This window comes from Populus trichocarpa, chromosome 5 (genome assembly GCF_000002775.5).
Source record: "Populus trichocarpa isolate Nisqually-1 chromosome 5, P.trichocarpa_v4.1, whole genome shotgun sequence".
Taxonomy (NCBI): Eukaryota; Viridiplantae; Streptophyta; class Magnoliopsida; order Malpighiales; family Salicaceae; genus Populus; species Populus trichocarpa.
The window spans coordinates 16212531-16284619 of NC_037289.2; the positions used below are offsets into that span (position 1 = coordinate 16212531).

At 32.6% G+C, this 72089-nt stretch overlaps 2 protein-coding genes and 1 long non-coding RNA gene across 6 annotated transcripts; 2 read left to right on the forward strand and 1 right to left on the reverse strand.

The window, feature by feature from the left end:
• The first annotated feature begins 10195 nt into the window (after nucleotides 1-10195).
• On the forward strand, nucleotides 10196-15786 carry LOC7486593 (probable pectin methyltransferase QUA2). Of its 2 annotated transcripts, none has more exons than XM_024601741.2 (9): nucleotides 10196-10479; nucleotides 11084-11804; nucleotides 11889-12021; nucleotides 12479-12719; nucleotides 13345-13558; nucleotides 13751-13926; nucleotides 14060-14363; nucleotides 14847-14985; nucleotides 15179-15786. In XM_024601741.2, exons 2-9 carry the CDS (start codon nucleotides 11092-11094, stop codon nucleotides 15341-15343), a joined length of 2085 nt encoding a protein of 694 aa, XP_024457509.2. In that variant the 5' UTR covers nucleotides 10196-10479; nucleotides 11084-11091; the 3' UTR covers nucleotides 15344-15786. The 2 variants fall into 2 exon arrangements, with proteins under 2 accessions (XP_024457509.2, XP_052309108.1); XM_052453148.1 differs by lacking the exon at nucleotides 10196-10479 and adding an exon at nucleotides 10635-10698.
• Nucleotides 15787-33643: 17857 nt separating this feature from the next.
• LOC7468892 (uncharacterized) lies at nucleotides 33644-37292 on the reverse strand. 2 transcript variants are annotated; one of them, XM_024601462.2, is made up of 5 exons: nucleotides 36970-37292; nucleotides 36140-36636; nucleotides 34725-36039; nucleotides 34491-34637; nucleotides 33644-34365 (listed from the first exon to the last, which is right to left on the reverse strand). In XM_024601462.2, exons 2-5 carry the CDS (start codon nucleotides 36191-36193, stop codon nucleotides 33851-33853), a joined length of 2031 nt encoding a protein of 676 aa, XP_024457230.2. In that variant the 5' UTR covers nucleotides 36194-36636; nucleotides 36970-37292; the 3' UTR covers nucleotides 33644-33850. The 2 variants fall into 2 exon arrangements, with proteins under 2 accessions (XP_024457230.2, XP_024457231.2); XM_024601463.2 differs by having other exon boundaries at nucleotides 36113-36636; nucleotides 36970-37291.
• Nucleotides 37293-55111: 17819 nt separating this feature from the next.
• Nucleotides 55112-57502, forward strand: LOC112327575 (uncharacterized). 2 transcript variants are annotated; one of them, XR_002981892.2, is made up of 3 exons: nucleotides 55112-55574; nucleotides 56030-56849; nucleotides 56958-57502. It is a non-coding gene; the product is annotated as an uncharacterized LOC112327575 (long non-coding RNA). The 2 variants fall into 2 exon arrangements; XR_002981891.2 differs by lacking the exon at nucleotides 55112-55574 and having other exon boundaries at nucleotides 55594-56369; nucleotides 56720-56849; nucleotides 56958-57494.
• The last annotated feature ends 14587 nt before the right edge of the window (nucleotides 57503-72089 follow it).

Below are 72089 nucleotides of genomic sequence, written 5' to 3' on the forward strand. Positions count from 1 at the left end.
AAATTACTTTCTTTTTTTTCCAACTTTTCCCCTTTTTATTTATTTTTATTTTTTAAAAATTATCTTTGTCGATTTTACTTTTTTAATATTGAGCTGGTTAAAAATTTTGTTTTGTAATTTTTTTCCTGTAAAATACTGTGGATTGCTACGGTGTTTTCCCACGTGGTATTTCTATTTTATTTTTTTATTTTCAAAAAATTATATTTGTTGATTTTTTTTTAATATTGAGTTGATTGAGAATTTAGTTTTGTAATTTTTTTCTTTAAAACATTGTTGATTGCTACAATGTTTCTCCGCATGGTTTTTTTTTGTTTTTGTTTTTTGATGATTTTCTCCGAAATTATCTTTTTCGATTTTATTTTTTAATATTGAGCTGGTTAAAAATTACAGTTATAATATGTGAGAAAATCAATGTAACTTTCCTCGCAAATTACTGTGAATTGCCACAGTGTTTTTTCTCACATGGTTTTTTTCAGTTTCTTTTATGTTTTTTTTTAATATTTTTTTCTAAAATTATCTTTGTCGATTTAATTTTTTTAATATTGAGCTGATTAGAATTTAACTTTATAATAAAACTTAATCATGTGGGGAAAACATTGTAGCTTTCCTCACAAAACACTTTGGATTGCTATAGTGTTTCCAACATGGTTTTTTTTTCTTGTTTTTTTTTCAAAAATTGTCTCTGTCGATTTTATTTTTTTAATATTGAGCATATTGAAAATTTAACTTTGTAATTTTTTTTTCTTTAAAACACCGTGAATTGTTGCAGTGTTTTCCTATTTGATTTTTTTATGATTTTTTCCAAAATTATCTTTGTTGATTTTTTTTTTTAATATTGAGTTGGTTAAGAATTATAATTACAATAAAGCTAAATCATATGGGAAAAGCGTTGTAGCTTTTCTCACAAAACACTGTGAATTGCTACAATATTTCTCTAAATAGTTTTTTTTATGATTTTTTTAAAAATTATCTTTGTCGATTTTATTGGAGAAAGCAATGTAGTTTTCCTCACAAAACATTGTCAATTGCTACAAAGTTTTTCCTCATGGGTTTTTTTCCTTCCAAAATTATCTTTGTTGGTTTTTTTTTTTTTAATATTAAGTTGGTAGAGAATTTAGCCTTGTAATGTTTTTTGCTTTTTATTAACAGAAAAGCTAAATCATGTGGCGAAAGAACTGTATCTTTCCTCACAAAACATTGTGGATTGCTACAAATTATTTTGTTCAATCTATAAGTTTTTTATCACCAACAAAACTTTTTTTTTCCGTCATGAAATATTGGCTCTATCATACCTTTAGTTTTTTATTACTTATCTAGCGTTGGTTCACAATTATAACACTATTAAGTATATTTATTTTATAAGTGCGCGAGCATGCCATCTCGTATTTGCTCAATAAGATCCGATAGCATGGCATGTTACCCAATTGATCTATGCTAGTGCTAAGTTCAATTGTGTGCATCATGTGAAAAAAAAAAAAAAGCTTTATTTTGGACAATTTTTATTGTGAAGTTCGAATGAGTTTTCAGTAAGTTCATTACGTTTGGCCTTGCGGGGGCAAATTTTTTCTTTTGTTGCATAAAGATGATGTTCAATGCAAACGTGTTTTTAAAAATAAAGAAAAAATCATGATTTAAGTTATAAATATGATTAGATTAAATAAGTTGATTTTATTTAAATTATATGATATATAAAAAATAATAATGACAGTAGATGAACAAATTTCTTTTTTAAAAAATGATCATGATAACCTAAAAAAATCAAAATGTGACAAACAATGTAACTCAATTATCAGCCCATTAAATACGAAACGATGAAGCCTAGTCAACTCAAGTTAGTATAACAAACTTGTAACTCTGGTAATCAGGGTCGAGACAACCCGGGTTATCTCACCAAACCTGCAACTAATGTCATGAGATTGATAATCTGATAGAAAAAAAAATGAAGAAAATCACAAAGTCTATTTTTTTTCTAAAAAAAAAAACAATGTCAACCCGTGTTAACTTTTCAAACCCGTAACCTGGGTCATTAGACCTAAATCATCCTATAAAAAAAAAACCATAAAGCCCAATTTCCAATCAATCAAATATTAAATGATGAAATTGAAAATATAATTTCAATTTTACAAAGGATTCAAAATAAAAATTGCAACTAAAAGATTGATTATCAAAATTAAAATACAAAGTATATTTTTTTTTTATTGAATGGTGAAATTTAAAAGAAATGTCAATTTAACAAAATGACCACACAAGAAAAGCAATCAAAATAATGATGATCAAAATTGACATAAAAAGTAAGAAAACAAATTGATTGAAAGGTGAAAGAAAGATCAATTTAACAAAAGGACCTTAAAAAAATAACAATCAAAAGAATGATGATCAAATTAAAAACAATAACTTATCACAAATTGGGATTGAAGGATGAAATTGAAAACAAATTAAAATTTTATGAAAGGGCCAAGGACAAAAATTGAAAATCAAAATAAGAAGAATTGAAGTGGGAATCCCGATAAATATAAGGAAAACTCTGAAATTTTACATGGTCAGCGAGAATTCGAGGGGAGAAGAGAGAAAAGAAGGGGGGGAAACGTTGTCAGCGACAAATCGTGCCACCATTGACCACATGCACAGTCCCAATAGGAAGATAACATCATAATGCTTTCAAAGACATGACGAAAGGAGAATTTTGGATGTTGAGAGGCATTACACACACTGTTTGGAGAGCGTGGGCGCCTCTCATACGATAACACGTGCATTACACGCGCTGACCACTTTTTATTTATTTTTTATTTTTTATAATTAGTCAAATACCAAAATTTTTCTTAGCTAACCTGATAATAACAACAAAACCATTGTGAAAACCAATTTTAGGATTTTTACTTTCAAGAGTATTTTGATCGTTTCATCGTGCATTTTGTTTTTTTAATTTTTATAATAATAAAAAAACATTGTTATAATCCAAAAAAGTCATTGGATGATAATTTAAATTTCTTTTCTTTCAATGACATTTTGGTCATTGCACTGTGCTTTTGAAATGTGAAAAAAATTATTTGCCCCCAGTTAATTTTGTGATAATTAATGCAGCTTGTGAAAAGACCTCAATATCCTCAATAACCAGCTCAATATTTTTTGTTGTGAAGGGTAAAGACGCCATTACATTGTTCTAGTGAACAATGCAAATGGGTCTAAGCCTATAATGTTTTTTCATGCCTAATTAGTTTTTGTTAATGAATAGACTATTTTCTATTTAAAACATCATTACTCATTATTATTATACAAAAAATTATAATTATCATGTTAGTTTCTTTTTTATAAGAAAAAAGTCTTTGGATGAGAGTTTAAATTTCTTTTTTATCATTACTAATTATTATTATTAGTTTTTGTTAATGGATCTTCTAGTTTTGATATATAAATAACTTGTTTTTTTTAATCCTAAAGAAGTAAACTTAATTTTAATAAATTAACAATAGGTTGGATGATAATTCAACCGGTTAAAAGAACATTGAAAAATTTAATGCAAGTTGAATATAAAAACATGTACTATAATACTCATGTATAAACATTCATAAGAGAGAAATTAAATTGATCAATTATAGGTGGGAACAAGTACAAGGCCCGCAGTTCACCACATGTCCATCTTTTTATGTGAAAAGCGATGTCTAGCAACGACATGTAGCCTATGTAATCAAATCATAATAACACATGACCCGAGTGATATGGGGCTTAGGTCGGGCCAAATTTCAATAAGAATAGGAGGGGATTAACCCGATATGATCTTGTCAAAAAATGAGGTTGACTCGTAACCCAATTAGCCTTGGAAAAACCCTGTCAAAACCTGATAATCTTTTTATTTTTTTAAAATGAATTATTTTTACATTTTTATAAAATAAGAAAAATGGGTTGACCCAAGTGAACCCGGTCAACCCACCTGACTCGTGACTCAAAAATTCCCTACGTTGACCCCCGAGTTAAGTCTAAAAACCATACAACATATAACTTTTAAAACTCATGACACGTGTCATTAGATCAGAAGCACCATGCATGAAAAAAAAAGAAGTTCAATCAAATTAAATGTTAAAGAATGGAATCGGGGTGGAGGGGGGGGATCAATTATACAAAAGGATCTCAAATAATAAAAATAACAATTAAAAGAATGAGAGTAAAATTCAAAATTAAAAAAGGGCAAGAAATTTTTTTTGATCGGCGGGTTAAATTGAAAATAAATAAATAAACCAAAAGAACAAAAATAAAATCAAAAGAATAAGGACCAAATTAGAAAAAAAAAACACCACAAACTTGGATTGAATGATGAAATTGAAAACCATCAAAATCTTGACAAAACAGCCAAGGAAAAAAAATAGAAATTAAAAGAAGAATGATCAAATTGAAAAACATTGCATATGAAAAATTAGAATTGAAGATTAAATTGAAAATAAATAAAACTTTAAGAAAAGAGCTAAGGACAAAAACTAAAATAAAAAGAACAAGGACTGAAGTTGAAATACCAGGAATAAAAAGAACCAAGTTGTATTTTTTGAGTACGAGAGAGACAAGAAGAAGGAATAAAAGGCTGACCAAGGCTAACTGGTGATACATCGCACAACATTCGTCTACACATGTTGCACCAGGAGAAAAAAGACGCGACGACGCATCCAACGACACTGCCGAAAGGTATTTTTTGCCATCAAGAGGCGCTACACGCGCCACCCAAAGTGTGTGGGCGCCTTCAACGCGCCGGAGTGCGCAAAGCACATGTCATCAACTTTTTGAAATTAAATAATATTAAATTAATATGAAAAAATGTATATGCCATTGATTACCCTGATAATTACCAAAAAACCAATGTAAAAAGACCTAAAGGCCCCCAACCCTATGGTTTGATTTTTTACCTTAAAGGCATACTTGTTAATTCACTGCACATCAACAAACAAAATACTTATTTAGCCCTCCATGCAAGGTTTATAAATTTTTTATTCTATAGGTAATTATATCATTTTACTATGCAAAAAAAGATGGGAAACACAACCATACCTCGAACAGATTTTTAATGACTAATCTAGCTTGTAAAAATATGAAAGTAACCCAAAACCAAGACTTATGAATTTTTTTAAGAAGAGTAAAATCATCATTTCACCACAACAATAAAAAGAAAAATGTTTCTATTATTGCAAGATACCTTTTGTTTTAGTTGTTTTTTTTATTTGTTACACATTGTTCATGTCCCATGAATGAATGATATGGTTATTTGTACTCACATTATATGTGCAAATCACAAAAAATGATATGACTAGCAAAATCAGTATAAATTAGGCAATTAACATGTACAATGTAAATAAATGGTGAAATGACATAGAAACAAAATGTTTTGGCAAAATAACATACTTTTGAATGTCGTTGTTGGGAATCACGATATCAATTAAATGTCGTAGTTGAGAACCATGACAAAATCTCAATTGATGTCATGGTTCACAATCACGATATCTATTTAAATTTAGGACTAACAGATTGACTGGTTCATTAAACCGATCTACTGTTTCGTAAGGAAAATCACAAAACTTTCAAAACCAGGGTCCTAGGATGAGATTTTTGAAATCTAAAAATCTGACAGTTATAGTAGCAATTCCATGGTTATTTTATGGAAAACAGCCTCCAGAAATGCCTATAAAAATTTAAGTGTGATCCAATAGTCGGATCAAAAGTTATGGTTCTTTTGAGCCATCATTCTAGTCTGACACGACCGGACCTCTTTCTAGGCCTAGACCTGCTCCGTTGGTTTGTAAATGCATCTGCTAGGTCATCCATGTAATCTGTTTGTGACAAATCATTATCTAGTTATATTAGACCCACACGTAACTGCTCAAAATCATCATTGAAAACTACTCTGTAAACAATAACTTTTTAATATTTTAATTGGAGTCTATTTCTGAGTTTACAAGTTTAACAAAGATATATATTTTTACCCATAAAATTTGTTTGAAAGAAAAAATTCATATAATCATGGTTTTTGTGTAAAATGATCGACTGGTTATATAACTGTATCGAACCGGCTAACTCATTGACAATTGTCGCGTTTAAAAACACGACATGTTTAAATGTTGTTATTTTGAAGCGCGACAACTATCTTATTGCGCTTAGGAATAACAACTTTTAGTAAATGTCATGTTTTAAAAATATGATAAGATAAAAATATATTATTTCACTAAATCTTTTTCAAATATGGATATTCTATTCAAAATTTTAATTTATTATGTTAATTTGTTTTTTAAAAAAAACCAAAATTAATAGCCATGTCTGTACAAGTTATACAAACCAGTTCTCGTGACCATAGTTTTGTCCACCTCAGATCAACGGCCATCAAATTGAAAAAAGTAAAAAAATCGATTCAATCCCGTGAAAAAAACAAACTCTTCAATTCCCCGTTGAGCATATCCACCACCACCGCAGACGAACAAAATTTTGCAAAACAGAACAATAACAACTCACGAAACACACGCAGGAATAATAATAAAAAAAAAAACATAAAACCAAGGATGTTATCCTCTGTAACCGACCGGTCTATCTACATCCGGCACGTCATACATCCGGCTCACCGACAGAGAAACGCGCCTGTGTTGGGGCCCACGATTACCTCGCAGAACGAATATTTAAACAATTGTAGCAAAAATGGACTCTCGTACAGTCGTACTCGTCTTGATACAGTTTAGCTGTGTCCTTTTTTAGGAGTATTTTTGAAGTTGAAGAATATTAAATTAATATTTTTTAATAATTTTAATGTGTTATTATTAAAAATAAAAATAAAAATAAAAAACTTAATTTAATATATATTAAAATAGAAGATTATTTAAGAATGAAATGCATCACAGCTTCATGTGATGTGTCCTTCTCTTTTTCTTTATCCCATATTAAGAATATAATATTTGGTCCATAAACAATGCATATAATTTTACTTGCTCCTCTACGATACTAATGCTTTTTAACGAACATGATCTTTATTATGTGAGAAGTCAGTGGACAGAAAATCCATTACCACTGATGTGAGGTCAGTCAATCACATCGTTGCATTTTGCTTGCTAATAAAATAAAATAACTTATGCCAAGCCTTGAACTAACCGAATTAAATTAAAATCGTAGTGTCTTAATTCAGCATCAAATCTAAGCTACCTTAAGGTACGTAGAGAAACGTGTGTAAATTGTATTTTTTAAAAATTTTAATTTTTTTAAATGAATTTTTTATGTTTTTAAATTATTTTGATGTGCTGATGTCAAAAATAATTTTTAAAAAATAAAAAAAATTATTTTAATATATTTCTAAGTGAAAAGTATTTTAAATTGCCATCACTATTACAATCTTAAACACATCTTTAAACTTTGTGCTGACCTTTAAGGATATGTTTGTTAATGAGAAATATATATTATTAATATAAATATATTTAAATTGAAAAAAAATATAAAATATATTCTGAAAAAACATTATCAAAGAGTCAATATATATACTCTCTCAAGCCCTATCAGTCAAACCCTGGGCTAAATCTCGATATCCTATTTATTTTGTTTTTATCCTTTTAGCACCTATCCTCTTTTTTTAAAATTTACTTCGAAGTATAAAAAACACACAGTAAATGGCGAATTTTGTGTCTTTGTGGCATTTGGTACAGTAGAAGAGCCACATCTAGGAATGATTGCCATCAGTAATAACGGGTTGAAAATCGGTCTTAGATTGTGATCTTTGGGGCCTAAAAAGTCCATCCTTTCGTCAACATTATCATTATTATTCTTATCGCATAGACAACATTTTTTAGCATTTCAATTCAACATTTTATGTTTCCACAACATTACTTAGTGGAGGCACTAGATTGGTGTAGTGGGTGATGTTGCGGGTAAGATTAATTTTTTTAATTTAAATAATAATAATAATAATATATTTTAAAGAAATGAGAGAAATTCAATAATCAAGTTAATTTTTGATTATTTTAATAATAAAATAAAAATGAAGGCAACACCGAAAAACAATAAATGAAAACAATATTGCTCTAGGTAAAAATGGGTTTACACGCGGAATCCATAACTTAGAAATGAAAAATGTTAAGATAACGTGTCTATCATGTGTCCTAGATCATGAGGTCAGAATGATTCGATAGAAAAAGAAATTGATGATAAATAAAAATAAAATTGTAAAAATTAAAAGATAAATATAAATCAAGATATTTAATAGTGCAATATGGGTCATTTACCCAAATTTTTTTTTATGAATTTGTTTATTAAAATAAATTTGTAATAGAAATTGACAGACACATAAAATTTATTAAATAGAATAAAAAGAAAAAAACACTATGTAAGGTTGCACATATTAAAAATATCATAAAAAATTAAAAAATTTTAATTTATAAAAATAAATTTAATTTATCATACTAACCTCATGAAAAAATAAAGACACTCAATATAATTAAAAAATATATTATTTAAAAAATACTAAATAATATAAAAAAATGATATAGGAGTTGTATTAATTAAAAAAACATAAAAAAAACATAAAAAAGATATTATACAAAAAAAAAATACCAAAAAAGGAAAAGTTCAGGCGTGTGGGATTTGAAGCCTAAACCAACGCACCTGAGCCTACTATTTTTTTTCTTTTTTTAAAAGGGGAAGACAACAGGTTGTCCGTCTCTATTTTGTTTTTTAAAAAGAATAGGTAGACAACATGTCGCTTATTATGGCAGACAACATGTCTTCTGTTAGTCTAGAGTTCGGGCACCATTATGGTGGCTAGAAAATCCGACTTACGAGTTTATTTACCAAAAAAACTCGTTTTTCAACCTATTTCAACCACAAAACACCCTTAGAACATGAAGAAACCAATCTATCAACCCATTAAACAAAAAATGTCCATACCACTAATTCAAGCTGGGAAAAAATACTACATCCTTAATCTAGATTTGATTTTTTTTATGCTACATTGAAGCTTAAAACAACCATATTAAAACTCCCATCATCTAGTGGAACCTGTTAACATCAATTTTAATATGTTTGGTGATCAAAATCGTCACCACTAAGAGCTTTTTTTTTCTTTGTCAGAATCTGACGACTCCTATCTCTTCTCCCTTGAAAAAAAAAATTGAAAAATAAGGAGAATGACATTTGATATGAAAATGTATTTTCAAGGATTAAAGAGATTGGATACCTTATAACAAAAAAAAGGAGCTACAATGTACTTCATAAACAAATTTAAAAGCGCCACCTATGTTACATGTGTTTTTCACTTTAGTCTTTTGTCTTTCAACTCAACCCTCCTTCAAAAAAAAAAATAAAAATTTAGTGCTAATTTTGGCTCAAAAGAGCTTAATTATACATATAAAAAGTTCAGGGATAAAATTAAAATTTTTTTTAAAAATCAACGCTCCAAACCACAAAGATTCGTGAGTGATTTTACACACAACAAGAACACAATCTTGCTTTAGTTTTTGTTAATTAATTAGTAAGATTATCAATATACAAATAATAATAATTACACAAAGCATGGATGCAAGTTTCAAATTGTTATTTGTCTATGAATTATACATATAAATAAGATTTACAATCCTTAGTAGTGTCCGGCATTTCAGGCCGAAGTCAAACGTGATCTCATAAATAACACAGGTATAGAAACGTTATTTCAAATAAAATGTTTCCTGGTCTGCCGTCTTCCTCTCCCTGCCTCTCACCTGCACATATCCATGGTAAATTCCATTTGCCTTTTATTTTCATAGCAATAACTAAAGAAAATGACACCAAAAACACCAGCTCCCTACGCAGCACAATATCCATATCCCTTGTTTATACACACGCACGAAGAGCTGATCCTAAAATGATGTCATTCATATCTCATAAAACAGAGAGAGTGACTTTTTTTCTAAAATGATTTTTTTTTTTTTTTTTTAATGATTTTGAGGCATTCCGCTCGAGATACATTTAGTAATGTCTTAGTAATAATCAGCTCAAAGATCTGAAGTAAAAAGATCGAGGGAATAAGCAAATATTCCTATTTTTATTTAGTGTGGAATGGCCATGGAGAAGGACAGCTGGGATTGGAGTCTAGTCCAGGAGATAAGCTAGTTTTATAATTGTTTACGTCTCACTTATTTATTGATCACTAATTAATAAATCAAAATCAACAGTAGTAAACTACTACCACTACTATTATTTAGCTACTTTCATCACAAAAAAAAAAAAAACTTTCCTCTATAAAAAGGAAGAGTTTTTAGTTTTCACGAGAGTTCTGTTGTGTTGGGATCCATAGTAATCATCTCTCTCGCGTCCGTCGTGAGAGAGATCCAGACATATCTTTAACAGCAAAAGCTGCTTCTGGGTTCAATCACTCCATCCATTCATTCATGGGTTTATGTTTCATCACTCCATTCGTGAATTCTTGCTGATTTCAGGGATTTTTTTTTCCTCGTGGCTCTGAAAAAGCGAACTTGTATTTTCGCTTGTGCCCCATATAAGGTGGTGTTTTTCTTCTCTTTGAAGTTCTGCTAGATTTGATTGGATTGTGAAATTATGATACCTCTTTGTTTTTTTATCAGTTTACTGGATTGATCTGTGCGGGCTATTTGGTGTTTTAGTTAGGTACTGAAATGAAGTGAGTTCTTTTACTAGAAATGAACTTTCACTCTCACTTGCATATATACAAATCAAAGGTTAAGAGGCTCAATGGAATCAAAAGTGATTATCTTACTTTTGAAATGTATTTGCTTTGTTTGTCTTTGAATCTCAATTGCCTTTCTTTTTTTTCCTCTCATGTGTTTAGTCTTGGAATTACCAATGAAGTCTATTCCTTTAGTAGTTGCAGTTTCTTTTCATAGGCTCTATTTTTTTTTTTCTGATGTTTGTTTTAGCGTTGCCTTTTTAAAAAATAAAAAATAAAATAAAATTTTGGAGTGGGGTTGATTCCTTGCAATAAGGAAGGTTTCTTGCCTTCTTGGGCTCTTTGTTCTTTGCTTTTTTAGCTCATTTGAGAAAAATTTCTCTCGTTTTCTATTGGGATTCAGGTAAAAACCTTAGTGAGCTTAACTTTATTTCAAAAATTTAATTATTGCTGGTTTTTCAGGTTATAGAATGTCTAGGCCTCTGCATCGAGGTGCAACAGGGATACGGATCTCTGGGAACAGCAATGATTTATGGGACTCCCAAATGAAAGATAAAACAGAAAAGGAAGATATGGATAGGAATCGTTCTTCTGATCAAAGTTATTTAGCTCTGAAGTTTCCTTTCCGTGTACTTTTTCCTGATAATAATTCTCCTTCCAAATATGTCAACGGTGAAAGTGGCTTTGCATCTGATCCATTCAGTGTCGGAAGTCCAAGAAGCCGACACAAATTAACATTGCTACTTTTGAAGTTGAGCTTAGCTGTGATTGTAGTTCTTGCTCTTACCGGATCTTTTTGGTGGACGATCTCAATATCGACATTGTCAAGGGGTCAAATATTACACACTTATAGGCGACTCCAGGAGCAACTTGTTTCTGACATGTGGGATATTGGGGAGCTATCTCTTGGTTCCTCGAGGTTGCAAGAATTGGAGTTCTGTTCTCAAGAGTCTGAAATTTATGTTCCTTGCTTCAATGTTTCCGAGAATCTTGCTTTGGGATATTCTGATGGTAGCGAGAATGATCGTCATTGTGGGCAGAGTTCGAGGCAAAGTTGCATGGTGCTTCCTCCTGTAAATTATAGGATCCCTCTTCATTGGCCTACGGGAAGAGACATCATCTGGGTTGCAAATGTAAAACTTACTGCACAAGAGGTTCTTTCATCTGGTAGTTTGACAAAGAGGTAAGTGAATGGACTTTACTGTATTACTTGCACTTGTATTTCCTTGTTATCCTCTGTTGATTTCTCTGTTACCGTGGTTGGCAGGATGATGATGTTGGATGAAGAGCAGATTTCTTTTCGTTCAGCCTCTCCCATGTTTGATGGTGTTGAAGATTACTCACATCAAATTGCTGAAATGATTGGACTGAGAAATGAATCCAACTTTGTACAAGCTGGGGTAAGCCCCTATATTTTTTTCCCTTTTGGGAACCTTAAAATAAGTTTAATTATGTCTCATGTACTTTCTTAGTTTGTAGCATTACTGTAGTCTGGTATTGGATACAGAGTGGTTTCGTTAACTAACAAGAGTCTTTTTTTAGTAAACTGTTGGAGTAACTAGTTTTCAAATTTAAACCTTTTAATTTGAGCAATGTGCAACCCAGAAAACAAGGTTTGAGCAACGTGCAGTCTAAATTCTATAAAATATAATAGTGCTCTTTGATTAGTTATCAAAAGGAAAAGATAAAAAAAGGAGAATAAGAAACCATTTTAGTGCTCTATGACAGTATGATGTCCAATGCTGTCAAGAATGGAAATTATGCAGCTCACTTGTACTCTGCAGCTACCTGATACTAGTTATGCTCTCTGTGCAATACATGTAATAACTACCCATGTTTATTTCCTGATTCTTGCAGGTGAGAACCATTTTGGATATAGGATGTGGTTATGGTAGCTTTGGAGCACATCTCTTTTCGAAGCAGCTCTTAACTATGTGCATTGCAAACTATGAGCCTTCAGGCAGTCAAGTTCAACTTACTCTTGAAAGAGGTCTTCCTGCGATGATTGGTTCTTTTACTTCGAATCAATTGCCATACCCTTCTCTTTCCTTTGATATGTTGCATTGTGCACGATGTGGTGTTGATTGGGACCACAAAGGTATTGGTTCTGATGTCTTATTTAGTGATCATTGTGACAATGTGGGACATATATGAATACTGATATGAATGCATATCACATCTTATGAAGAAATTAAAATGTCAACTAAATTCTATTTTGTGCTGAAAATTCACTTCACTGCATATTCGACAGGGAAAATTATGCAAATTTAGTGTTCACATTAACTGTAATAGATTATCAGAAGTCTGTATGGATAAGAGATAAGAGTTGGAATAAAGTGTACAAATTACTAGTAAACAATGATAAGCATGATCTACCATATATTTGTCCAATTTACATAGCCCTCCTCTTTTCAAAATCTAATATTGCAGATCTATCTCAAAGTTATTCCATCAAGTATTACTTTGCCGGCTTCATATTCGTTTTTAATTTTAATTCCGGAGGTCTAGAGGTTGAATAAGTGTGCACAACTCATAGGCTACTAATTACTCTCCTCCATTGGGTTACCTGGTTTTAAATCTGATTGCTGGAAAATGATTGTTGAAAAGACCAGACAGTCTTCAAACAGTGTGCCTGCAACTGTTAACTTTATATTCTTGTTTGCTATTTGCTGTGTGAAGCCGGTCATGTAAACACTGCTAAATATTCACGTCACATGCTGCAGATGGTATTTTTTTAATCGAAGCTGACAGAGTTTTGAAGCCCGGTGGGTATTTTGTCTGGACTTCACCACTTACCAATGCTCGTAACAAAGAGAACCAGAAAAGGTGGAACTTTGTACGAGATTTTGCTGAAAATCTCTGCTGGGAGATGCTGTCACAACAAGATGAAACTGTTTTATGGAAAAAGACCAGTAAAAAAAGCTGCTATAGTTCACGGTAATGCCACTGGCAAGATATCAACTTGCATATTGAAAATTGGATTGATTTTGGTTGAATTTGCATCAGTATAATGCTTAAAGAGCATGCATATGCATCTATGCAGAAATCGGTTAAAAAAAAGTCTCTACATAATTATGATGACTAAGGGGTGGGTTCTGATTGGTAGCTTAATATGCTTTGTTATGATAGGAAGCCCGGTGCAGGCCCTTCCACCTGCAGTAAAGCTCATGATGTTGAATCTCCTTATTATAGACCACTCCAAGGGTGCATAGCTGGAACACAGAGTCGCCGATGGATTCCTATCCAAGAGAAGACATCCTGGCCTTCTAGGTCTCACTTGAACAAGAGTGAGCTTACAGTATACGGTAATTGATACTCTTTTTACATGATTTTGGAACAGCATCTTGGTGGACAAACTACATAATATTGAACTGAGTATGGATATCCATACCTTGTATGCCTTTTGCCTTATCCATGTTCTTTATATTTTTTTTTCAGGCCTGCATCCAGCAGACTTTAGGGAAGATGCAGAGAACTGGAAAACAACACTCCCTAATTATTGGTCTGTTTTGTCACCAATAATATTCTCTGATCATCCTAAGAGACCTGGTGAAGAGGATCCTTCTCCACCTTATAACATGGTCCGGAATGTACTAGACATGAACGCTCATTTTGGCGGTTTCAATTCAGCACTACTGGAAGCCGGGAAGTCTGTATGGGTAATGAATGTGGTCCCAACAGGAGGACCAAACTACCTTCCCTTGATAGTGGACAGAGGCTTGATCGGTGTACTGCATGATTGGTAATTCTACCATCTACTTCCCCTTTTTTTTCAGTTTATCCATTGGTAAATGCTATTCCTGTTCTCATATTCTTGCATATGTGGAATGGGCTTCTTAACCATCAGATGCAATGTCAGTTATTTTTTTTGGATGATGATCCTGCAGGGTGTTAGTACATTTCATGCTAGATTGGAAATACGCCATTCTGATTTTTCCTCTGTTTGGTTATCTACTCTGTACCTGACCTTCCTCTCCCCATTCCTCTTTTGGATGCTCACCCCTTCTCCTTCACTCCCCATTTGATTGCCCGCTTATCCCTTTCTTGTTGTTGGGTTATCCTAAATGGATAAGATAAATAACATTCCTTTGGACTAGTTAAGCCTTAACCTTCCAGTCCCAAGTTTATTTTATGTCCTAACTCCAGATTCTGTGCACTCTTCTACCCATTATGCTTTTTATGTTGCTTGTTTCCCCATTGACGTGGTGAATTATTTCCATGTAAGGTGCGAGCCATTCCCGACTTACCCTAGAAGTTATGATTTAGTGCATGCGGAAGGGCTCTTATCCCTTCAAACCCGTCAGCAGCGCTGGTGCACCATGCTGGATCTATTCACCGAGATAGATCGGTTACTTCGTCCAGAGGTACCCAATTCAAACAGATCTCTTTTTTTAATTTTGTATCCTGTGTAATTCTTGTGGGTAAGGTGGAGAACTGCTTTTAATCCGAGAGACTATTCTCTAGATAGAATCCTCAATGATTGGAAACTGTTAGATTTTATGATCTAGTTTCTGGGTCAGAAGAATTTAGATGCAGTGATGTTGGTGATTGGTGCAGGGTTGGGTGATAATGCGTGACACAGCTCCACTTGTTGAATCAGCAAGAAGGCTGACTACACGGCTGAAGTGGGATGCACGAGTTATAGAAATCGAAAGTAACAGTGACGATAGACTCCTTATCTGCCAGAAACCTTTCTTTAAGAGACAAGGAGTCTCGTCTTGAGCTTTGCAAATGGAACTCGAGAAAGTTATATCATACTATTCATATTCATTTTGTCATGTTAATTAATGATCATGAAGCTTCGCCATATAAAGGAAGATAAAAAGTTTTGAACAGAAAGAAGAAACAAGAAAGCAAAGGAGAGGAGAGGAGAGGAAACATGGATCATGGTGGAACCAACCACAACTCTCAGAAGCCGCAAGGCTTATGCAGGACCATGTAATTACTCAAGTTGAGGTGCTGAGCAAATGAGAAGTATAGAATAGGGTTTGATTTAAATTTATTTTTCATTTTTGATGTGATGTCAAATTATAACACTATACAACCACATGATCAAGACTGTGAAGATGATTACAGGATGAGCAAAGTCCTATTTACTTGATGTGGTATATAAAAATGCTTGGCTGTTCATTCATCAATTGGAAGAAATATATTTATTTTCATCATTTTTTCTCTCGTTTAACATCTTAGTGTTTGCAGCACTTTGGAAACTACATTTCTACTATGCTTCAACCTCTATTTGCAGTTTGTTTTTTCCCTTCTCATTCTCAAAGACATAAGATGGTGAGTGCGGGAAAAGGGGGCAAAATTGCATAAAAGACCATATGGGATCCGCATCCACATGGGATGCTTCTTGCGAAAGCAAGAATCATATCATAGTTTGGACGTTGTAAAACACTTAACATACTGATATGATGACGATTCAAATTCGTGGGCAGTAATCAGTGATACCAAACTTGTGATTTTGTCGCATTCCATCTTTCTAAGACATGGTGCTTTTTGTTTTGGATTACATGCATATAATTACATGTATAATTATGTTTAAAATTTTGGTTTTATAAAAGCTAAAATAATCTACTTCTTATTAATGAAAACCTGTTTTTTCATTATTGATTTTGCATGTAAAAATCTATGGCACAATAGTTTTAACCAAATACATATTAAGACATGCTAAAAGCACTCTTCATGGGCAAGAATAACAAGGAGCCCAAGATACACTATAGCTCCAATGATAACATTTCTAGTTTCATCAGAAAAATCCTGACGAGATGAATCCATAGACATCATGAAAAACCAACTTTGGAACAGGTGATGAAATGCCAACAAGTAAGCATGCCACATCTTTTAGGTGGTACATGTGGCTCATTACCAGTTCTAAAGTTGACTTTTCATAGTGTCTATAAATTTTTCTTGTCGAGATCTTTTTAATGGTTAAAGAAATGTCATTATCAGAGCTTTGATGTGTCTCTTACATCACATTTTTTATTTCCTTTTCTTTTCTCTCTCTTCTCTTGTCTTTTTATATCATCTCATCTTTTTTTTTTCTAGCCATTGAAATATTTTTTTTTCTTTCATGGTCATTGGATATTCATAAAACATGTGTATTGACTTGCTATATTTAAATACAAGATGGGGAATTAATTTGAATGTGAATACATGGATATGCAAGAAGAAAAATGAAATGTACTAGTTACGTAGATACTACATGCGCAACACACGTACCTAGTTGCATAGATAGTACTTGCGTGTATTGACTCGTGTAGATGTGACCTATGTAAGGGCTTTAAATGTGTTAATTTATGATTTTTTTTAAGCCATGCTAGTTTGGGAAATTTTTTTTGCACTGTGCGTGCTAGTCCGGGAAAAAACTCCTTTGTTTTTCCCTTGAAAGATCATTCACAATTGTTATCCTAATTATATTCCATTCTAATCGCCATAACTCTATAATATTATTGCATTTTTGTTATTCAATAACATTAATAAAGAGAAAATCTAGGCTAAAAGATACAAAAAGACAAACTTGATGATGGGACATACTTGGTAAGTATGCAATGACGTATGGGCCAAATTAAGAAAAACATGATTTGGTTATGAGCTAAACCAATATTACACAAAGGAATGACAAAGTTTGGATAAGATTAAAGGAGAATTAGGATACAGAGTAAATATGATCCAGATTTGTAAAAGAAAAACTAACAAGGCACATGGAGTAATGAAGAAGAGCAGTTAAAGTCATGCATCCTTAAAACTGAAAGAATGAAGAAGATGGGTGGTTACCAAACTAAGTTTATTTCCAAATTCATTAATTGGAGATGCTTTTACTTGGTATATAAACTTTTCATCAAATTCAATTCAGAGTTGGAATGATATGCAAACTATATTTCAAGCTTCTCTATGACAGACTTAGAATTTGTATTGGCTGATTTAGTGAAATTAAATCAATATCGTGGAGAAACTGTTTAAAAATATTTGGATAGATTCATGGAAGCGAGAGCAAAATGTTGGGCTAGAATTCCAGAAAAGAAATTTATTATGAGTGCTCAACAAAGATTAGAATTAGAGTTAAGAAAGACATTCGAACAAATGAAGTTCAAAGATATATATGAATTGGAAGTAAAGGCTTCTAGATATGAGAAGTTAATGAAAGAAGTAGAAAGGAAAATCCTAATTTATGGAACTTACTATCAGGAAACAATGGATGTGGATATGGATATAGCAGAGTTTGTATTTGGTGAACCTATAGCTTGTGATGTAATAACTAAAAAGAATGTTAAAACTTTAAAAAAGTCTTCATTATAACTTAATTCTAGACGTTCTATGATTTTTCATTTTTATGAAAGAAATGTTTTTCCTTTCAAAAAAATCTAAAAATCAAAAACAAAAAATCAAAATTTTAAAAAATATTTTGGGTCACGAACAAACAAGGTTTTGAGTCACAGTTGGCGAGAACACCAGGTGAGAAGACAATTAGGGTTTTTCTTGATGAAAAATAACTAAAATTGGATCTTGTTGCACAAATTAGGAATTAAAAGACCATAATGAACAAAATAAAGAAGTTTAAGATTTCAATTGTATCAATAGAGAGCCTAAATGAAGGAAATACATTAAAGATTAGGACTTAGTCTCAGAAAAAATATTGAAGATTGGGATGAATCTACAAAATTTTAAAGTCTAAGGAATTAATTAAACTTTTTATGCACTTAATTGACTTAATCAGAGGTTTAATTGAAATAAATTTAAGATTGGAATTCAATTTGACCAAAATAAAAAGAATCAACAAGTTCTGGATTGACTTAATTAATGCAATCAAGGAATTAATAAAAAAAATCAAAGTTTAGAAGGCACTTCAGGTCAAATTTACAAGAGCTAAAAGCTTATTGACCAAGATGAAGAGGAGCCAAAATTATGATACCTAATTAATTTAATTAGGGGTAGAATTGAAAGAATTAAAAGTTTGAATGGCCAATTAAAGATAAAATGAAAGAATTTTAAAATCAAAGACCAAAGTGTAAAAGGTGTCAATAGTCAATGGTCCAATTAAAATAATAGGAGTAAAATTGAGAGGATTTCCAAAGATTAAGATCAATTGAGAGCTTGATTGTGATGTTTAAAGATGTTAGGGACTGGAATTGAAATGGGAAAATTAAACCTTGATTTTACCCTCTAATAGATGACTCGTTCATTGATTTTTTTAAACCTAAATCGAGTGACTTGTCATCTAGCTATAATTTATCTACTTTCTCAAATAAAAGCTAAAAAAACATGGCTAGGTTGCCACATTTCAATATCTATTTCACCCTTACCTCCCCCCCCCCCATTAAACTACACCAAAATTCTCCCAATCAACGGCCATGATCACCACCTTCCAACCACTCAAATCTTCTTTCTTTGCCCCTAAGTTGCTCTCATAACACAACAAAAACCCCTCCTTAATAGTCCAAAATATGAGATTGTCGGCGTGCTCCCCTCACCAGCTGCAGAGCAGGACAAATTTTCTTCCTTAGATGTAATAAATAGTTACAATTTCATCTTGAACATCAAAGGTCAAGAAATCCCCAGGTCACAACCTCTAGAACTTTCCCATCATCCTATATAAAAAATCCACACCAAAACCTTAACTAGAAAGGGGTAGGGGGCGCTAGACTAAGACCCTCATACAAAAACTCTAAAATCCTTAGAATTTTTTCAATGTCTAAAAACCTTAGATTCAACCACTCAAGATCCTTTTGAAAAGACTGATACTACACACCCAGTAAGACCCTTAACCCAGGAGATTGAGTAACAACCTTTGAAACCTTTGCGAGCATCCGCTATTTTTTTTATAAAAAAACTTAAACCTTAATCATGAATATTAAATATGAGAGAGTAAAATATAAGAACAAAAAAATTGCAAATAGGTTATTTGAAGGCATAAAAATGAATTAATTAAAAAAAAATGAGGATTGTGATTGGTAAACACTTAAAAAACAGAAATACAAAGTTTGAAATTTTAATAGTAACATGTTTGCCAAATAAGCATTAAAGACCCAAACAAATACATTTTTCTTTGATAAATTTTAACTTTGCCAAACACAACTTTAGGCTTTAATAGGCTCAGCCTAGTCATGTGGACCGGGCTTCTTAACCTTGGCCAAATCCCATACTAAAAATCAAATCCACCTAGAGCAAACCTAAGACCATGACGAACGCAAGCTTTGTTCAAACAAAAAAAAGGCGCTGGGCAAAAAAAAAAAAAAAAAAAGAGACAAGCATACAATAGCAGTGAATTATAATGGAAAGAAAACTATGCCTGTCATGGCAGTAACAGTTTAGTAGTCTTGGCTTCTAAAAGAACAGACTTTATCTTCTGAAATTGATTACTTGGGAAAGCTTTGAGCAAATCATGATAACGAAATCAACAACTACTAGTACAGTTGCGGTGAAAAAAAGGTTGTTTCCCATGGCATTGTTGCTGCTGTCAGGTGCTGTTTCTCACGGTTGAAGATGTAACTACTGTGGCTTTCGGCTGGAACAAGGGAGATAGGGCTGCTTGGTTTATGTGAGGATGAACTGAAACTGCTGGTCTCGGCTTATCAACGCATTGAAGCTGTGTGCGGGTGCAAAGGAGAGCTTCTGAACGTTGCTTCAATGGATGTTGAGAGAGTGCACAGCTGCGCTGCAGCTTTTGGAGGAGTGCACGCTGGACTGCTCACTGTTGGTGCTGGTGCAGAGCTTGGAGCAGGATGAAGCTGATGGAGAGGACTCCTACTTACGGTGGAACCGGAGAGATATGACGTGACTGATGAAGAAGACTCCAACAGCTGGTCCTAATTGAAACCAGTTCTGTAGATGAGGTTCTCGGCTGGAAAACAAAACTGCATATGCCTGGAGAGAAACCCTTGTTGCTTGCTCACGGTGGGATTAGAGGTTGCTGGTCTGAGAGGTTGTGAGAGATGTTGCTCACGGTGGTAGCTTGCTGAGGAAGACTTCTGAGAGGAAATGTTATTTTCCTCCAAACCAGTCACAGCTCCCTTCTTTTCAGTAACACTAGTCACAACTTTTTGAGTTTGTCTGTCTTTGAAAAACTCGGGGAAGAGGAGTTGAAGTCTTGGTCCAAAACCCAAAGAAATGCCATAAAGAGGGAAGGTCCTCTCCTCAAAAAATGGAAGAGCTATCGGTATTTTTTATGTGTTCTGCTGGCGTGGCTCACGGGTTTAAAGATGGAAATGGTTTTGTTGCTTGTACAATTAAGGATCAAAGAAAATGGCGTGGGGGCTGGTTTTCTAGGTTGCTGAAGATGATGGAGGAGGAGGCACGGTGGCTGGTTTTGGTGATGGAGCTAGTAGGGTTTTTTTTTTGGTGGGGAGGGGGGAGGGGGGGGGGGGGGGGTGTTGTATGATTTGAGGGGTGTTTCTAGGTTTGTTTAAGGCTGGAAAGATTAAGGAATAAGGTTGTTGTAATCGTGGCTGGGTGAGATTTTTATATGAGAAGCATGGAAGTTTTAGGGCTCATAGGTTAATGGAATAAATCTCAACCATTCATTAAGGCAAAGGACAAAATCTTGCTGCTTTGTAACTGATGAAGGAAGGATAAAACGTTATTTTTGTAGGCAGAATAGTGCTGGATAGTGTTTTTGAGAGACAATCTGCAAGTGTTTTAATGCAATAGGATCTGGAGTTTTTGCTTAGAGTGAAAGTTCAAATACAGGATGTAAATTGTCATGAGATTTGTGTGGTTTGGTGAAGAGGTGAGGGAGAAATTAGAGCTGAAAAGTGGTTACTTCGACATTTTTTTTTTTTTTGCTGCTAGGGAGAAGACAATGAATAATAGTTTTTTTTTTAATTTTATCCCTAAACCTTTAGAACTTTGCAATAGAACCCCAAATCAACCCTAATCTTTTGAATTTATTGCAATTTCACCCTTAATCTTCTTCAATTAGACCCTCAAATTTCAACCTTTTTTACCAAGTGGTTCTTAGTTTCAGATTTCTTCAATTTGATTCTCGATTGAACTTTATACTTCAAATGTTTTTTAATTAATTCATTGATTGCACCGAATTAACCTTTTAAAGTTTCAATTGTGTCCTTAATATTTCAATCTTTGCGAACTAATCCGAATTAGGCCTCCAAACTTGATTTTTCTTCAATTGAGTCCTCAATCGAATTCACAAAACCCATTAATAGTTTAATTATTCTTTAAACTTAATTAAGAGTTTAATTTTTCTTCAATTGACTTTCAAACTTACTTTTTACTTCAATTAAGTCCATAATTAAGTCAAATAAGTATGTTAGAAGTTTAATTAAGTCTATGAACTTAATTAATTCTTTCAATTTTAGTCAATTTTGGATTTCAACTTTAACTTTCTTTTTGTTAAGTCTTTCTTGAACTTGTCTTGTCAAAATATCACAATCTGACTATTCTTTTGGTTTTTTGACCTATTGCAACTCAAAGGCTTATCTCCTCGTGTCCCGAAAATATTTTTGAATTTTGAATTTTTGATTTTTTAAATAAAACTGTATTTTTATAAAATAATTTTGGAGGATCCAAAATTGATTTTTGATAACACATGCACTACCAGAAATTCGCTAAATAGCAATGGATTTACCGACGAAATATTTTTGTCGGTAATTTGAAGTCGAAATTACGGACGGAAAAGTTTTCGAATTAAAAAAAAGGCGGGTCACTGACGTGGAGGTTTTGGCGGGGTTATTGTTACCGACAGAATCATTGACGGATTCAAAATGATAGCCCGTACAGTGACGTGACCGGTTCGCCGTTTAAAATGCCGACGGAATCACCGAGGGATTTGAAATGCCAGATCTGTACGGTGACGTGTCGGTTTTTCCGTCAGAATCACCGACGGAAAAGCCGTCGGAAAAAGTTAATATATGTCCTCTCTACCGACCCTCTCCTCCCCTATTTTTCCTTCTTCTTCCTAATCTCAACTCTCTCCATCTGCAAACAACCAGCCCCCCTCCCCCCAAACAAAAATCTCCCTCATCTCAGCACAACAAATTATATTTCTTGAAGTTTTGTGGTCACAGCATCCGTGTTCTGATTTACCGACGGATTTTATCAATTTTTGTAAGTAATTCTATCTTTTTAAATTTTAACATTTAATTAAATGTCAATTTTTTTTTTAGTATATGTATTTTGTTAGTAGATGTACATGTATGTTTTATTGTTATTTCTCAAACAAACTTGTAGTATATGATATGAATGTATAATTCTATACCTGTTATGGTTAATTTGTTTTAGATTTTGTAAGATTGTATTTGTTTGTAAATTGTTAAAACTTTATGGAACTACCGAATTACATGTGCTGTTTTGAAATAATTAATAGCTTGCTTAATGGGTCCGTTTAAAGTTTTATCAATGGTATTGCGGAGTGGTAATTTCCGTAAATTTATATATGTTAATTTGTATGGACGTTGATAAATGATAATGAATATTTAATATTTATTAGAAGTTGTGATTGGTTTGTTGGAGTGGTAAAGTAATATTTTTGCAAGTTTATTTACCTAACTTAGTTAATTAATACATGATGTCATCATAATTTTATAGAGGTTCGATATAAGTCATGGATGATCGTTCATGGATGTATCGAGATTCACTCCAAGGATTGCGGAGGATTGATTATTGTAACGGAGTTCAGGGTTTTATTAATTTCGCAACATCTATTTCCAGAAATTTTACTGGAGATGGTATTAGGTGTCCATGTAGGAAGTGTCAAAATAAAAAATATCTGCATCCAGATGTTGTAATGATGCATCTTCTACACAAAGAGTTTATGGAGAATTACCAGTGTTGGTATGCATATGGAGAAGTATTTGTTAGTAAGAGGAGAATGGGAGAAACGGTGGTTGGGTCTACTTCTAGTGCTAGCAACGTGCATGAAGCGGCAAATGACAACACTAATCCTTACAGAAATATGGTTATGGATGCAATGAGAATGAATCAAGGTAATGTCAGTCAATGTCTAATCGTAGAAGAAAAACCTAATGCAGATGTAGCTAGGTTTTTTGATTTGTTGAAAGATTCTGACGAACCATTATGAGATGACTGCATGAACTACGGTAAATTATCGGCCGTAGCATAGGTGTTCACCATCAAGTCAGATCACGGGTTGAGTGAGGTCGGGTATGACAAGATTATTGAATGGGCGAGAAGGATTTTACCTGAAGGGGACAGGCTGAAAAAGAACTTCTATGCTGCGAAGTCCATGATGAAACCTCTCGGTTTAGGATACCAGAAAATTGACATGTGCCCTAACTTCTGCATGTTATACTACCTTGAAAATGCTGAGATGACCGAGTGCATGACATGCGGGCATTCCCGTTACAAACCTAGAACTAGCAGGGGAAAGACTCTAGTGGCATATAAAAAACTTAGATACTTCCCGATCACACCTAGACTGCAAAGGTTATTCATGTCACCAAGGACTACTGAGCACATGACATGGCACCAAACACATGATGCGGTTGATGGAGTGATGGTGCATCCTTCTGACGGCGAAGCGTGGAAACTCTTTAACAATGTGCATCCTCACTTTTCAGCTGAATCCAGGAATGTGTGTCTTGGGTTGTGTACAGACGGATTCAACCCATTTGGGCCATTTGCTGCTCTTTATTCTTGTTGGCCTATATTGTTGAGGAGATCTCAACATTTATTTCGAACCTCATTTGAGAACGAGAATCAATCGCGTTCCACGACATGATGATGGCGGTGAAGTGTCTTCCAGTGGGAACTTGTCAATATTCTCCAATACTGGACGACCCACACCTAAAAATGCCGTAAGAGGAAGATATTTGTCGGAAATAGAGTTCAAACAAGCACACAACTATGTTCTATTTAACTGTGATGAGTTGAGACCTTTTATTCAGTAAGTTTATATATATGTAATACTAAATAAACTTTGTGAGTAATATATTGTTAATTATATATTGTAATATCATACACTCATTATCACTTGCAGGCAACATCGACAATATTTGCTCTCCAATAACTCACAGCTGACCGAATCCCAGATCTTTCAATTACAAGATGAACAATTTGCCACGTGGTTCAGAACACATGTAAGCACTATCACAAACTCATTCTAACTTGCAAAATTATTGTACGTATGCATGTCATTACAAGATTCTCATTCATTTACTATTTATTGATGTACATTACATACAAGGTTTATCAAATGGGAAGGAGTGTGCCTAAGTCATTGTCTTCACTAAGCCTGGGGCCTGAAAGAAAATGTAAGTGCTACAATGGGTATTTTGTCAATGGATATGTTTTCCATACTGAAGAATATGGGCAAGGAAGAAAGACATACAACAGCGGTGTTTGTGTTAAGGGATCCACTAGTAGTGAGTTAGAAGTTAACTACTATGGTAGATTAGAAGAGGTCGTCGAACTGCAATATCATAAAGAGCAGAATAGAGTGTTTTTATTCAAATGCTATTGGTATGACATGACTGACAGAGGAATCAGAGTTGATCCGCACTATGGTCTGGTCAAAATCAACTCAAAAGCTAGACTCCGCAACATAAATGATGTCTTTGTTTTCGCAAAGCAAAGTCAACAAGTTTATTACACACACACCCCTTCATTTAGAAAGGATCGATCAAGAGTGGATTGGTTGTCCGTTTTAAAAACGAAACCCCGGGATCGTGTCGAGGTTGTTCAGGATGAGAACGAAGACACAAGTGTGTGAGATGAAGTCTTTCAAGTTAGTGAGTTGGTTGAACCATATCGAGTTGCTCCTTCAATTGAATTGGAAGAAAATTCAAATTTTCATGTTTTCGATGATAGTCTTGTTGATGTTGACGCAGAGGAGTTGAATGTTGTTTTGAGCTCTAGCAGACAAGCAAATGTCGATGAAGAAGATGATATCCATATTGAAGATTGCGATGAAGGTGATGACAATTCAATTGATGACGAAGAAGAAGAAAATTTTGACTAACAATCAAAATAAAGCCCTGTGTAAAACCCTTTTTTTCATGTAATTTAGATTATGGAGATGATATATTTTGTAACACGAAATATTTATTACTTGAAATAATTACTTGAAATGCCACAATCACCGACGTCACTACCGACGGACTGCGTGAATTCCAAATGGTTGTGCATTAAATGCATCTCTGACCGCGTCATCTTGCCGACAGAATTACCGACGGACCACGAAAAATATGGAGGGTCATTAAAAATTTTGGTGCGAAATTCAAAAATTACCAACGGATTTTTGACACTTCACCGATGGAATAAATTAAAATAATAATTAATTTTATATCCGTCGGTGAATCCGTCGGTAAAACTGCCATATAAGTTCCAGCAATCGCCCCTTCAGTTCATTTTTTCTTCTCCTCAGTTTTTCACCTTAAATTTCGATTCTTTTCCTCTCCATTCTTCAAAGCTTTCACCTGCAATCTCTAGCAAGTTTTCTTGTGAATCTTCATCAGTTTAAAATGTATGTGTTTCTTCTATTTTATTTTACTTTAAGGGTTTTTTTTTTGCTATTTTTTTTTGTTATGTTTTTTGTTTTGGTGTATTTTTTTGTAATGTAGATAAAGTATTGAATTCAACATATTATTAAAGTAAGCATATTTCATTCCTAAAGTCTATAGTTTTTTTTTAATTTTTTGAATATGTTTTATTGTTGTATTGGCATAATTATTATTAGTTAATTTGTTGAATATTTATTGTTAATGTTGAATTTACCTTAGAATTAGTAATTGAATATGTTGGAATAATTATTAATTTTACTTTATTATTGCATGATTTGTGTTTAATTTTTTCCATTTATTTTGATTGTTAGTCTAGAGTTTTTTTTGAATTTATTGTTTTGTTGTATTGGCATAATTATTGAATAATTTTTTGAATTGTAATTGTTAATGTTGAATTTACCTTAGTATTAGTAATTGAATATTTTGAAATAATTGTTAATTTTACTCTATTATTGCATGATTTATGTTTAATTTTTTCCATTAATTTTAATTGTTAGTCTAGAGTTTGTTTTATTTATTGAATATATTTTATTGTTGTATTGGCATAATTATTGAATAATTTGTTGAATTGTAATTCTTAATGTTGAATTTACCTTAGGATTAGTAATTCAATATGTTGGAATACTTAGTATAGATTGGGTCAATTGGTTGTGGCTATTGTTAATATGTGCAGGTTTGTGGATTTGGGTAGTATCCAGGTTAGGGGAGGTGCTGTCCAAGGTTGTCAATTCCGTTTCGGTAGGTGTTTCATTTTTTCAATTGGAATGGAATGTTTCAGTTTCGGAGTGTTTCGGCGTGCCGTTTCAGGGCTGTACTGTTCATATATATATATATATATATATATATATATATATATATATATATATATATATATATTCAACAAACATAATTCAAATTCAAGATAAATTAATTATAAATTATGCAATACAAACACAATGCCAAACAAATATAATTTCAAAATTTAAAATATTTCTAAATAGTCAAGATTAAATAGATCTTTAACTTAAAGTAATTCAACTTAAACAAAATATCAAAATATTATGAAAGTAAAATGTTTTAACACAAATATTTTAAATATAAAGTTAGGTCAATGTTATCAAGGCTAATGGAATCTAAAGCATCCCTTGTTTTGCTCAAATTTCTACAAAGTATAAACATGAAAAAACAACATGAATACAAACCATATATATTAGTGATAAATCTAATTTTAAAAAATTAATATCATTGTTAATGAAAATAGTAATAATAATTTTCAATATTATTATTAATATCATTGTTATTGAAAATAGTAATGAAAAATAGCTTTTTATAATTGGGTGGTTTAATTAATTAAATTGAACAAGGTTCAATTTAATTCAATGGCTTTTCAAGAGCGGAACGGAACATGTGGAATGAAACCGAAACGTTACGGGTGGAATTTAGCCGAAAAATCCGGAATGGATCGAGATTTAAAATGAGATGAAATTTGTTTCGTTGTGCTCTGTTTTTTGAATTGGTATGGAATGTTTCGGCCATTCCGGACGAAACGGAACGGAATTGACAACCTTGGTGCTGTCGAATTTTTTTAAAACATTTGAATTTAATTATATAATTATTTGTATAAAATTATGTAAATGCGTAGAATAAAAACCAGAATTGGTCGCTCACGTATGGTCGCAGCTAGTTCGTCTAGCAGCGAGGATGATATTTCCTTAGGTGCCTCTCAAGAAGAGGCACCTACATCACCTGCGCCGTCAACCGATGCTGCCTCTTCCAGCGCTACTTCACAACGCAGAGGCGGCGTGTATTCGCAACGGAATCAATTTACCCGCAAGTACGAAGCACAGTGGAAGGATGACCTTTCAATGTAAGTTTGTTAAGGTTTTAGTTTTTTTTAAAAAAAAAAATTACAACATAATTTATGAAGTAATCACTATTGAATTTGTTTCATTTATTTTCAGGTTCACAAACATTGAAGCCGCTCGAGTAATATCATCCGCGTTTAAATCATCGATGGAGATTCCATTGTTTCAATGGAGTCAGATATCCAAGCATCCTGAATGGATGCCTCAAATCAATGCATGGTTTGACAGGTTTGAGGTTGGTGTTAATTTATAATTTTCAGCTTATTAATATAATTGTAAATAAATTATTATTTTTATTTAAAATTAATTATTTATACACAGAACAAATTCAACTGGGACAGTGAGCACAACACTGTTGCGAGGAGGGTGTGGGAAAATCACGCGGCAACTAGGTAACATCGAAAACAATACAAGATTTTTTTAAGACAAAAATTTATGTTTCGAAATGTAATTTTTGGTTGCGTCAAGTAGGTTGCGTGATTTTTGGTATGAAGCACAAAAAGGGGCAAAACAAACCGCGAGAGATAGGGGTTTCCAAGGCCGGAACAATGTTGCGGTTTGGAGGGATTTCAAACCAATATACATCCCGGAAGATATATGGCCGCACTATCTTGAGCACGTGACGTCTGAGCGGTTCACACAACGCTCACAGTCCGGTGCTGGCAACTGGAATCAGCCAATTCATGGCTCGGTGACAACGCACACTGGTGGCTCCGTTTTGTTTGTTGCCCATGCAAAACGGATGGTAAGATTATTTTAAGTGAAATATATCATTAAATTAAGTTGTTGTTAATAAATCTTTTTTCATTATAGGCTACGTCTCTTGGACGTGAGCCGAGCCCGATGGAGCTGTTTATGGAGACGCACGTGCGGAGTCAAGACCGCCAAAAGGGGACGCAACAGTTCGTTGATAACCGTGCTCAACATTTCGTGGTATGTTTGTTCAACCATTTTATTTTGTAAGTTATTATGTTTATTGAATTGAATATGATGATTACTTTTTTTTTATTTTCAAGAGACCTATAATAATCGGTTGAAGGAGAGATACGGGGATGATATTTTGACCCATCCGGAATTTGATCCGGATTTGTGGATGGAGGTTGGATCGTCAGGTGGACCCGATAAAAATCAGGTTTACGGGCTCTCCAACACTACAGCCGACAACTTGCGGACAGCCTGTAGTGTTTCAACTGTTGGGAGCTCCCAATCAATATCGAGCTCCCAATCTAAGGAGTTCGTGGCCTTGCAACAACGTACGGCTCAGCTCACCGAAAGATACGACCACCTATCAGCGAAGTACGCACAACTCAAAGCGTCTCATGCACAACAAAGAGCGGAGTCTGCACAACAAAAAACGGCTTATGAACAGCTTCGCGAAGTGGTGATGAATATGGCAACACAGAGTGGAACATGTGCGCCTAATCCTTTTTTGCCGTATAACCACCAGCCTCCTCCTCCAGGATCTCCTCCTCCTCCTCCAGCTCCACCATTATATTAATTTTTAATAAACATTATTTACCTTTAAAATTTCATTTAATATATTTTTTTTGAAACACATTCAGTTTGTAATGAATATTATTTAACTTTGATTTTTTGTTTTTGATGTTTAATATAAATTTTATTTGCATAATTGGTTTTTATTACCATTAATTTATTTAATTTTATATTATGTATTCTCAATAATTTTTTAAAAAAAATTAGAAAAAACTAATATTACCGACGGAATGAATCCGTCAGTATTTGACAATAGCATTCACCGACACATTTACAGACTGATATATTCGGTCGGTATTTCAAACACTCACCGACAGATTTACCGACAGACTGAATCCATCGGCATTTGACACAATTACCGATGAATTTACAGACAAATATATTCGGTCGGTATTTCAAACACTCACCGACAACTTTACCGACGGTATGTATCCGTCGGTAAATCACGATATCACCGACGGATGAAAATCCGTCAGTATATTTCAAGCGGGAAACTTTTTTTTGGCGCGCAAATTCCGTCTGTAAAACCATCGGCAAATGGTTTTTTTGTGTTTCCGACCGATATAGCGACGAAATGGGGAATCACCAACGAAGGGAAAGCCGACGGACATAATCCATTGGTGAAGACTTCGGTAAATAAATCACTGACGAACTGCTAATCATACACCGATGGAATATTTTCGTCGGTAAAACTGTGAAATCTTGTAGTGATGTGACTCTTCAAACTATGTTATTCAAAATTGGATTTTGAATAAATAATAATTTTTTAATTGAGTTAATTCCTTAAGAAATTTTTTCTAACGTGATACTTTGAAAAAAAAAACTCTTACATATTGTCAGGGGCGATGTCGAAGGGCATCGTTTTAGCCACTGGAGAGGTGTTGAAGAAAGAAATGGTTTTGGATATAATCATAAAATTATAATTATAAAGTTCAGGAGTCGTCACCTAGTATTATGGTTACTAGAAAACCTATGGTTTGCGAGAATTTGGATAAGAGATTGGTTATGCAAGGGAAAGATGCATCACCCTCAGTGCACCCTACCTAAAGTAAGTTGCATTGTTGTTTGATTGTTTTTCTAGGTTGTATTTATATCCATTGGTCTTTTTGTAAGGTCCAAGGTAGATTTTCCTTTATAAGAGAGCTTATACCTTATTGTGTGAAATCCTAGCCGTTTTAAAGTCTAACTTGTAGCATCACATTTATTTCCTAAATATAACTCTCAATAGAAGAATTGTTATGGATTTTTTATATTTTGGTCAAACCCTAATGGATAACCATAAACTAGTTACGATATCTTTTTTTTAAAAAAAAGTATGTGATTTTTATCTTTTAGAAAATATGCTTGGAAAAACTTTTAGGATTTGGCTGTATTCGAAACAAAACATTTTTTTAAATGAATTTTTTTTTTTTGAAATTTCAGAGGAAAATTAGTATTTTTAATACGAGATCTGTATCTTACAATGTAAGTCTACAGCATGATATTATGCAAAATTGTTGAAAAAACATGCGAGGGACCCATAAATATTTTTAAAATGACCCACAAAAGTTTTGGAATTTTTTTATAATATTAAAATATTATTATTATTATTATTATTAAATATATTGAGTTGGGTCGACCCAACTATCTAGGCTGAACCTAGCCAAATCTGGCCTGACTAGCGGCCTAACAGATTTAGCCTCTTTTTTTGGGTTAGGTTGGGCCGGGTCTAGCCCAACGCAACTTAATCATTAGCCTAGCCTAGTGCAAGTTATGTGAACAATAGAATGTGAATTATATTTCATGTTCACTGTTCATATGCAGCGTGAAAGTAGAAGAGGGGGGAGAAGAAAAAGAAGAGAAGAGGAGACTACTTGGCATGGAAGGAGTGGTTGATTGGTCTAGCTATCGACTAGTGGCGGAGATGTTGGTGGAGACGCCGGTGGACAGTGTTGGCTGCTGAAGGGCAAAGAAGGAGAAACAGTCGGTGTGGTTGAGCTGTTGTTGTTGGTGGTGGTGATGGAAAAGGAAGAAACTAAAATGGTGGTAATCTTCGGTCTACTAGTGTTGCTATCATTGTTGCAGGTGACTAGAGGTTGTTGCTGGTCTAGGAGGAAGAAAAGGAAACTTATAGAGGAGAGAGAAGCTCGTGGTGGTTACTCTCGACATGAGGTGGCCGACTGGGGATCATGTTGGTGAATTGTGGTGGAGTTGTCGATGGAAAAGACGACAGCGAGGTGGCTGTAGAAGTAGAAGTCGTGGCAGCGGAGAAAAAAACAATAATGGCAGATAAAATATTAGGGGGAAGGCTAATGTTTTGTCAACTTTGGACCTAATTCTCTTCTCCCTCAGGCCATGGAATCTACGCTTATTTATAGGGAGTGGAAGAGGGACATTTTGTCTTTAATAATGCCAAATCTTGGCCCTTGATTCAATCTAGAAAGATCTCAATCGTTAGCTCAAAGTTGTCATCATGGCCCAAAACGTTACTACAGAAGGGCTGGTCGGGTTGGTCACTTTGAGGCGGTGTCACAACAGTTGTGGCGTCAATCGACCAGAAAGGACCCCACTAGGGTGTGGTCAAATATCAGGCCTTTATTTGTATCCAAGTTTTGTCAAATTTAGTGGAAAGATGATGTATTAAATGCCTTGAAAAAAAGGCCAACTGGGCAGCTTTTTCTGGCTCAGATAAAGAAGAAGATGAAAAGTCACCAGACGACGCGTCGTCTGGTCCTTTTTTTTTTTATACTGTCCAAAACGACGCTATTTTGGACTTTTTAGGGTTTTGGTCAAAGTTCATTTTGATCTTCCATCTTTTAATTTCTTTCAATTGCACCTCTAATTAACCATAAACTTTTAATTTTATGTAATTTTTTCCCTGTTGAACTTCAATGTCATTCCTGAATTTTATTGTCTTTTTCACATTAGTCCTTGATCCTAGATTTATGCAATTTGACTCTTAATTGACCATTAAACTTTTAATTTTCTTCAATTTCACCCCTAAGTTCAATCAATTGAGTCCCCATAGATCGGCGCCTTTTACAAAATGATCCTTGGCTATAAAGTTTTTTAATTTAGCCCTTAATTGACCCAAAAACTTTAATATTCTTGCAACTTTACCCTTGATTTGAACCAATTGACTTTGTAAAAATTAAATTTGGTCTCCTAAAATTTTAATCTTTTCGATTAAGCCTAAATTAGGCTCCAAAACTTAAGTTTTCACCAATTAAACCCCTAATAAAATTAATTTGACTCATTTAAAGTATAATTAAGTCCTTGCACCTAATTAAATCCTTCAATTGGACCCAAATTAATTCTTAAACGTAATTAACTTTAATTTGGCCTATAATTAATTCAAATTGCCCTATTAAAAATCTAATTATGTCCTTGGACTTAATTTTTATGCAGATTCGTCTAATAATAATGTAAATTAACCTTGAATCTGCATTGTCTTTCTAGTTTTGGATAAAATATGGTACAATTAGGCTCCCGATTCCATCTAAAATTCTAGCTTGTTTTTTTTTCGACATTTGAAATCCTCTCAACTTGCTTTTGACAAAATGCAGATCTTCCATATTTATTAAACTTAGTCGCTTCACAAGTTAAATATCACAACTCCAGTTTTGATATAAAACTTAGCAATAGATTGGTTATAATATTAACTTAGAGTCGGCTCTAACAATAAAACTAAACAATCATATTAAATAAATATGGAAAAACATTTATATTCATCATATAAACTAAATAGAAAAGATAAGAGAAAAATACTTTCCGGTTGAAAAGAAAATTTTCCTTAAAAAAAACATATTTGTTTTATTTTTTCATGAAAATACTTTTCAAAACAAAATAAAAAAAACCAAGGTGAAATGATTATTTTTTTTAATTTCATCCTCCAACTTTTATATTTGTCATTTTCAATCCCTTCTTTTAATAAACTTAAAATAAATAAAATATTAATAAGTTAAAAAAACTATTTTTTAATTTATTTTTCATCACATTATGAAAAAAAAAATTCAACTTCTTAAGAATTTATTTTTTATAAAAAAACCACTTCAAAAAAAACAAAATCCAAGTCCCAACTCGCAGTTACTTCCATGTGCAAATATGAATGAAGCACAAAATAAAATCACATATAAAATCCTTTAAAAGTTGTAATTGACGTGTAATGGTCCCAGCAAAAGAATATGGGGGAGGAGGGGCATATCTGATAGGTGTCATTTCTTGTGGGGTTTGGATGCAAAAGATGTTTAACAGTGCATTGCATTGCATTACAAATCGTTCTTAGTACCACAAAACAGATACAAATACATAAAGCAAGAAATCTCCCACTGAAAAATGTCCTGCTTCAGAGGAGGAAAAACACAGGAGGGAAAGGCACTTTCAAGAGATAATAAGTTATTTATTAAAAAAACAAAAAATTCTGAATAGGGAAACAATTAACGGGATGAAGAAGCATGTGCAGAGGACAATGTCTTTAGGTGATGAGTTCGGCTGTTCGACCTGTTCCTGCTTTTCTGCCCACCCCCAACACTGCCCCTGTGCATACTGGAGATTGAACTGCTGGAGGTCACTCCCTTCACTGCTTTTTTCCGATAGCTCCTGCTGCTGCTGGTTCCAAGGGCGGCTCTGGCAACACTATCTGTGAGAACTTCTCGCGCTCTCTGTGGTTTGATGGGTTGCTTGTTCAGGTACACTAGCTTAGGGAGGAGACCACAAATTGCCTTGCGAAGCTGGTCATCACTGATGTTGCTCTGAATTGGATTCCCCACAAGATTCAGAGCTTGCAGTGAGTTGTAGTTCGCAACAAGCTGGCCCAGAGCTTTTGTTGTTGTTATCTTGTTAAAGCTCAGGTCTAAGACTGTAAGCTTCAGGAGCCTGTGCAGCCCCTCAACATCACTAATCTTGTTCCCAGCAAGATAGAGTTCCTTTATTATTGTACAGTTTGACAACCCTGATGTGTAAATCCAGAATAAACATATACAACCATATAATTAATTGGGGAAATATTATTTCTCGTGAAAGAACTGCATGATTTAAAATGGCTCTAGTAGCATGTGTTTTCTTCAAATTAAATACCTTGTCCAAGCCGAAAAATGCGATTGTAACTGAGATCGAGTACCCGCAATCGGATGAGATCTCTGAGTCCTTCAATAGTGCCGATCCTGTTTTTCGAAAGGTTGAGTGTGTGAAGGCCCTTTGGCAGTGATCCAGGAGTAATGTGGACTGCAAACAGGGGTAGAAGAGATGCAGCAAGTTATTACCATGATGTTCCTTTTAACAATTGACATCTTGCTTATGCTAAAAGCATACCTATGACATTGTTTGACAAGTTAACAGATCGAAGACTGGAGAAATGTGATATGGTGGGAATAGCTTTTAAGCCAATGCCTGCAATGTGGGCTACAGTTGAGGATGAATTAAGTGACTGGATCACGCTATTGGCATGCAAAATCTCCTCTGAGAAATTAAAATCTGGGCATGCCGTGGTTCTTCCTGGTGATCTACCAGTATCAGGAGAGGGTAGGAAAACAATGTCATTGTCACTCTTAACATCATTGTTATCATCATGGGCATCTGGAGGAGGGGGTTGGGTCTCAAGATCTTCGACCCATTTATTCACTCTTGAAAATGGAGATGACTCTATTGAGAAAGCAACCCACTGGTTCTGGGGCCATAGACCAGAAATCCCAGCATGAAAACCATTCCAGCTCTGACTGTCCTCTTCATTATTGATACGGCCCTTGTTCATTGACTCTCTGGTGAATGAACCAGGTGATTGCATCTTGCTCAGGGCTCTGTCTAGTTCAAGTGTATCTGAAGAGTAGCCACCTTGCTGATTCAAAACCTTACTTACAGCCTGTGGCTGTGGTTTTACATACCAGGGTTTGTGAAGATTTCTGTGGCTCCAGAGGAACAATTTCCACCAGAGTCTTCTACTCCTAGAGGGTAGAACTTGGCTAGAAGAATGCTTCTTTAACATCACTCTGTCGGCACTGCAGTGGCTTATTATAGATGTGGGGCTGCGAGGATCTCTCAATTTCTCAGCCAGTCCCTGCAATTCTTCAGAATACTGAGATGCTAGAGGCAGCTGATTGGCAATTTTTCTTAGGAATTTGCTTGTTTCCAGATTAGAACAGGACCGTTTAAGCTTAGGCGAACCCCAAAACTCAGCCTTCCCAATACCAGGATCACTAACATGTCCACTTTGTATGACATCAATACCTTTTTCATCAACTTTTTTCTCATCTTTCTTTGCATATCGTTCATTACCCATTCTATCAAGTGAATCAGAGGAATCCAGCCTTGCACTTATAGGAAAAGACACTTCTTCACCAGAATTGGCCACATGGGATTGGAGATCAAGGTCAGATAAGTCCCTCTTCATTGAAACATCCTCTTCAAGCTCATCTTCTCCTTCATATGCTGCTTCATTCACAACAGGACTCTCATGGCTCATCACCTGTACATTGATTGAGTCCTTCTCAACATCTAAAGGAAATGACACACCAAAAGATGTGCTTTTCAACCCATCGCTTTCAAAAGGTTCCACTGGGTGCTGAAGCCCGATATTCAGGGTTTTAAGCGCAGTATTGAAGTCAGCTGTTCTTGATGATTGCTTATCAACCTAAAATCGAACAAAAGAAAGTTACAGCAAGCACATCAAAAGCTCCAAAGAAGAGTAAAACAGCAAACCTCACCTAATCCATAGTCCAATCAATTCTCACCTTCTCTTTCTTCTTCCTCCCAATCGGACCAGAGAAGCAGTTAAATTTCATCATTTTGGAAGAGAGAGAAAATGGCCAAACTCAAATTTCCTCACAAGGAGCTCGAATGAGATGTGCACTCCTGATTTATCTTTTTTCTCCTTGTTATTCTATTCTGCCTCTTCTTCTTCTTGTTAAAATTTATGTTGTCGATGGTTACATCTCTAAATACTGTAGAGTAGAGTAGACGAGATAGAAGTTGATTGAATGATCAAATGTTAACCGTAATCGACGGGAAGTCGCCAAACCAATGACCGAGCACAGTAGCATAATAATGATGAGGAGAATGGTGTTGGTGTTGGTGTTGGTGTTGGTGTCGGTGCTGGTGCTGAAGGACTGGGAAACAAAGGTTGAATACTCGCTCCGGTCTGAGCAAATATCACTAAAGTGTCGGCCAGAGTTATCTAAGCAGCAGCTTCTCTCCAGAAGCTTCACAGAATCTTTCTTCAAAACTTTCCCTGATATGCGCAATAAATTCAATTAAACGAAACAACAAAAGAGAGAAAATTTCAGACCCATTAAACAAAACATCTAGATATGTTTAAATAAATTCAAGACCCCCTTAAGTCAAGGAATAATAAGCTCCATTGACGGAGAATTTCTGAAAATCCCATCAATCAATATGGGAAAAAAATAAAAACTTCCTTTCTCCACCCCTCGTTCACCAATTAAAGATGATTTTTCAAGCTTGATTCACAAAGCACTCACTCTTCTGCGCAGTTAGAGAGATAATTCTTTAAGATTTAAGGCGGATTCGGGCAATGAAAAAGAGGAAAGAGTAGAAACAATACCTGTTGAAGCTGAAAGGCGCCAGATTTGAACGGCCAAGCACAGGGAGGAATATTACAGTTTCAGTATGGAACCTTGAAAGAATATCTCAAGCTAGTTTCAATAAATTAAATTACAGAGAGCAAAACAAAACCACCACACAAATAAGAGAGAGAGAGCGTTCTTGATGTGGTTGTGGTGGTTGGGAGAAACTGGAAGGAAAGAGGGGGAACTGAAATAGACCGTGATAATAATGATGAGGAGCGGAGGAGGAACATTATAAGGTTACTTACCTCTTTGGTGGGTGGTGAAGCCGCATTAGACAAGACAAAGTACGCGCATGTTACACGGCTTTTGTGTAAGCTAACCTCTTAGGCTCTTACTACCATTCTCTTTATAAAAATGAATTGTTGACTTTATACTATTTATAAATTTTGTAATTTCATTAGTCACCTGTTAATAATCTCAATTCATATTCCATTCCATAATAAACTATAACATCCTAAATTATTAGTACATGCTATGCTGGCGATTATATTAAAAAAAATAACATAAGAAAAATATCTAGGAATTGTTAATATTTTTTCAAAAAAAAAAGAAAATTTAAATAATATAGTGATTAATCTGATGTGATTCAATCTTCTTAACGAGTTCAAAGACAAGCCAGATAACCAATGAAAAAGTGATTTGATTCAAAATAAATATTTAAGATATGATTTTTTATGTAAAAACATTGAGATAACAATATATTGAATCAATTCTGATCAATCTAAGTTAACCTATCAATCTACATATCGAGTCATCACACCATGATAATCCTATAAAAAGTAAATCAAAACAAATTATGAAGCTTAATTTTCAATAAACTTAATGTTGAATGATTAAATTGAAAAAAATCAATTAAAAAAAAAGATCTTAAAAAATAACATGAGTTAATCTAGATTAACCTACTCGAGTCATGAGACCTGGATAACTTAATAGAAAGAAAATCAAAACAAATTATGAAGCTCAATTCTCAATCAACCTAGTTTTGAAAGATTAAATTAAAAAAATGATTAAAATGATTTTTTTAAAATGACATAAAAATTGACTTGAATCAACTAGGATTAATCCGTCAAACCCATGACTCAAGTCATGAAACGGGGATAACGCCATAGAAAGAAAAATAAAATAAATTATGAAGCATAATACTCAGTCATCTAATATTGAAGGATGAAATTGAAAAAAAAATCAATTAAAAAAAACTAGAGTTAACCTATAAAACCTGCGACGCGGGCATGAGTCTTGAATAACCTTATTAAAAGTAAATTGAAAAAATTATGAAGGCTCAATCTCTAATAAATAAAATGTTGAATAATAAAATTGAAAAATAAAAGACAAAACATTATTCTAGTGAATAGCATTGTAACAACCCAATTATCGAGACAACACATCAATCATAATATAGGAAAAGACATAATAAAATTTTTAAAATAAAAAAAAAAACCGAATTCATACAAAAGTCCACCGAAATTTTGGTAGAGTCTCCCCAATAATAGGAAGTCTCAAGTTATCGACAATAACATGTTACACTTCTATTAATCATTATTCAATCACGACTCAATCATCCCAGGTCTCAATTCCAACAATCTACATCAACACAATTACAATTTCTCAAACATTAATATAATAGAAATGAAGTATTAAATGACATTAAATAAGTAAACAAACTTACATGTAAAATATAAATACATGAAAATATAATTTAAGTTCATACATTCAATTTAAAAGATATTAATACAATTTAAGACACGACAGTTTTTTAAGATACAAAATAAATAAATATTCAATTTAAACTAAATAACAAAATGATAGAAAGATCTAATATTCACTCATGATGTGAGTGTAACGGACCTGAAACAAATATAACATTAGATAATAAATTTCTTGGAAAAACAATATTAACATTGGTAATTAAGTAATTTATTCAAGACTAACATACATTCATCCATTTTACAATTCCTCACTTGGTCCTTTTAGGATTTCTTTCTCATGAATTCACTAACATTTTTCCATTCCACTCTTAATTTTTAACCAACATCATATATTAATATTGAAAGACAATTCTTTCAAGAAAGTGTTGATACCAATTTATTGGTATCATTAACTATCCTTCACCGGATAGCTAATCAAATCTTTTCTTTTCTAAGAACCTTGCTTGAATATCGATATCAATATAACTCATTGATATCATTAACTATTTCTAAACTGAAATAGTTAAACAAGTTCCAATAGTACCTTAAAATATCCTCGGAAATGTTGATGTCAAGGATCATTGACATCATTAGCATCCATACCAGGAATAACTAATTAAGTTTCCATGGAAATACCGATATAAATGTAGCTCATTGATATCATTAACTATTCTTAACCCGATTAGTTAATCAAGTTCAATATCATCAATGTTCCATGGTGATCATGTTGATAGTAGCAAACTCTACTAACATCATTAGTCTCTCGTACCTAAGATCGACTAATCAAATCCAAAGAAATGACGATATTGATAAAACTCTTTGATATAATTAATCATTCCTAACTAGAATAGTTAATCAAACATGTTTTCATTTCTCATTTGTTTCATTAAATGTTTCCCTTTTTTGGAAATATATATATCCAAAAAATCAAACAAATTTTCATAATTATGTACATTTAAAAAGGATATAAGTGTAGAACACTTACCTGCTGCAGAAGCTCGGCTCACGCTTCTTTGATGTTGTTGTGCAGCTCATGTGGTCCCTCCTGTATTTACAAGTATTCCAAATTATTTCCTATTTAAGTTACATTTCTCATAATAACAATAGCAACAACAAATGTTATCTCATTTCTATATTTTTTTTCCTTTACATTTGTATTTATCATTATATCTTTTAAGATCATTGCTCTTTATTTAATCATAACTAATATTATAATTTTTGGTTTCAAACATGGCTTATTTCCTTTGAATACTAAGACACAACACTACACATTTTCTAAGGGAAAGAAACCCAATTCTGCCCTTAACGTGTTTAAATTTCTCGTTTTAGTAACTTGTCGAAACTGTCAGCAGGGGTTGCAGCCTGACCTCTTCTCAGAAGTTTATCTATATCTGGAGTTTTAGAACTCCAATTTAAGTGAGGTCAATCTCGTTGGAAAGCTAGCATCCTTGGCTATAACATCTATGAAGAAACCTCTCCTAAATTCTATCATTTTAAGGCTTGAATCCTTTCTGGAATCTAAAGAGATGAATTTGTCCAGTTTTCATCAAAAGTTTAAATAAACCTTCAAACATCTTCGTTTCCCACTCTTCCTCCAAAATAACCATTTCTATATTATATGTAGTAACCTCCCTAAATGTGACCTTCTACAACATATAATATATATATTGTTAACATATGAAATCTTAAAAACTCCTCATCCTTTTTTTTAAGCTTACCTTGGCCGAAACTTGGCCTAAGGGAACCAAGGGCTTCCTTCTCCTTATCATGCAATAATTATCTCCCCTAACCATTTTTCACATTATAAACAACACATCACAAGCAATGTCATAACCCATTTTTAGGTTATTCCCTAAATTCATTTTTTTCCAACCGAAAAAAAAATAAGGAAGAAAAGAATGGAACACAACACGATGTCGTTGTGAACAGTATTGTGCTGCTTCTTCTTCCCCTGCAAACGCAGAGGCAGGGGAGAAGAAGATTTTTTTATTCTTTTTTTTCCCACCTTCTCTCTCTCTCCCTCTCTCTCCGGAGACCTAAAAAACCGACAAGACGCACACCCCTTGAATTGCCAAGATGAAAATGCAGAAGAGACAAGTGTTGCGGGTGATTGCCCAGTGGTTGCCCGACCACCCTACCCCTGTGCCTGACTGGACAGGGGTAGTAGCCCTCTCTCCCCCTTTTCCTCCTTATAAATACCAGGGGAGAGAGATGAGCAGGGGGCGGAAATATAGAGAAAGAGAGGGAAGGAAGAATTATTTGAGATACAGAGGAGGGAGGAAGAACGAAAAAAAAGATAGAGAAAGGGAAGCATGATCGTGAAGAAGAGAGAAATAGAAGCAAAAAAATAAAAGAAATAACAGGGGAAAACGGAGAAGAGGAAAAGAGGCAGAAGAAAGGAGAAGAGCCACCGTCACTCCACCACCATCGCCACCAGCAACACCACCACGAAGCCACTGCAGAGAGGGAAGAAACATTGTCGACAAAGGTAACAAAAAAACAGAGGAAGAAAAAAAAAGCAAAGAGAAGAAGGACTGCCGTCTGAAACCACCGCCGTCCACCCAATGACAACGCCATCGCCACTAGCACCGTGAGCCACCAGCGTCACCAAGTCAGCTTCCTTTTTCCTCTTCTTCTTCTTCTTCTGCTCCCCGTCTCCACTGTTCTGCAAAGTGAACAATGGAAGTGAATTAATTCACTCTCCACTGTTCACGTTACAAATGAATAATGGAGAGCTGCTCCACTGTTCACTGGGCCAACGTCGGCCTAGATAAAAAATGGTTGGGCCGGGTCTGGACTAGTCTAAAAATAAAAAAAAAACTTTTAAGCTGATGCAAATCCAATATTAAAATACCCGGTTTTTTTCGAAAATATAGCAAAATTTTAAAAAACAAAAAAGGGCTTGTTTTCATGCATACAACCAAGTCTCTTAAAAGATAAAAAAAATCATATCGTATTTTCATACAAATTGTTTTTGAAAATATGTGTTTAGCATGCATTTTGACTTTAATAACCAGATTATTAAAGCCACGAGACCTAAGTCAATATTTCAAAATTTTAAAAAAAAAAATTTTGTTTTCTTTTAGTATCTGGGATTACAAATTTACAAGTAAAATTTATTCCTAATATTAAAAAGATATTTCTTTTATTGACATAAAACGGTTAGGTTTTTAGCCGATAAGATAAGAATTTCCTTACCAAGGAGAACTTTTCTTAAACCATAGACGGACCACCAATTAGAAATATAATAACACCTTATTATATATTAGACAATCAAACAATACAACTTAACTTAGATAGGGCGTATTTGGGGGGCTAATACCTTCCATTTACGCAACTAGTCCCCGTACCCGATCTTTGAGACCAGTTAGGGTTTCTAATGACCAAAATATTAGGTGGCGACTCTCATTCCCTCATTCCACTAATAAAAGACAAGAATTCCTTATCTTCCTCATTCCCCCATATTTGCTAGATACAATACCTGAGAGTGGACAATCGTCGCAACGCCGCACACGTGCGACAAGTAATTGATAAGGAAAATCATAAATTCTTCTCTTCTGATTTCCCTCCCCCAATGGCTGGCCACCAATGATTCTTTAACCATTGAATTTTCTTTGATATTTCTATATAATTTCATATTCAAAGCAATCTATAATACTCTAATTAATTTAATTTCATACAATTCTATATTTTCCCCAAATTCTCCTAAAAAACCCTAGCTTAAATTCAAAATCAATACACCAATTCCTAATTGAATTCAAATTGGTTTGCATAATCAAGTTTAGGGCCCCTCACCTGCTGATAAACTAGACTTTGATCCTTAACCAATTAAAAAATTATGACTCCTCCCTTTTTGCACACCATTCAACTCTCTCTTCTCTTTCCCGTGTAATGTTTTCAATTGTTTCTTGTTAATTTTCTTGTCTAATGATGTTTTCCCTACCAATTGATCTAAATATTGCATAAACCTAACACGTTTGGTGTTTCTCTCTTAATTTTTGATGGAAAAATAAAAAAAAATTATCTCCTCCCTCTTGTCTCCACTGCAGTCGGACTTAGAAGGAATAAAATGGGGTATTTATTGTCTTATTTTTATTTAATTACACTTTGGCCCCACTTACTTAAATGTTTTATTTTTTGCCTCATTTCTTTTTCTTTTTCTTTTTACAATTTGAGTTATACCCATAGTTTTGAAACCCGACCCGGTGGTCGACCCGGTCTAATGACCGGGTCACGGGTCAGATGGGTTGACCCAGGTCAACCCAAAAAAAAAACCAGCAAGCAGAAGGGGTATTGAATTCAAGTCTGGGCCTTGGATGTTTAAGAAAAATCAATACATTGACTTCTCAGTGGCGCTTAGAGCAAAGTGATCATGAAACATGTGTGGCTGATCTTTCATGTTCTCTTCCATAAGCATCTGGCTCATTCCTCAGCGCACACACACACAGAAGAAAGAAAAAAAATAGAAAACCCAGAGAGCAAGAGAGAAATTAATTAACTTTTCTCTCCTAGCCGCTGGTGACTTCTTCTTCTCCAGCAACAGCACCTTGGTCACATACCAGCTCAGCCATTGTGATCTCAAACATGAACAATTTCCTTCTTCAGCAGCAAGCAGCCTCTATCAACCGTGAGCTTCAATCACGCCAATAATAGCATAAGTTCATCCCCAAGCATCAACAACTTTGCTTTCAACTAAGAATCTCATCCCCAACATTGGTTTTGGTCAAGATTAGCGGCAGCTCAGCCTCAGCCATATCTATCAACTGTGAGCCTCAATCACATGATCTTAGCGCGTCTCTTTTCGTTCTCTTTCCTGTCTTTGAAGGTGGATCAAAGAAAGGCATCTTGCTTCTCTCTTGGAGATCCATTTTTCCGACTAATGACAGAGCCCCCCCGGCTAAGAGGCATTTATTCGTCTTCATCGTTTAAAACGATGTAGTTTAATGTGTCTGTATAAAAAAAAAAGAGAGAGACCGGGTCTCAGCCGGGTTTACCCGGGTCGCCCGGGTTCCGGGTCAACCCGCCGGGTCGACCGGGTTTTTCCGGGCCAACTTCCAGGCAGGTTTTTACTTAGACCCGGACCGGTCCCAGGCCCGGGTCGGCCAGGTCCCGGGTCGACCCGCCGGGCTGGTCCGGGTTTCAAAACTGTGGTTATACCTCTCTTTTTTTTTATCTATATTAGTTTTAGTTTATATACAAGTTTATTCTCGAGGTTTACAAGCATTTTGTGAGGAGTATAATAACTTCTCCTCTTCTTTTAGTTTGTTGTTAATAATTAACTTAAAACACTATACATGTAAATTGTTTACTATTCATCCTTTAACATTTTATTTAGCATAGCATTGTTTATTGGCCCTTTTTTTTTTTATAGTTATCTAAACAATTTCATGTTTTTATTTTTACATTCAACTTTATTTTTTTATATTATCATCGTGAGTTATCTTGTCATGGTTTTATATTTAAATTTTGTTCTTGATTTGTATGCTTTTGCATATGCAAGACATATAGAATATTATGATGATCAATTGTGCAAAATAGAATTTTAGGTTATTGTTAAAAACAAAATTGAAAGAACAATAACCAAAATTAACATAAACAAAAAAAATCCTTTTTCATCTGCATTGCTTAGAAGGCGTGAGAAACTTAAGTTTGAACTTTAATTTTCAATTTTTATAAATCATGTTCATGTTCTTTTAGGATTTTACATTTTAGTTCTAAACTTCATTTATTCATGTTTTAATCCCTGGTTGTTGATAGCGAGAAGAGTAAGTTACCGAAAGAAAGAAGAAGAGAGAGAAAGGGTCTGGTTGGTCATATCTCAACAACCAAAAAAGCTAATCTTGGCGGCAATTGATTCATCTTGAAGAGTGAAATTCAATAAAGGTGGTATTGCCTTTTAAGCATGCTGGAAAAAAAAAATAGAATGGGCTCCAGAAGTTATTTTTATTGAGTTGGATTTTTTTGGTTTTTAAAAGTTATTAAAGAGTGTTTTGAGGTTGAAAATGGATTATTTGAGATTCTTGAGATATTTTTAGAATGTTTTCAAGGGGGATGTTAAACATTCAATTTTTAGGTATTAAAACTCAAACTCTGCTTTGGAGTGCTTTCAAAATGACTAAAACAGTTACGGATGCAAGTCAAGAAAATGAAATTCCAAGGGTAGTTAAGTAATTATATTGTTAAAAAAAGATGAAAAGTAAAAAAAAAAAGCCCATTGCTATGAAAAGTTATTTTTTAAGGATAAATTAGTAACTTTACCATGCAACAAAAATATAAAGAGACTAATTTATCCCCTTTCAATTTGGTAATGGCAATTTAATCTCATGAAAAGATCATTACATTGTAGCAATCCACGGTTTAATGAGTCTTGCTCTAATGTTTTACTAATGGCCCATTATTTATTTTTTTATAATATTGGTAAATTCAACTCAATCTCTAGTTTAAGAAATAGAGTAAAACATTAATATAATTTTTAAAATAGGCTATTCTCACGTTTTTATTGCATGCTTATTTATATATCATATAAAATATTAAAACTATATAATACTTCATTGATGCTTTATTGTGAAAAATAAAAGTCTAAAAATGCTTAGAATAGGTCAAGAAATCAATAATTAATATCTTAAAAAAAAGTAAAGATACATAAAAAATTATCAAATAATTAAACTAGATCCTTGCTTTTAAAAAAATATATGAGATATTTTGTTCTTGTTGTGAATCTTTTTCACTGCTTTAAACAAATAGATATATAAAACTTTTGTTATCTCCTTTTACTGTCGCTACTTTTATTAAAATAAGATTTACTTAAACAAAGTAATTCATACAAATTTTGTCCTTGCTATATTTTTATTGTCTATACACATCACATATAATTAAAAATCTAAAAAAAAAATACATCAAAATTTAAAAAACTATCAAATTAAATTGAATCTTCTTTGTTATTTTTTGATAGAAGATCCTTGTTTATTATTTTTATATTATGTTTTATTCCTTTAGAGAAAAGAATTTATACTTTTTGACAAATTATATTACTATTATAAAAGACTTTTTAGTCAAAAAACAAAATAATTTTTATTATTTCTTTGTCTTTAATATTTATCATACATATATTAAAAATAAAGTCTTTAAAATAAAAGATTTGTAAAACCTATAATACTAATGTAATCATATTAAAATTTAGTGAAGCTTTGAATAAATTTCTACACATATATCTACCTTATTAATTTGTGTTATATATAAATAATTTTGTTCAATCTCATTCATGTGTAGTATTTTATTGATTTTTTTTTATTTTTGAAGAGTTAATTTTAATATTTTTTTCATATGCCAAAAACACTAGTTCAATAAAACATGAAAGAAATCATTAACATACCATTTACGCAGTCATATAAAACAAAATGTTCTTTCTATACACCTTCTTGTTTCAATTATCGCAAATTAATTTCCAAGATCGTTTTTTGGTGCTTCAATTGAGTTTTTTTCCTATACAAGAGTGATTATTTGTTAATATTACAATAGAAGAAGAAATGAATCGAATAAACTCAATCTCAAACATTTAATCAAATGTCCTATCCATATTGCATTGTTGATAAATTTACTAGTTTTTGGGGGGCGATCTTGGGAGGCAAATTGAATTTACCTCGATTATTCAATTTATTCTTTGAATATATTCCTTTCACTGGGATTTTATTAAATGTTTTGATAGAAATACTAATAAAAATCTTCCGAAATCCTATCCTTTTCTCTACCAACTTAAGGAAACGTGTTTGCTAGTAGAGAAATAAAATGATTTTATATGAGCATTCCCATCAATTTCTCAATGAAATACTAAGAAAAAGAGAAAATTCAAAAAACAATTATTGCTTAGATCGAAAAATCAGAGATTTTTTAATTCAGGGGCATTTGTTTTTTTAGTACAAATTCTGTTTTTTTTTTTTTTTTTTTATCTATATGCGATGATAAAGGCTTTCTATTTTTTAACTTTAATTTTGTTTTCTGCTTTACATTTTTAATTCACAAAGAATTAGAAAATAATTCATTTTTTATTGTTAGAAGTTAGAACGGTTTTCTAAATTACAAATAGTGGAAACCTTGGTCGATTATGATTGTTCTTAGACATATAAAAAGATGAAGAAAAAAAAGTGTTATGCGTTGTTTTACATAAATAACATACAAGTATTTGTCAAGTAATATGTATATTGAACTGTCTCACATAAAAATTTTATATAGAGAGATTACTTGTGTTCATAAAAAGATTGTTCAAAAACAAAAAAAAACATTTTAAAATTGATCTAAAAATAAAATTTTAGACCAATTAAAAAAATACCTTTCTAATTTTAAATATTTTTTTTCTAGCAACTTTAAAGTTACAAACCACCTCCATGAAACTCCACCATTTATAATAAACACATTGATACCAAGATCAAAAAAAATTTATTATTGGAATATGGTCTCTTAAATGTTTTCTCCATCCTCTTTCTTTTTCGATGACTTTCTCTCTTATTTCTAGAGAATAAAACGCAAACAAAATGAATTTAAGAATCTAAACATAAAATCATGAAACAATAGAGATTGAATATGTAAAAGATTGAACTTAAAGGATCAAACTATAGTTTTTTATGTCTTTTAAATAATATTTTTCTTAATTCTAGATCTATCTTTTTTCTAAATGATTAAAGTTCCATAACACCTCCATGAAACTTCGTTGTTTATAACAAGCACATATATTTTTCTTAATTTTGGATTTTTTCCCTTGCAAGATTAAAATTTCAAAACACATCCATGAAATTTCATTGTTTATAATGAACACATTGACACAAAGCTCGAATGTTTTTCATTGTTGGAATGTGGCCACTAGGCATTTTCTCCATTCTTTTTCTTTTCCGGTGACTTTTTCTTTTATTTTTAGGAAACAAAACACAAACAAAATAAAATTTAGGACCTAAAAATAAAATTATCATACAATAGATTGAGTATGTAAAAGTTAAAACTTAAAGGATCAAATTGTAGTTTTACATGTCTTTTGAACAATATTGACACAAAGCTTGAATTGTTTTCATTTTTGGAATGTGGCCACCAGGCGTTTTCTCCCTTTTTTTTTCTTTTTTGAAGACTTTCTCTCTCATTTTTAAGAAACAAAATGAAATTTAAGACCTAAAAATAAAATCATCATACAGTATAGACCAAGTATGTAAAAATTGAAACTTAAAGGAACAAATTGTAGTTTTACATGTCTTTTGAGTAATATTTTTATTAATTTTGGTCTTTATTCTTTAAAAAAAAAATTCAACAAAAAAATAACAAAAAAATTCCATAAAATTGATGTTTAATTCATATAAAAAATACTCTCAACGACCTTCCACGTACAATAGAATACAAATAAAAGTGAATTATAACATATAAATTGATTGAAACATCAAGCGTGTTAATGAAATGAATAAAAAAAAAAAAAAGAGGATCGAAAAATAAAGCAATATAAAATCAACAGTAGCATACACAATAATGTAATACAGAACTTAAAGTAAAAGTGAGTTATATTTCATTATTTTTTATTATTATTCTATCATGAGCTCCATGAGCATCTTGAATATGAATATATTTTAGGCTGTGATTTGAAAAAAAAAAAAAGTTTTAGAAAATTATGGTTAGGTGTGGTTAGTTGGATTTAGATATGTGTTTGGTAAAATTTATGGTTGAGGTTTATGTGCAGCAAAAAACATGTATAAAATATTTGGTAGTCGTGTAGTTGTGTATGCTTTTCAAAGTGCTTTTTACTTGGAAATGTATCAAAATATTTTTTTTATTTTTTTAAAATTATTTTTGATATCAGCGCATCAAAATGATCTGAAATCACACAAAAAATATTAATTTGAAGTAAAAAAATTAATTTTTTTCAAAAGTGCTTTTGAAACGCAAAAACAAACAGAATTTTACGAAACTCGGTTACAAAGATATGTAAAAACTACTTCTCAAAAACTGCATTTTAAACTCAATTTTTTAATAGACTTCATAATAAAAAATACATTTTGTTTACTTGTTGTGTTACCGAATACTTTACTATGTTTTTTACATCATAAACATAAAAACTGCAAATAAACAAACGTGGCCTTAGCAGAAACTCAAACTCCACTTCAAATGGTAAAAATGAAAAGCAAAAAATGGTGAGAGGTAATTTTATTTTAGGTTTCAAATTAACATCTAAGGATTATTGTACGATGATATGCAGAGAAGGAAGATATGATAGGATACGATGGCAGAAGCGTGTCGTACGCACTACCGTACGTGTCAGTGTATTTCTCTTTATATCGCAAACCCGCACATCCACGCAGTGACGTAGAGTCACCCTTGGCGTGTTCTATTTTAAAATTATGCGGGCCACAAGAGAACCACGTTGCCTGCTTAATAAAATCTCTCCACTGAATAAATCTGCTTCTTAAAATATAAACTGCATAGTTCTTAATAAATGCTTAAATTAAAGAAAAACAAACTTTCCTAAACGATGAAGATGGTAATTAAAAAAATAATAATGCTAAATAAAGCAAGACTCGGTGTTTTATGAATTTTTATACTGCATTGGCAATTTTTTTATATATATATTTCTTAAAAAGGGGCTGAGTTTTTTATATTTTGGAATAGCCTTTTCATTGGGTTCAATTGACATAACAATGTAATTATTTAAATACCATTGCAATTTTGTTTTTCTTTTACTTGGGTACAAGGATGTTTTTACCATTTCTCTTTGGCTTTTTTGTAATTGTTAATTAAAGTTACAGTTGATTAAGTCTTTTGATATATAAAAAATATATTTAAAAAGAAAAAAGTTATTGGCATTTATTTAATCCTAACTCAATAAATGTCGTCTCGAACAGGTTGATTTTTTTGCATGGTTACCTTGCCCAATAGGTAATTAATAGGGTGTGAATATTATCAAAACATACTGGGAACTCACTTGAACCTGAACAAAAAATATATTTATATTATACAAATATATATGTAGAACATTTTGATTTTTTTATACAATGTGATATATACACATCTTGATATATATATATATATATAGTTTAGTAATTTGACACGCGCACACACACTTCATATTTATTTTTTATTTAATACTAGATAGTTGTCAGATAATAGATATCCATGGTGATAGATAATTTCATCCCTCGACGTAATAGATGAAAATTTAATTCAAACTCGATGAATACTGTCCTAAATAGGTCAATATATTTTTTTTATGATTGCTTTGCCCAATAAGTAATGAATAAGGTATGAAAATTATTAAAACCGACCTCAAACCATTCCAAACTTAACATGAAATGTATATTTATATCATATAGATATATTTGTTAAACATTTTCATTTTTTTTAATGCAATATGATATATCCATATCTTAATATTGACATAAAATTATAATTTAATACACACAAAGACACTATATATATAGATAATTTATGGATATCTATGTTTCTTACTTGGTGGGTAACAAGAAGCATATGTATATTGACCTTCAACTTTTTTTAGGTTCTTTATTGATTTTTTTTCTAATCTCATCCTTTAATGTTTGATTTATTAGGAATTGATTTTCATGTTTTCTTTCATTTTCCTTTCTACTAGAGTATCTCAATCTCATGTTCATGGCTATGAGGTTAACAAGTTGACACAGCTTGACTATTATTTGTTTTTTTTTTTAAGTTTCGTCTTTCAACACCGAATTGTTTGATAATTGAACTATCAATTTGCTTCTGACGGGGATACCCTGGTGTCAAGACTAAATCTCATATTTTGCATGTTAACTTGGGTGAATTCAATTTTTTTTTAACCCTTTGTTTCCATTTTCTTCATTGTTTTATTCATAATGTCATAACTCATTTCTGGGTTATTCCCCAAATTCACTTTTTTTCCAAAATCAAAAAATAAAAAAAAGGTTGACAACGTGGAGAAAACAGGTAGAGGAGGATTTCAAATATATAGGAAAATCAAGCTGCAATTTTAGATGAATGTCGAGGCCTAATTATACCCTATTATGCCCAAAAATAGAGAAACAATGCAAATTCAAGGTCAAATTAAATAATTATTGGACGAATCTACATAAAAAGTAAGTCCAAGACATAATTAAATTTTTAATAGGCCAATTTGATTTAATCATGGACCAAATTAAATTTTAATTATGTTTAAAAATTAATTTAGGTTCAATTAAAGGATTTAATTAAGTGCAAGGACTTAATTATACTTTAAATGGGTCAAATTAATTTTATTAGGGGCTTAATAATTAAGTTTAGGAGCTCAAATTAGGCTTAATTGAGAAGATTGGAATTTTAAAGGATCAAATTTAATTTTTACCAAGTTAATTGACTGAAATCAAGGGTAAAATCGCAAGAAAATTAAAGTTTTGGGGTCAATTAAGGGTTAAATTGAAAAATTTCACAGCCAATGATTATTTTGCAAAAAATACCAAATTATATGGGTTTAATTGATTGAAACAGTGGTGAAATTGATGAAATTGAAAGTTTAATGGTCAATTGAGGGTTAAATTGTATAAATCCAAAACCAAGGACCAAAGAGAAAAAGACGCTCAAATCTAGGGCTGAAATTGAAGTTTTCTCAGGAACAACATTACATAAAATAAAAATTTGAAGCCAATCAAAGGTGTAATTAAGACAAATCAGCAATCGAATGATTAAAGTGAACGTTACCAAAACAACGCCGTTTTGGTTATTGTTTATCTTTTTCCTTATTTTTCTATGAAATGACAACTCAGGGAGGATACTTTGCAGGTGCATTTAATGCATGTAATCTTCACCAAATTTGACAAAACTTGCATGCAAATGATCACCTGACATTTCTCTACAACCCCATATGGTTCGTTCAGTCTAATTGACACCACAACGGCCCCGGTGCCGACCTAAAATGGCCAACTCAGCTAGTCTTGAACTGTTAGATTTGACAATTCATGATGTCTACTTTGAACCAATGGTTGAGATTTTCCCAGTCGAAATAAGGGCCAAGATATGACACAATTAAAGACAAAACTTCTCTCTTCTATCTTCTATAAATAGAGGTGGATTTCATGGCCCGAGCATGAAGAAAATCAGGTTCAAAATAGGCTAAAAACCAGCTTCTTCCCCTATTTTAGCTGCCAGTCAAAGTTCTCCTTCTTCTTTCTCTCTCTCCGCCGCCTCTTTAGCCACTCCAGCCTCAACACTACTGTGAACAAGTACAACGCACACCTTTTTAGGAGGCACGATAGACCTCGCCATCACCCTCGACGTCGTGGCACCTGCAACACATATTATCAAAATTATATGGGCTTATTGATTTAGGTCAAGTCAATGACCCAGGTCTCAATTTTTTTTCTTTAAGAAAGCTTTTGTTGCCTGGGCTTTCCTGTTATATAATGGAAAAAATTTGGGTCGGCCCCCGGCCTAACTCAGACCACCCATCTATTTTAATTTAAATTGGATAAATATTGACCTGAATAAGTGGATTTTTTAAATATTTATCTTATTTGATAAGTAATAAAAAAATATAAATATTGCCAAACTCAATTCAAATTTAATGTGTGTGTGTGTGTGTATAATTTTTTTATATTAAATAATAAATAGCACTAAGTAATGAATAGTCCAAATCTAATAAATAAAGTATTAATTATAAGCATTTACAATTCAAAGAGTCTAATGTGGCCTCCTCTTCTTCTTTTTCCCGGGGAGATGAATAGCCCAACCATTAACTTTTATTTCAAAAACTTCCACTATTTCAAATTCACTCATCATGCCTACTCAAATACCAGAAGATCAAATGATTAAACTATCCTCATCAAATGACCTCATCAAAATGATTACTTAAAAAATTGATTCATTAAATTTAAAAAACTCATCAAAACAAATAAAAATGCTCAAAGTGAAATTGAAGATCTTGCTAAGCAATTTCAATAGGATATTGTCATTATTAAGATTAGAAATCCTAGGTCAAACCAATATAAAAAATACAAAAGCAAACACCACTACAACAAACCAAGACTTCTTAATACCCAAATAGAAGAGTTACCTTATCAAACTCAAGATTATTATGATGGTCAAAGTATATATGAATAGAATATAGCCAGACATAATGAATATAATATCATTAATAAACTTCAAGAGATAACAATGGCAATCGTTGCCTATAAATTCAAAAATCAATCTAACAAGAAAATAACTCAAGCTTTAATCTCTGGTTTTACAGCCCAATTTAAAGGTGGGTGGGATCATTATCTCACTAAAAAGGTTACATAGCTCGTAATAAATGATGTCAAAATAGAAAATGAAAACATCTTAACCCTATCATAGTAGAAAATGTTGTCTCAACCCTAATATTCACCATCACCAAACATTTTATAAGAGACCCACAATAGTTTCAAGAAAACATCATCTGAAATACTCTCAAATTTAACATGCCCTAAATTTTAAGATTTTACATGGTGCAAGAATACATTTCTTTCAAAATTCTTTGTTAGAAAAAAATGTCATCACCTTTTTTGAAAAGAAAGATTTCTATCTGAACTTCTAAAACTATTTGCAGAAAAGGTCAAATCAAGAATAAGGAATTTGCATAATGGATCAATCACTGAACATTTTATTTATTTACAAAAAAAAATATCATAAAAAAAATTAACTAGTTGTCTCAGCTTCAAAAATCAAATTTTGAAGATATAACATTTATCAATTATCAATAACTCCAATTAGAGAAATTGAGTTTGCTGATAAATCTTCTAATGCAACCAGGGATAACTTAACTTCAAAGGTTTTTTTGGATGTGTCGACTATGTTTAAGATTGTTTTCCCAAATCCTAGAACAATATATCAACCTTTTTACAAAAGACTAAAATCATCAAACCTTTTAAATTCATGTCAAACGTCTTCATTATCTAGGAATTTCAAATCTTAAGGCTTTCACTCAACCACAAGTTCTCTTAATTCAACTCGAGTCATGACTCCTTAAATAAAACTAACTTTTATCTCAACCAACTAGTTTTTAATCATGTCAAACTTGACATCCTATACAAGATCAAGAAATTGTAGATGTATATTTGTCCAATTAAAAAAGAGTTTTATAATAAAGATCAAGATCATCCCTCATATTTTTCCTCCTCAATTCCAATTTTTCCTAGAAAGTTTGCAATAAACCATACAATTATATGAATTTATCTTGATTGACACTAACTCAATCGAGATTATTTATAATCAAGATATGGATAATCCTTCTAGAATTGCATATTTAAAAATAAAGATTTTGAAGGTTTTAACCTATCAATACTAGAATCAAAGTCTTTATACTAAAAAATTCTTTTCCTCGAAACTTTCATCTTCTTGCATTCAATTATCTTGATTATCAACAATCATGATTCATTATCCTTTACTTAAAGAATTATGATTATTTTGAGTTCATTTATTTTGATAACAATTGTCCATAGAATTTCTCAGCATGGTTTTCAAACAAATGATAGCAATCCTTCTCTTCTAAAATTGTAATTCTTCCTCAGAAAGTTTTAGAAGTTTTAAAACTATTTACATAAAAAGAAACTTTTAAAATATACTCTTGCCTCCTTACTCTTCATCTCTACCTTTGGGTTCTCTTGGATTTTATGTTGGGACTTCATGATAATACATGATGTAGATGAAGAAGTTAGTTATTGCCCATGTCTCATGAGAGATCTTAAGGTAAAATGGTGGCCTTAATTTAATGAAGGCTTTTAATGAAGACTAAGTCTGCTTTCAAGTTGTTCAATCTTAGCTATGGTCTTCTCGATCTCAACCAATACAACCAACATCATCATTATTAGGTCAATATAACTTTTTAACCTTTAAAATTAAATTTCAAGCATATCTTGCTTCATCCAGCTCAAAATTAGAATACAAAAAAAAATAAAAAAAATCAAGAAGCTCTTTCTTAAATTTGAAGTTGAGATGAAGAAGGTGATCGTACTTGTAATGCTTTCAATCATCCTGTAATATATTTCTCTTTTCAATGAACATATTTATGTTTCTAAACATTATTAAAAAAAAATTACATCAATTCTAATAATATTTATCAGATGATAAGTGTTAAAGAAAGTATAAATATTTATTTTCTTTATTACTTATCAAATAAGATAAATATTATTAGAACTAAAATAATTTTTTTATAATGTGTGTGTGTATATATATATATATATTTTTTTATATATATTAAATAATAAATACTTAAAATTTAATAAATAAAATATGAATATTTAAATTTATTACTCATAAAATATCTATTATTTTTCTTAAAGTGTATGCATATAGTAGTGATATGAAAATTACTTAATTTTGCTTTTTGTTGGAATTACGATAATTCATGTGCCATTTCACATGGGTACAATTTTTAGTGGAAATTTTAATTCGAGAGCATACGGTGTATGAGCATCTCGCTTTCTGTTGAAACTCTTCTATGAGCGCTGAGTTTTCACGACTATGAGAGGCATGTTACATAACAAATGCTCCACGGCTCCACCTTAACATGGCTGTGAACTAGTGGTGATTGCCACATACCAATTAAAAAAAAAACTTAAAGGCCTTGAAGAATCATTGTGGACCTAGAGATAAAATCCTATTCACCACAACAGTGCTTCCTAAACAACTCTTTTCAAGTCTTTTATTTTTCTCCGGTTGGGTTGTGGGCTCAAGCTTGCTGTTTTTGAGGGGTTAGATGCTGATCTAGATGATTTCTAAAAGTCTGATTCATGGGTCTTCCTCGCCTGATTGGTGTGCTGGAATGCCTGCCCATGAAGGATGCTCCCAACTTGGCAAGTTGTGCGAGATTTTTGCAGGATGTTCGGGGTATTTTTTTGTTGGGATAGGTGCTGGACGAACATCTTCTTTGATTAAAGAGACTTTAGGTATGAATTTTCAGCTTGATTTGATTTCAAGTTGTTGTGCAGTACAGCCTTGCCATCCTTTGTTCATGCTCTGTCAATTTAATTTTAGGTGACTTGCCACGTTAGCTGTAACAATGATGCCTACTGCGCTTGATCATATCATCTTTCCCATCATGGACAGTTTGGATTTTTTCTCTCCCTTGGGTTGTGCCTGTTTGGGTCTGATTTAGAGACCTATAAAGGAGTCCCTATGCGAATCTATCTCTTTTCTTTACGTTGTTTTGCGTTCCTGCTTTCTCTCTTCTACTCCAGTGGTGTAGCTCGGCTGGGATTCCATTGCTTTTTCTCACCACATTGTCGTTTGACGGTTGTTTTGTTACTTTTTCATGCCATGTGCTGTCCCGGGATTTTTTTTTCTTTTTTTTTTTCAAAGTTGAATTTAGCTCAGGTATTTTTTTTCCTAATTCCTTTCTCAGGTTTTCGACTCTTTTGATGACCTTTCGCTGCCGCAACCATCTTATGTTCCATGGCTTAGGTTGCTTGCTGTTGTGTCGTTCTTCAATGTTTACTGCGTTTTTCAGCCATATTCATTTGGATTTTTTTATTTTTTTTGCCTTCTGCTATTCTGTTCCTTTGGAATCTATTTCTACATATTACTTTCTTCACTCTTTTGAAAGGATTTTGCTGCTCTTTATTTGGCAGCTTGGAGAGAAAGAGTGTATTGACACCCTTTCATCTACAGCTAGATAGCTTCAGCGCTGTAGTTAAATCTGCTGAAAAAGAGTAAGCTGTCACCTACGATACTTTTTGTTCCAGGTCTGTGTCTGTCCTTTATTTTTTTTTCCTTTCGATTTGGTTCTAATATTTCAGCTTGCGGCAAGAAAGCTTGCTAACAAGTGGCCGTATGTTTTGTTTTTAAATATGTAGCTCTTCACCTATTATCCCATGAAAACAAACTTTATTCTGATCACTGAAATTAATTTTCATTCGTGAAGGATATTCCCAAAGAAAACATTTCTTAGAGAGATTCTTAAGGAAGAACTTAATTACAACTCCAAACAGCCTAATAAGTTCAGTGTAATGTTAATTTTGATAGCTGGGGTAACCTCTCAGAAAAATATGTTCTTCAATTGAGTGACCATGTGCCCTTACATTCGTGATACCAGTTCCAAGCAGCAAATGAATGTTCTGAACATCCTGCTTTTGTGAGAAATAATGGCGAAGGCTCAGAAGTTGCTGAAAATGGAGTGATGAAGTCAGCTGGTGGAACTGACAACGTATGCAGTAGAGCAACTGGTTAGTATTCGCTGTCATGGTTGGTTGTACCTAACATTGATGTGAGATCTACGTACATAATCTGGTTTGCAGAGATAAAAGTTTTTTGTCGACTTGAATTTGCTGCAGGTTGTGACTGATTGATATTTCTGATGCTCAGCTTTTTGCTTGGGGGAAGGAGGGTGTCATTTGATTTTTGTTAAAATTAATTAGTTCAAGAACCCCAGAGCAATTGAGGGAAGTAGAGGAATAGGATGAATAAACAAAAACCAAACACACAAGATAAGACAGCATGAGATTAACAGTCATGTTACTAGAAAAGAGTATCATGCAGAAGAATTGCTTTCCCTAAGCGTTGTGTTGGCAGCAATACCTATCATCTTTTAGATGAAAGCTAACACTCTTTCCTTGCAACAGGAGACCTGGGCATCAGACCGTGCATCCACACTTTTGAGTGGCACCGTCAAAATCCCATGCTTTTTTCTGCTGTTCTTCATGGAGTCCATTGTCGGTCCTGTTTTTCATTTATCGTTTATATATATATATATATATATATATATATATATATATATGCGCGCGCGAGAGAGAGAGATATTTAAATAAAATCAGCTTATTTTGTTAGTTTAAATTATTGGATTTATTTATTTAAAAAAAAAACTCTTATTGTATCTAAATATTTTACTTGAAAAATAATACGGATTTATAATATAGCATGACTGCTAGTCTAGCGCTTATTTATTAACATATGACTTCCATAAAGAACATAAATGAAACTAGAATTAAAGAATTGGGGGAGTTGGTATGAAAAACTAAAAATGAATTTGAAAATAAAATAATAAAGAAAAATAATGGTATAATCATAGTTCATATGGCTTCCATGGAGAACATAAATGGAACTAGAATTACATAAATGGGGGAGTTGATGTGAAAAACTAAAAATGAATTTGAAAATAAAATAATAAAGGGAAGTAATGGTTTAATCATAGTTGTTAGATTTAGTGTAAGGAACCAAAAAAATGTATATGTCACTGGATCATAAAGTCAACTCGTGGATTATTGGATTCAACTCGTATTATGTTAATCTTAATCAATATCTTAATTAAAATAAATGGGTTTTTTTTTTAAAAAAAAATATCATTGGTATTGAATTTGACAGCATTACTAACCAATTAGATCAATTATATTTTATTGAATTAATATTTTATTTGGTTTAATTAAAAATTCAAACTAGATAATTGAAAATAAAAATGTTTGAAAGTTTTAACCAAGATGTATTTTTTAAAAGCATAGAATCAGAAGAACAAGTCGCCCAAACAGAACATTTTCTATAAGCTTCCGCATATAATTAGTGTTGAGCAAAAACAAATTAAAAAACTAATTAAATTAAAAAAACAAAAAAAAATAACCGAGAAAACCGAATCATGAAAAAAACCTAATTAAACCGATTAGAATATTTAAAAAAATAAACCGAACCAAACCGAAACCAAACCCATTAGAAAAGTCCAAAACAAAACCCAAAAAATAATATAGTTTTTGGTTTTTAATATAAAATAACCAAACCAACCCGAAACCGAACCAAACCGAAACTTGTCAGTTGGGTTTCGGTTTTAATATAAAAAACCAAACCAAACCTAACCAAAATTGGTCGGTTTGAACCGGTTTCGGTTCGGTTTTGGTTTTTTTATCTTACAAAATTTTGGTTTTGTTGTTTTTATAAGTAAAAACCAAACCAAATAAAAAATGATCACCAGCCCCTACATGTAATATTAAATTAAATTTATTTATCATCACAATCTAAAAAAATTATTATTGCACATAAGTATGTAAACCATTATTTATATTTTATTCAAATTTCTTATAACATATCAATATAAGATATAAGAAATCACAAGGACTATATATTAACATATATCACCCCTTTTATCATTAAACTAGCCTCTTGGCTAATTTGTGCCCCAACAAAATAGGTTGCATTGCATCCAATTGTGTGAAATTCCTATGCATGTTTTTATTTATTCCTTTTCTCTTCATGGTGAATAATATTTTTCAAACAAGTTTACATATTAATTGAAATTAAAACTAGAGATTTTAAGAGCAAATTCTTTTACATATTAGTCGAATGCATTCAAGGTAATAAATCTTTTTATATCCAATTTTCAGAGTTTATCTCTCTAAAATATCATTGTACTTTCTCTCTCTACAAAGTTATTGATTTTACCATCGGAGAGTCCTCATGTCCATAAAAGAAGACATTTTGTAGGTACCAACTACCAACCACCTGACTTACCAGACACCACTTACTACTACCTAGCTACCAGTCATCTGACTTACCAGACACCGTCTGCTACTACCATAGCTATTAGTCACCTAGTTTACCGGGCACCACCTGCTACTACCACAATTACCGATCACCGTGGCTTACCAGACAACACTTGCTACTACCATAGTTATCGATCACTTGGCTTACCAGGCATCACCTGCTGCCAGTTACCAACCCTCTAGGCTTTCCATATCAAGTCACCAAATACCTTGACTATGAAGAATGAATTAAATTGCTTGAACTAAGAGATCAATCAATTATCCAACACGTCAGCCTTATTCTTAAACATCTTAAATTTTAGGACTTATCAATTGACGTTATTTATGGGAAACTAATTAAAAAAATTCATTAGTTTCTAAAACTTGTTTATGAAATTTCCAGGTCATTCTATGGCACACAACCAAGACACACCTAGGTCAGGATGTAAAAAAAATCTACTCGTTACCATGAACACTCTTACTCAACTAGACCTTCAACAACTCACTAGTCAGGTGTAAACTTAGACTTTGTTGGCAATCCAAGGTCAAAATCAGATCTTGTCACCCCCAACAAGTCTTGGCAGTTGTGGTAACACACTTGACCCCATCACCATCATCACTGGCCACTCCCAGCGCCTATAGCCCGTTGCACTACCCGTAAGAGCTTGGGCAGAATGACCTCTAGGAGAGTATTTTGCCTTCATTCTCATCAAGTCCCTCTAGGAGTCACTTGTGCCATTGCAATACCCATACACATAGTCGATACTACATACACGCTCCCCTTAGCTACCATGAGATGGACCTCAATTACCAATCATGTTATTTCATTCCAAACTCTCCAAGCTCCCTGAAGCCCAACAAATCACCTTATTATGCATAATATTTAATGGAAATATAAGTTTATTTTTGAAATAATAATAATGTATCTTTGACATATATTTTCTAATTACAGATCTACAGTAAAGGGCTTCTAGCCACTCTCCTAGAAGGGAACTGAATTGGTCTCGCTAAAGCAATATCCCCACAATCACCAGGGGTTGATCTTGGATCCTCCACTCTCCAGTGCAATCTTAAATTGACACCTTCTCTAGGTGATGCCAAAAGGTCTTTCACCAGTTTGCCAGGGTTGATCTTAGATCCCCTACTCCATAGTGTAGTATCGGATTGACACATTCTCTAAGTGATGTCTTAGGGCCTCTCACCGATTCGTCAAGGGTTGATATGAGATTCCCTATTCTCTAGGTGATGTCTAAGGGTCTCTCACCAATTCATCAATGGTTGATATGAGATTCCTCATTCTTTATGTGAAGTGTAAGAGCCTCTCATCAATTCATCAGGGATTGATATGAGATCTCTTATTCTCTAGGTGATACCTAAAAGCCTCTCACCAATTCGCTAAGGGTTGATCTTGAATCTCCCGCATTTCCAATGCAGTCTTGGACTAACACCTCTTTAGTGGGGGGGCTCCTAGGCCCTCATGCAATCATTAAGAGGCTATAAACCTCATAGAGACTCCCAAGCCCCCATATCATCATCGAGAAAGCTATCGACTTCACAGGGGCTCCTGCACCCATATCACCTGTCACACGTGTGCAGTGTTGCGGGGATCGTCCTCCCATAATGGGATTATCAGGAATGATATGGGTGGAAAGAACTTGGAATTCTTGTCCTTTATCTATAAAAAAAAGGAAAAATGAGTTGCCACATAGTATTATGGTCACTAAGAAACCTAATGGTCTGCAAGAGTCTGGGTAAGGAGATTGGTTGTGCAAGGAAAAGACGTATCACCCCAGTGCACTATACCTATAGTATGTTGCTTTGTTGTTTGTTGTAAGTCGTGTTTCTATTCGTTAGTTTGTCTAAGATTTGATAAAATTTATTCTCAGTAAGGAGATCCTTATTTCATTAGGTTAAAACATAGTCATTCTAAAAAGCCTAGAAAAATCTGTCTAAAGTTTAAGAAAAGTTTTCCTCAATAAAGAGATTCTTATCTTATCAGGTTAAAAACTAACCATTCTAAAATGCAAGAAAAAAAAGGTTTTTTATTTGAAATTTTGGTCAAATCCTAATGGATAATCGCAAACTTGTTGTGATACACATTAATAAAAAAAAATTTAGTTTTCAAACTATGATGAAAATGCAATTTTTATTTTTTTGTATAAAATTTGCATGAAAATTTTAGAGTTCGGTTGTATGCACACAAAATAAAATATATATTTTTTTATTTTTAAAATGAGGAAATGTTTTAGAATTTTTTGAAATTTCAATGAAAAGCAGGTGTTTTTAATTCTGGGTCAGTATCTTATAGTATAAGTCTACTCCTCTGATATTAAGTGAAATGATTGGGAAATGTGTGAGTGGCCCATAAATAATCTTAAAATGGCCCTTGAAATTTTTTATAAATTTTGGAAATTTATTTGAGTCCTAGTTGGCAAAAAAACCATTTTTTCTTAAATAAAACTGCCAAAATAGGTCTAAGGGTTGTTTGTCAAACACACCTTTAAGCCAAAAAAATCAAACACACACAAAATGAAGAACACGATAAATGTTCTTCGTGAACCCAGAAAAAATAACTCTCATCATCGACTAGATATAGCAAAACCAGGGGCATAAAGAGATTATAAATCATGCAAAGATCAATAATCTAGCATTTATTCACTTTGATTATCACTAAATCATCATGATTTAGTTAGGGACGGTTTCGGTTTGAAACCAAAACCCTAAGACTAAAATCAATAAATACATGTTATTGAGGTAAAAGAAATCTAGATTACTAGTAAAAGGTGTCATACGTAGTGGTAAGAAATAGACCAAAACTAGTCCAAATCATATAGCCAAGGCAATGAGTTTTCCAAGAACACTGCCTGGTAAATGCAGAATATGCTTAGAAGACTCAAAATGGCAAATATGCAACCAAACCCAAAAACAATGAAAAAAAAACATACTAACTTAGCAACCAAAACTTAAACATGCTCAAAACAACTTATTTTAACCATTAGAACAACAAAAAACAAGGAATCAAAAGCAAAACAATAAGCATAATCTATGTCCTATAGCAAACCTAAAACACATTCCAACATTGTTTCAAAGATTTTTTTCACATTCTTAACCATAAACAATATGCATTTAGCTTAAGCAAACCCAACTAACCACTAACAATGGTTTAAGAACATCAAAAACAGACAACAACCAAACTTTCAACATATACTACCATAAAGACTTCATTGACTATTTTGAACATCAAAATATTCTAAGAATGTATCTCAACCTAACATTTTTCACCTTAAAAGCAATCCTAAGCATTAAACTAAACCTTAGACAACACTTAAACACATATACATACTAAAACATGACATGGTTAAACAAAACAAAAGGCATTTATCGCATCTTAACTAGTCAATAGCTTTAAGAGAAGGCATAATGAACACCCAATGTAAAAGATAATAATAAAAATAGAAGGGGAGGGGAGGGAAGGGGTGTGCTCATTGAGTTGCACCCCATCATCAAAGTTGAATGCTTACCTTATCTAATGGTGTTGCCTCTTAAGTATCCTTCTTTAAGTCTGGATGATGAATGACAGTGTAGGTGTGTGTTTGAGAGTATGTAGAGAGCTAGTAACTATGGTGAGGGACAATATCAATGTTGTATTTATATTGCTTGATGAAAGCTTCCACCAGATCTTTCCATCTTTAGATTTATGTTATCTAGTCTTATATATCAGCTCAACATTGTCCTACTTAAACTGTCTTGAAAGAAGTGTATTAACAGTTTTTCATCATGCATTACTTCTTTTATTTTGTTGCAATAAGATTTGAGGTGGGTGATAGGACACTGGTTCTAGTGTATTTGATGAACTTGGGAACACAAAATATTTTTGGTATAACCATGTTCAAGACTAGACATATTTTCATGGCTTGCACAAGATCATACAAATCTAACCCTTCGATAATCTTTATTCTAGCTTCCAACACTGTCATCTTATCATAATCAATGTCATTAGATATTTTTTTTAAAGATTCATTAACAAATACATTTATAGCTGCAGGGATTGGTGCCAGTAATATTGACTGCATAAATGTTGCATTATATTGGGGTTCTTGACTCTGTTCACCCATCATTTCCTCGGGCTGAACTATGGCTTGAGTTTGAGCAAAAGTGACGGCCTGATTAGATAGGCCTTCACCAAAGGTATTTCTGAGCGTTTACTCGAGTAAGCTAGCGATATGAGTCATGTTAACCTTCAGGTAATCCAACTCATCTTGGAAGTGGGCATCATGGTGAACACATTCTTTATCTTCTATATTTCTCAGTTGGAGTCGGCTGTTATAAACGTTGTGAATTTGAGCTTTTTGGGGACCTATATTTCAACTTGTATATGTGATGATTTATTAACAAATGCATGATCAGCATATGCCAATGTATAATGGATATTGATTAGCTTTTCTAAACTGATTCATGACTCTTATAGCTTATTGGACAGGATTTATGAGTCCAACTAGTTGGTGTAAAGTAGCATTTGTCAAGTTCTTATCATGGTTGAATACCAAAACTCATTAGAAATAAAGGTGGGTTATGACCATCTCATAAGTAATAAAAGAGTTCATATATTGTTTGAAAATTTCAAAATTCAAAAGCCCTATACATCACTACTCATAAAAAGCATCTCCTTTATTAGTTATGTTTCTAATAAAAGAACTGATGACACTCATGTGTTCTCAATATTTCACGATATCATTTTTAATTTGTGTGGCTTATTGTTGCAACCTTTTAACATGATAGGCTACTTACTCAATTTGCTTTTTTAAAGCCTCATTACTGGTTGTTAAAGCCTCATTACTTCTCTCCGGCATTTGTACCATAGTCTCCAACTATGCTACCTTAGTTATTGCCCTTTGCAGCTCCTTTATCTCAATGTCAAGATCGACTATTTTGGAGTTAATTTGAGCTTTAAAACTGTCAATATAGTCTTGACATCCTTGGCGCTCTTGTTTAGTCCTAATTAAATTTTTCTCCATCGCAAAGTAATGACTTCTTAACTCTTTAATCTTCTCCTCTTGGATTTCCATCTTAAATTGTAATATTAGGATCTGTCCATTTGAAGACTGAGTTCTCTTCTGATAGTCTCTCATGTCAAACTCAGCAGCTTTTCTAGCACTCATCTCTTTCTCATACTATGTTGCGTACTGGGATCGGATTCTTCTTTTCTCTTCCATGTCAATCCCAGCTAATTGATTTTTCTCTTTTTACATCAAACTACTTTCTAAGGCCTCGTTTGTTTGCAGGAAAGTAGTTTCTTTTTAGAAAGTGGTTTTCTTGGAAAGTGAATTTCGGAAAAGTAAATTATTTTTCGATGTTTGGTAGTGTCATGAAAAATAAGTTGGAAAACATTTTCCACTGTTTGGTTATGTTATGAAAAATGAGTTGGAAAATAGCTTATTAATGTTTTTTTTTTCAAGTTTATTAAAATAATAAAGAACAAATCTTACAAATTAAAAGTTGAATGAGAATGGAATTGAAAAAAATATAATTTCATAAATTATCTCAAATAAAATAAATAATAATCAAAATAATAGAGATCAAATCTAACAGATAAAAAAATTGAAAGATGATGAAATTAAAATAATAATAATTACAATTTCATAAATTATTTTAAATAAAATAAGTAACAATCAAAAGAATGAGGACCAAATTTGATAGATAAAAAATTTCAATTAAAAAACTGATAAGATAAAAGTAAATAACAATCATAAAAATAAGGACCAAAGATAATATAAAAATTAAATTAAATCAAATTTTAAGGGATGAAATTGAAAAAAAAAAGATTCTAACAAAGTATATAGCAATCAAAAGTTTGAGGACCAAATTTGAAATAATCAGCAAATAATATGATATTTCTAAATTTTTCACAACTTCTGAAAAGTGTTTTTCGTCCAAAATAAAAGGAAAACACTTTCCTGAAAATCAAGCCAAATTTTCTTTTGACAAGAAAGTGTTTTCCGTTGACCGAAAAGTGTTTTCCGTTTACCAACTTTTCTGATGGCACACAAACATAGGAAAGTTTGGAAAGTGGTTTCCCGAAAACCACTTTCCGGAAAACAAACGCACCATAAGGTTATCTTTTTTTCTTCAAGAAATCTATTATTCCCTTATCGGTATTTATCCTGCCTTTGACTGACCTTTTGACTTTAAGTAACTCTTTTTTTGTTATCACGTGTTTGCTAAACAACTCTTCATACTTGGGTATTTGGGTTCTCAACTCATCTTGGATGCCCTTGGCTATTCTTCAGCTACCACGACCTTTTTCTTCCATTATTTTACTATCTCATGATCATTTGTCAAAGTTGTTAGTTATTTATCCTTCTCTTTTTATACGACTAATGATTCATATATGCAGCATCTCTCATGCATCCTACAATGGTTGAATGATAGCATGGTTTTGGTTAAAATTGCAACTGAAAGGTTGATTCGATCATGTTCATACTCAATGAAGGCATTCACAGCTTCTAAACTGATAACTCCAATTCCAAATGGGAACATAACTAACCCAAATATAGCAAAGGCCACTAGCTTGTACCATTCATCTTCCAACTTTCCTTCCTTAACATTCTTCTTCATTCAGCTTTGAAGATTTTCCACTTGAATCCTTCATCAACTACCCTACATTGGCTGATTTTTCCCAAGCATAATAACTTGACTACCTCTGAAGTAGTGTCTTCAAATTTCCGTCTAAGGTAGATCTTATAGCTATTGTTTGAAAAATCTAGGATCCTTTAATACTCCTCTAAGGTAGGTGTCATATTAACGTTCCCAAAAGTAAAACACCTATAATTGGGATCCCAAAAATTCAGTAGGCTTTTACAACCGCTGCTTGTAATGGAAGACTCATTAGTTATGCAATCCTCTAATATCGCCTCTCAAAGAGGATCTCATCGACGTACCCTATCATAGGTAGCAATTTCCCTAGGTCATTTACCACATAATTTATCTTAGTAATACATGGCAATCCACTATCATCGATTATTAGACAGTTTCCTTTGGTTACTTATGTTAGCTCAGATTTTTGCCCAAATTATTGAAAAGATGTATACTTACAGAAGTCATGATTTTGGTTCAGGATCCTGCAATACAGGATTAGCATGGTCAAGCTTGCCTTGATACAAATTACAGGTAGCACATATAGCCTAAGGATAAGTTTTATTCATTAAGTGAGCATGAGTAGGTTTTCTACCTGGTCTCAAAAGGATCTCAGATCTGCCTAGTAACAATCTTCGTAAAGACATTATAAAAGCATTGTGAGGAATGATTAAAGCACGTAAGTCCACCATTACCAAGCAGGAACTTATATATGAGTTGGGTGTTTCACATATTTGAACCCTGATCGATAGTTATAGGGCAGATTGTTAATCTCCTACCTAACCTAGAAGTTTGTGTGTGCTTTCAAAAATTAAAGCAAGCGATGCATGAGGCATTAATTTATATCCAATATACAAATACATGTGCCACATGTACAAAAGAATGCATTTTGATAATAAAAATGATGGACAAAAAGCAATACAATTTAAAGTATAAAAAGAATAAAAATGTACACACTAACAAAAAAAACCACAACAATCAGATAAACAAACAAAGCTTAGTCCATGATAGTTCCCAGTGAAATCGCAATTTTGTCCAGGCGATCATCATCCCGAAGCATGCATATTGTGAATAATATGGGTGGAAAGGACAACAAATTATTTTTCTTTATTAGTAAAACAAAGGGAAAGAGAGTCTCCACCTAATATTATGGTTATTAGGAAACCTAATGGTCTGCAAGAGTTTGGGCAAGGGGACTGCTTGTGTTAGGGAAAGATGTATCACCCCCAATGCACCCTACCTATAATAATTTTCTTTGTTGATTGTTCTAAGTCATGTTTCTATTCGTTAGTCTATCTAAGATTCGAGAAAAGGTGTTTCTCAATAAGGAGATCTTTATTTCATCAAGTTAAAACCTAACCATTCTAAAAAACCCAAAAACGTTTGTCTAAAAGTCTTCTTTAATAAGAAAATTCTTATCTTACCATATTAAAAATTAACAATTCTAAAACCCAAGAAAATAGGTTTTTTTGTTTTAGATTTTGGTCAAATTATATTGGATAATCACAAACTTGTTGTGATACCCGTTAACTGATTTTTTTTATATTTCAAAGTATGATGAAGATGCAATTTTTATTTTTTTGTGTAAAATATGCATGAAAATTTTAGAATTTGATCGTATGCATATAAAATAAAACATATTTTTTTATTTTTAAAATGAGGAAATTTTTTAGAATTTTTTGGAATTTTGATGAAAAGCTGGTATTTTTCATACTGTGTTAATATCTTACAGTATAATTCTACAATCATGATATTAAGTGACATAATTGAGAAAATATGCAAGGGATCCACAAATAATTTTAAAATATTTTTTCAAAATTTTTAGAATTTTTTGGAAATTTATTTGGGGTTTGTTTGGCAAAAAAAAAATTCTTTAAATAAAACTGTCAAAATAGACCTAAAAGCGTGTTTGTCAAACATGTCCTTAAGCTAAAAAATCCTTTATCAAAACACTCGACAAGTGACCATTTAACTTTCAATTTAGCCATTGATTTCTTCGATTTCAATCCTTATAGTCTCGTGTGCTTTACAAGTTGGTCATTGATTCTAAATCTTTTTAATTTGGCCCTTAATTAACCCTCAAACTTTGATTTTCTTGCAATTTCATCCCTGATTCCACCCAATTGAGTTTGGAAAAATAAAATATGGTCTTTTAAAATTATAATCTTCTCAATTAAGCCTAAATTAAGCTTTCAAACTTAGTTTTTTCACCAATCAAGTCCCTTATAAAATTAATTTAACTCATTAAAAATCTAATTAAGTCATTACACTTAATTAAATCTTTTAATTTGACCCAAATTAATTCTTAAACTTAATCAAATCATTAATTAGGCCCATGATTAAATCAAATTAACCTATTAAAAGTCTAATTAAGACCTCATACTTAATATTTTACAGATTCGTCCAATAATCATTTAATTTGAGCTTAAATCTGTATTGTCATTTAGTCTTAGGTATAATGAGGTATAATTGGGCTTTTAATTGTGTCCAAAATTCTAGCTTGGTTTCTCCATGCATTTGAAACTCTTCTCAGTCTGCTTTTGCCAAGTTGCTATTCTTTTTTTTTTTCATTTTCAATAAAAAATTTTATTGCTTTTCATTTCAAAAGAAAATGGTAATTTTAGAGGAAACGCAAAATTAGGTTATGACATCATCCTATGGAGGTCACATACCTCCCACATTCTAGTGCGACCACTCTCTAAATGATGGACTTAGTTTCCCTAGTGTAATAGAACCACCCTCCATGGATTCGTCCCCACTAAACTTTAGAAATTTTTCTAAGTATGGGTGTCACCATTAATCACCCTCGTTAGGTTCCCCTTAGCCTTTTATAATATTTTCTAAGTATAGGCTCACCCTCCATGGGTTTTTACTAGCCATTTAAAAAAAAAATTCTAAGTAGTAACTTTTTCTCCACAAGTTTCCCCTAGCCTTTTTGAGAAATTTTCTAAATATAGAGTCTTTTATATCTTACCTCATCCTCTTAAGAATTTTTCTAAGTATGGTTTCCTCCATAGTTTCCTTCAACATACTTAATTTTTTTTTCAAACTGGTGCACACCCCTACACACAGGCTCTTTGGTTTATTACCCGGGATTTCAACCTTTCTTCTTATATGAAAAAAAATTGACGAACTCATCATGGTAACCATGTATTTTTACATGTCTTTGCAGATTAAAACCACAAAAACTTAAGGGACTACTGATGGATCCAAATAAAATTGACCAAAAAAACCCAAACGAGCACCAAAAGCCCCATAGTCTCAGGTACATATTTTATATGAATCCAATTTGTATTATTTTAAGTAGAATACAACTTAAAATATCACAAAGGTGAAAATACACTTCAGCCCCTTCTCTCCATAAATACACCATGAATGCTTCAAGCCAAATGTTCACAATCTTTTCATTCTTAATATTTTTAACATATATATTTTCAGAGTCTATCTCTTTAAAATATCATTACACTTTCTCTCTCTATAAAGTTATTGACTTTACTATAAGAAAGTCCCCACGTCCATAAAAGGAGACCTTTGCAGGTACCAACTACTAACCACCTAGCTTCACAGGTACTACTTGTTACTATCTAACTACTAGTCACCTAACTTACCAATAATCACTTGTTACTACCACAACTATCAGTCACCTGGTTTATCAGGCACCACCTGCTACTACCACAACTACCGATCATCATGGTTTACCAGGCACCACCTGTTACTACCATAGCTACTAGTCATCGTGGCTTACCAGGCATCATCTGCTACTACCATTGTTATTAATCACCTAACTTACCAGGCATAACCTGCTATCAGTTACCAACCCTTTGGGCTTTCCATATCAAATCACCAGATAATTTGACTATGGAGAATGAATTAGATTGTTTGAACTAAGAGATTAGCCAATTATCCAACACATCAACCTTATTCCTAATCATCTTGTATTTTGAGAATCATCATCATCATCATCATATGAGAGTGGAAAATGAGTTCCCTTGTCCAAATTTATCGTGTGATAAATTGTTAAGTATTTTCAATATATTATTCCTTTACAAACATATTAGTAGATGTAGTGATAAATTAGATTGTTGGTTCACTCTATGTCGTGGATTGGATAAAAAATATTAAAAATAAAAATAAATATCCAAGCATTGTTAATTTTTTTAGTAGAAAAAAATTTTAAATTGTGTAAGGGTTGAGCCGATATGTCTTAGTTGATTTGGCAAGTCTAAAAGAAACCCAGACAATTGGCAAAAACTTTTTTTGACTTAAAAATGCAAAATTCAAGGCGACATCATTTTTTTAATAAAAATATTGAGATGTCAACATATTGGATCAACCCGGGTTAACCTGCTTATTTTGTGATCTTGGTCATGAGATCATGATAATCCCATATAAAGTAAATTGAGACAAATTATGAAACACAATTCTCAATCAACCTAATGATGAAGGATGAAATTAAAAAAACTCAATTGAAATAAGAAGGATGAAAAAAAGTACCTGTATAAACCCGAGTTAACTTGCCAAACCCATAACCTAAGTCATGAGATCAAGATAATCCCCTAAAAAGTAAATCGAAACAAATTATAAAACTCAATTCCCAATCAACCAAATATTCAAAGATGACATTGAAAAAAAAATAAAAAAAAAATGACTTGAATTAACACGGGTTAACCTGTCAAACTCATGACCTCGTCATAAGACCAGGATAAACCTCATATAAAATAAACAAAAAAAATAACTCGAGTCAACCTGCCAAAATCATGACTCGAGTTAACCCACAAAACTTGTGATCATGTCATGAGAATGAGATAACCTCATAGAAATCAAACCAAAATAAATTATGAAGTTTAATTCCTAATCAATCCAACGCCGAGGATAAATTTGAAAAAAAATTAAAAAAAAAACAAAAAACCTCAGTTAACCATGTTAACCCACCATACCCGTAACACGGGTTATTATATTGGGATAACCATACATAAAGAAACCACAACAAATAACAAAGCTCAATCTCCAATAAACCAAATATTGAAAGGTAAAATAAACTAAAAAACATAGATTTGAAAAGAGAAAAAAAAAACTATTGCAATGAATAGTATTTTGCAAAGTGATACACAATAAAAACACAACCTCTTTTAGTTTCTATTAACCAGACCACTTGCCTGCATTATGTCGTGGGTCGAATCAGAAAACTTTTTGAACTCCAAAAAAAAAAGTCTAAGCATTGCTAATATTTTTTTATAAAAGAAATTTTAATCATGAATTCAAAATTCATCGCATATTGGACATTTTTTTTTAATATCAAGACGGTGACATACTAACCATTTTTTTTTATTTAATATTACAATGAAAACATATTGGATTCATCTGAGTCAATCCAGGTTGAACTACAAAACCTATTGGGATAACCCATCAAAAAAAAAATAGAAAGCTCAATCCTTAATTAACTCAATGTTGAAGGATGAAACTGATAAAAAATAGCACTCAATTAAAAAAAAAAACCTAGTGAACTCGAGTCAACCAGCTAAACTCACGGCCTTAGTCATGCACGTTGCCATTTTTAATTAAAAACTTTTAGCACTAAGATTGTTTTTCTTTTAATTATACGACAATCAAGTGCATGATAATTGTTTTGTATGAAATATTTTTTAAAAGAAAAAAATAACTACGACAGGCGCATGGTACTTAGGTAACAAAAGTAGGCCTAATTGTTTTAAGCTAAATAAAAAAAGGTCTTTTTATTTTAAGTTAAATAAAAATAAATAGATTATTGATAACAAAGGTGAAATTGTATATTTTTAAAATTAGGGGACCGAAAATGCATTAAATAACAAAAAAGAATAAAAAAACAAAGAGGCTAAAGGATAAAATATGGGGGAAAAAATAACAAAAGAAAAAAAACCCCTAGTTAATAAATAGGAATCAATTTCCCTTTAATTTTGTAATTCAAGAGCTCAATCGAGGAGAAAAAAACTTTAAGGATAAAAAAAAAACACTTCTCTAGTCCATAGTGAAATGTGAGAGGGAGTGTAATGCACATGGGTACAATGTTTTTGCCTCACCTCTTAGTTTCCTTACTATTGTTGACTCATGTTATGCTACGAGTTAGATCAGCTTTTTTTTTACATAAAAAGAAACATCCAGGTGTTGCTAATATTTTTCTAGTAAAGAAAAAAATTAAACCATGTAAGAATTGACTTTATATGACCTGGTCAACTTTGCAAATTCAAAAGGAACTTGGTTAACCCATCAAACCCGTGAAAAGAGTCATAGAATTGAGATAATCATATAGAAAAAAAATCACAATAAATCATAAGGCCCAATCTCCAATATATC

Bases quoted from the DNA above. Each gene is read 5' to 3' on its own strand.
- LOC7468892 (XM_024601462.2), bottom strand. From the start codon at position 36,193: ATGATGAAATTTAACTGCTTCTCTGGTCCGATTGGGAGGAAGAAGAAA. The intron at 36,040-36,139 runs GTGAGAATTGAT...GTTCGATTTTAG, and splicing joins GGAGGAAGAAGAAAGAGAAG to GTTGATAAGCAATCATCAAG. The intron at 34,366-34,490 runs GTATTTAATTTG...TTTACACATCAG, and splicing joins CATTTTTCGGCTTGGACAAG to GGTTGTCAAACTGTACAATA.
- LOC7486593 (XM_052453148.1), top strand. From the start codon at position 10,635: ATGAACTTTCACTCTCACTTGCATATATACAAATCAAAGGTTAAGAGG. The intron at 13,559-13,750 runs GTAATGCCACTG...TTGTTATGATAG, and splicing joins AAAAGCTGCTATAGTTCACG to GAAGCCCGGTGCAGGCCCTT. The intron at 14,986-15,178 runs GTACCCAATTCA...TGATTGGTGCAG, and splicing joins ATCGGTTACTTCGTCCAGAG to GGTTGGGTGATAATGCGTGA.